We start from the raw sequence: 72,089 nt of genomic DNA on the forward strand, positions 1-72,089 counted from the left end.
GGCATCACACCTCGGTGTGATACAGAGATCTGAATGGGGTGCCGTAATTATTGTACACTTAGTCAATACTTCTTGCTTCTGCGACTGCACACTGCATTGACTGATACGTGTGATGCTAAAGAGAAAGAAGTGGATGCGAGAACACCAGCGCAAAGCGATCAGTGCGCATAACATATTGACTTCGGCAAATAAGTGTTTCAAGTGTTACGCACGAAACTTGTTGCCGAAGGCATAAGACACTGCGTTTAGCTTATTGCCGAAGGCATGACACTTTATTTGACTACCAATATCATGCTTTTGGCGCTAACAGAGGAACGCAATTGAACGATGGTTGCATATGCTACATAAATTCATATTTACCTGTTAACTAGAAAAAAATACAATTTGGAGTCTTGTACTTTTGCCTTTTATTTATTATTCAATATGTGGTACGTTTATAATTTTCAACGGAGTGTTGACATATCACAATTATTTGTTGAAATTTTTATAATAGGAATGTAAAAATAATAAACTATCGACTGCATTTGGCTCTAGTCGGCTTCGCTCTCAGTTATAATATTGCCAGCCATTGAAAAAGCTCGTTCAGCCGCTGCACTGCTAGCAGGAGTTGAATGAATTTGAAAAGCTAATTTTGATAAACGAGGATAGTTTTTGGAATTATTGGTCCACCCTTCAAATAAGTCAAAATCTCCCGTAATTTTAGCTTTTTCCTGGCTATACCATTTTCCCCATAGGTTGCACCTATCTTTACAAAAAACTTGACTAACTTTGCGAAGCCTGAACCACTGATACCATAAAATGGCCTACAATCTTCAGTAACCCATTCTGCGCATGCATCAATAGCTTTTTTTTTGTCTTCCTCTGTTACAGTTTTTAAAACTGATGTATTTTTTATGGCTTGGCAGCAAGGATGCCGATTCAGGTTGGATGTGTAATTTTTATTACATTTAAGAACTTTGCGGCAGTATACCATCCCTTCTACTCTGGTACCATCTGTTTTCAAAACCTCTGACAATATATTTCAAATGAAACTTCTTCCCTTGTGTTGCAGTGATAAGGTTTAAACACCATTCGTAATTTGTTTAGTCATAAAAGCTTGTGTATCGGACATTATTTATTTTACATTTATTTCGTGAACACATACATACAATATACACTACAGACACCGACTCGGTGTGATATCAGTGCGCGCAATGGCTCGACCGTAGTTGCGTTGTGATAAAGCGACATCACAGCTGCGCGGCCTCGAGCAGCGTCACTACCGCTGCCTGCACACTAGTGCACCGTTGCGCTGCCTCGAACAGCTTGCACACCGTAGTGCACCGTTACCAAACTATCGCGATTAACAAGCGACTCGCACTTAAGTACAGGCTAGAGAAAAGGGATAGTGCTGAGTGAGTTGCTAACCGGAGTTCAACGAGTTCAGTCGATATTTAATTATATTTCTCCTTTGCAGAGGAGCCGGGAAAATACCGCCCGGTATTCTACAGTCAACCGCCGTCTGGGAGTAACTGCTCCTCACCAGAAGCCAAAGGACCATCACCGCCGTATAAATCACCGTGCCAACTTCAACAAGCGCCAACGCCTGGCGCGCTTCCATCTGACTCGCCGTATAAATACACTCTGGTCTGGCTGCCCACATAAGGGGGTGTGGATATATCTTTACGAGAGTAAACACTTTTTTTTGCTAAGGGTTCGTGGGTCCCAAGGCTGACCCTGGAGCGGCTGAGCATACCTCAGCTATACACGAAACCCCATAACAAAATAAAATTATTTACAAGGTTATTTATTTGGTCGATTGCGGTGAAGCGGTTTACTACCCCGTTGTCCATTTCTTGTGTGTGATAAGAATCGCAATTTTTGAGAGTCGTAACTAATTGTAAATTTTATGCAGGTGTTATGTAATGCCTCAAAACCGTTAGCAAATCTTCCACTTTTGTAGGGTGATATCTTCCTCTTTTGCCATATCCTCAAATACTCCACCGTCTTTTTATGATTTCAGTGCTTTTTTCAAAGATACATCTACGAAGAAAATTTTATTAATGAGGATACATAATTTTTTTTATACCTACGCTGTTGCTACGATCTCCTAGCTATCTCCGCACTATTTTTTTATCCCCATCACATTCCCTAGAGCTCAAATTAAACAACAAAGTTGGATTAATTTTGATATTTAATTAGCTTTTGTTAGTTTATTGAAAATTTCGCAACAGTTTTGACAGTTCCACATCTATTGTGACCTAAAAATACGATCCAAAGCAATGTGGAATTTAAAAACTATTGTGAATTGAAAATACATTACGATCCGTTTGCTATCGTATGTCATAATGCCAATCACCGCATACGATAACGATTCGACCCCAGTCTTCAAATTTCTTCTGTATTGTGAGAGTTCACGTTTGACTCTGATCTTCTTTATTAAAATTTCTTTCCTCGATAAATTTCGTTTTCTAATCTCTTAACTATGTATGTGTTTATGCATAGTGTACATATATATGTGTAAATAAGTATTCTATTTTTATTGTATACTTCATATACCAACACATTGATATTTTACAACTGTTTAGAATCACTGTTTGACTTAATGCATCTAACGCATTTATACAGATACTACGTACACACCATAGATATTCTGGTATCAGTTGCTACTTGTGTGCATTAGTATTTGGAGTATGTATGTTTGTATGTTTGTATTAGTTTTATGTATATGTGACCTGGTCTACGAAAAGGGAGCTAACGTGCGAAAACTAGTTTTCTAGGAAACAGCTGTTAAAAATAAACGTCTGTTCGTTTCGTCAGTTTCTCGTTATCGTTATTTTTTGACACCTAAGCCAACTTTCCTGGAAAATCAACAACCGACCAGATATTCACCATGCGCCAAATCTTGGAAAAGACCCGCGAAAGGAGAATCGACACACACCACCTCTTCGTCGATTTCAAAGCTGCTTTCGACAGCACGAATTGTCTGAATTTGGTATCCCCGCAAAACTAATACGGCTGTGTAAACTGACGTTGAACAACACGAAAAGCTCCGTAAGGATCGGGAAGGACCTCTCCGAGCCGTTCGATACCAAACGAGGTTTCAGACAAGGCGACTCCCTATCGTGCGACTTCTTCAACCTGCTACTGGAGAAAATAGTTCGAGCTGCAGAACTAAACAGAGAAGGTACCATCTTCTATAAGAGTGTACAGCTGCTGGCGTATGCCGACGATATTGATATCATCGGCCTCAACACCCGCGCCGTTAGTTCTGCTTTCTCCAGGCTGGACAAGGAAGCACAGAAAATGGGTCTGGTAGTGAACGAGGGCAAAACGAAATATCTCCTGTCATCAAACAAACAGTCGTCGCACTCGCGACTTGGCTCTCACGTCACGGTTGACAGTCATAACTTTGAAGTTGTAGATAATTTCGTCTATTTAGGAACCAGCATTAACACCACTAATAATGTCAGCCTGGAAATCCTCTTGCCAACAGGTGCTACTTCGGACTGAGTAGGCAATTAAGAAGCAAAGTCCTCTCTCGACGAACAAAAGCCAAACTCTATAAGTCGCTCATAATTCCCGTCCTGCTATATGGTGCAGAGGCTTGGGCGATGACAGCAACCGATGAGTCGACGTTACGAGTTTTCGAGAGAAAAATTCTGCGAAATTGCCCCGGGCGCAACGTCTTGGGGGGCGGCAAAACGATCTTCGCTGTTTTTTAGTATTCAGAAAAATACTTCAACAAATTTTTTAAAAAATTTATTATAAAAGTTAAAGAGTTGTACACTCACAATGTAATAATCTGAATAACAATGAAAAATATTTATTTTTACTCGAATACTATTCAGTATTTGAATTTGTCTTATATCTTTCTTAAAAATAGTGATAGAATTTAAAGGTGAACTTTTCTAGCTTTGTCTAGCGTCGTGTCACTCTCACAGTTACCCTATGCTTTGAATGTAATAAATACTTTGATTTCTCCAAATTTTCAAAAATGGTATTCAAAAATTCCAATTCGGGCAAAAATTACGGCATATTGCGTCAAAAATGTACAAAGTATAGGGCGAAAATGGGTTTTTTCTATGGCTTTTAATAAGATGTCTTGTAAATTGACTATCAATTTATTCAAAAACCATATTGTAAGAATTTTGGAACTTCAGAATTTTCGTGGCTTCTAGTTTCTGAATTTTATATACTTAATATCGAAGATATTTTGTAAAAATTCACTTTTGTTCGAACCACCTCATGAAACTTGTAGGTAGGTAGATAAAGGGGGGCGGCAGAACATCCTTGGCCCCGGGCGCCCGAAGTTGTAGCTACGCCACTGAGTTTTATATTGCAATTTTGTTGCTATCATTGCATTTGACATTTAGTGGACTGTATTTTCTTTTTATTTCATTTATTCTTTACATGTGTATATTTATGTATTAATGTACTTGTGTCACAAATATAATCTAATATATAAAATTCTCGTGTCACGGTGTACGTTATTGAACTCCTCTGAAACCGCTCGACCGATTTTCGTGAATCTTAGCGTGCATATCGGCTAGGGTGGAGAATCGCACAACATCTATTTTTCATCCTCCCGAATGTTTTTTTTTTTTCAATTTTTGTTTGTTTTGTTTTTAAATATTTTTATTTGTCAAATATTTGAATCATTCAATTTCGGTCGCATGCTTTTTTTATTCCGGCTATTCAAAAGAAAAATTATTGAAAATTATTCAGTGAAAACGTTATGTTTCACATAAAGTGATCAATTACAGATTGAAATTTCTTACGAAGCCAAGAAGAGGTCGCGCTAATATCGTTCGGCGTTCGTTTTGCCATCAACGTATGGCAGCCCAAGACACATGAACGACTACTCCCAGGATGCGATGACATACATACATGTGGAATTATGGAACGCGGTCAATCAGCAAGCGATCGTCAAGATGTCACAGCACGACTTTTCAAACAACAGCAGCGATGTTTGATGGACTTTATCTTGAAGCAACATATGGTACATATATAGCATCTAACAGGATGTATTCTGTTGAGTAGCAAAAAAAAGTTAGCCGCACGCACACATTCTTCTTTGGATGGTGGATGGTGGTTACACCAGATCAAACTGATGAACTCAATTCTGCGGAAATTCCTGATGCAGAGAAAGATACAGTATTATACCAAATGGTGAAAACCAACATGGTTCATGGACCTGGCGGACACCACAATCCTACTTCGGGTTGTATGTCTGACAATAAATGCACGAAACACTATCCAAGTGCTTTTCTTTCGGAAACTCAAACTTGAAATGATTGATATCCACTGTATAGGCGTCACTCACCAGACGACAATGGCAGAACATTCAGCATTCAATTTAGAAGAATGAATATTGAAGTTGACAACACATGGGTCGTATCATATTCGCCATTATTGTGTAATTCACATTCAAAACTCATATCAATGTTAAGTATTGCAGTTTGGTGTAATTGATAAAATACGTTTGTAATTACGTCACCAAAGGAAGCAACATGGCGGTTATTGGTCTTGAATGATACGGTCGATACGTGAACTGCAATAAAGCGCTTTGTAGGATATTTACTTTTGCAATTCATGAACGTTTTTCGACTATTGTGCGTCTCGCAGTTAATTTGGAGAGTGTATTTCAACCCAGAGAATACAGTACAGCCAGTGGAAACACCGCCAGCAACAAAATTAACATTAACGAGTTTTTTCTCAACTTTCGTCAGTGATCCGTTTGCGAGAAAACTGCTCTATTCGGAAATACCTTGACATTATACCTGGAATGCATCGTCAAAGAAATAGTTGCGCAGAAAGCAATTCCAACCAGTAGATTAACATCCAGGTGTGTTATCAAATAATGCAATAGAACGAATTTACACAATCCACCCGAAAAACGACAATTGTTTCTACATTCGGTTGCAATTGATTAATGTACGCGGTTCAACTTTATTTGAGTCATTGCGTACTGTGAATGGTACGGTGTGTGCAAATTTTGGAGAAGTAAGCCAGCAATTACAATTGCTGGAACATGTTAATCACTGGAATGAAAATGAAGTACGCACACTTTTCGCTATAAACATTTAGACAAATCAGCCTTCAAATCCGCGTCTAAAAATTGGAAATGGATTAATTCCGGTGGTTCGATATCAATTCCATCTGTCGTTTATCAATTCACGAAAGATGAACTCATCACGAATGTTCGGACATTGGCCAAATTATTGTAACTATGATTCCTTAAGTGCATGCGCAATGTTAGCTGCCAAAAATACCGATGTTGTTCACTTAATATAGAAGATTCAAAGTCAAATTCCGGGAGACTTGCGCTAATACAAATCGATCGATCGTCTTGACAATGAAGACGACGCCGTGAATTATCCAGTGGAATTTCTAAACTCTTTGGAGAGGCTTGGTATGCCACCGCATCATTTGCGTCTCAAAGTTGGATCTGTCGTTTTTATGTTCCGCAATCTGCGCTATCAAATACAAGGGGGCAGAATGCTTGATTCTACGAATTCCTTTGAGTTGCATTTGAGATGAGAATCAATAGGACACAAGGATAGTCGCTAGAAGTGTGTGGCATAAATTTGGAAATGCTATGTTTTTCACAAGGCCGGACATAAGTACGTGGCGTGTTCACGAGTTGGAAAACCATCTTCTCTGTACATTTACGCACCGAAACAGAAACAAAAAAATATTGTTTATCAAGCTTCGTTACATTGAAAAAATTTGGAAAAATCGAAAATAAATGATTTTCAGCACAACAAAAATTTATTTCAAAACACATAATTTCAGGCAGGACAACGGCTGCCGGGTCAGCTAGTTTTCTATATATAATTCTATCTTAAGAAATAAAGTGTCATGTTCATTTATTTATGAACAACATAAGTGGGCCTATCAAAATTCGTGATCAACGGAAATTCCATCGAAACTGTGCATGAATTCATCAAAAATCAGCCGAAATCATCATTGAAATTCATGGAAATGGAATGGACTCGAAAACATCGATTTATCGCATTTTGACCGAACATTTGCGCTTACGAAAGGTGTGTGCACGGTTTGTTCCGCACAAATTGACTGACGACCAAAAATTGCTCAGAATCCAACATTCGAAGGACATCATTAAAAAGGTCAAAAAGGGCAAAAACTTCCTTTACAATATTTTGACTGCTGACGAAACGTGGTGTTTCCAATATGATCTGGAAACGAAACGACAGAGTGCTCAATGGAAAGCACAGGACGTGCCGAAACCCAAAACATCGCTCATGGAGAAGTCGAAAGTGAAGACAATGCTGATTTGTTTTTACGATTTCAAGGGTATTTTCCACAAAGTATTTGTTCCATCCGGCCAAAACAATGCGGTATTCTACCTTGGAGTTTTGAAGCGTTTGGTGCGCCGTATTCGACGTGTTCGGCCCGAATATCGCGAAGATGGAAGTTGGCGTTTGTTGCACGATAATGCGCCGTCTCATCGATCGACGCTGGTGACCGATTATTTGACTAAAAATCACATTTTAACCATTAACCACTCCCCGTAGTTACCTGATGTGACACCGTTCGACTTCTTCTTTTTCGAAAAAATGCATTTGCCAATGAAAGGAAAGCGTTATGCAGACGTAGAAGCCATTCAAAAGGCTTGCTCCGGCATTCTGGCAGCCATACCGGCAGCCGAGCTAAAATACTCGTTCGACATGCTTTTGGACCGTGTAAGTTGTATTCAAGCAGAAGGAGACTATTTTGAATAAAATAAATTGTTTTTGGTGAAACAACCATTTGTTCTGTTTTTTTTAGTCCTTTTTACTTTTGAACGCACCTTGTAGTCATCTGCTCTAAGGTTTTGTTGATTTCGGTAAATAAAATTTTTGTAATTATGCCGTGTGTTAAAACAGTCATTAAACGGTAGGCATAATATGGCATACATGACACCGTCTTATTTCGTAAGTCATTCTGTTGAGGAATAGTCACATAATATCTGTCGTCTCCTGATACAAATATTAATGGATATTGTAACGAATCGTAGGCGAGGTGCAATTCCAACACTCGTTTTAGTTGTCCGTCCCTACTAGGCAGTACAATTTCCCTGGGTCCTTTATCTTCGTCGACTAATAAAACGGCCACTTCATTTATGGATGGAGCGTTATATCTGCCCCGGTTTTCTGCCTGAGGTGTGAGATCAAAAAAAAAGATTAATTTTAAACTCTCCGTATTGTTTAGTTCGATGCTATGTTTAAAACTTCTATGTACACGTTGTGATTATTTAATACGTTCTGCAATTCGTTGATCAAATTTATTTTTAGTATAGGGGCCAGATTTGATCGCAGTGATAGTTGATCAGCTTCTGAAATAAAATAGAATTGTAGAAATTAAGGGGCTTGTTCTATAAGATGATTGACTTGTCCTTCTACCTTAAAGGTGGGCATAAAATTTCCTCTCTAATTTCTTTCGCCTCAAATGAAGTCATCTGAAGACGGTATCACCGTATATAATTCAAAAAATGCGAGGAGTATGTGTGATTATTGGTCAAAAGGCTTGTTATTGATTCTGGTGACTTTTTGATATTAGAAAGAATAACTTTCCCAGACGCGCAGCACATGCCAATGGATTGTAACTGAATGCTGATCTATTCCTATGAGCTAAAATTCTATTACGCATCCTAGCTGTTAACGACCGTTGTATTTCTCTCTGCATTAAGTCGCTGCGAGCGTTCAGCGCTAGATTCCCGGGCACGTGTTTGCCAGCTCCTTAATCTACAAGTATTATCAGAAAGGCGTTGCGAGCGAACAGTTGCAATGATCTGACATTTTGTTCTGTTAAGCGAAGCGAACGTTCGGGGCTAGATTCCTGTGTACGTACTCTTAACTTACATTTTTAAATTCGTGATATCTTTCGAATGGAATATCCAAATTGAATAATTCCAAAAGTTATATATTGGGATAACAGCAGTTTTATATAGAAAATCATTTATTTTGATAAGGATTAATATTAACGAATAAATTAATGATATTTTATAGCGGTTTAAATATATATTTTATTAATGAAAAAACACTTTTTGTGACTTAACTGTAATACTTAAACATATGCTGTCGCGATATTTTTTGTAGAGATTGATATGTTCTTTAATATTGTAGGATATACTTTTGTTCTATCATCAATAGTTGCCGCAGCGCATGCTACGAAAGACGTTACGGCACTGTTTTTATACCTTGGATTACGTTAGTTAAGTTTTAATAAGGATCCCTAATCTTTTCTAGCAATAAATATAGCCTACGTTACTCTGGGTGGATGTAGTTTTACAATGGTGAAATAATTTTTCAAATCGACACGGTAGTTTATGAGTTTATTCTTTACAAATATACATACAAAAATACAAACCTTTCCTCTTTATAATAGTAGTATAGATGTTGCGTTTGGTTTATTATGAACGCTTGTGCATCGTTCGCCCATAATCTAGCACAGTAGCTCCAATTTCTTGGCGATACAGTTGTCACTTCTATTTTCTGTTGTGATATTAAAAATGTCTTACCGGTTCTTGTTCTCTAGCAAAAATCAGTGTGTACATATATTCAATGTATACGTAAATTGCTGTACTTTTACGGCAGCTATGTTTTGTTATTATTATTATTTTTTTTTGAAGTAATGAAATATTCAAATGGTTTTTACAAACATGAATTTTAAACAAATGCTTATGATTTGAGATATAATTTTTGTATTTATAAATTGTACTGACTTTTTCCAAAAAGAGATTAAAAAAAATGAGATAATGAGATATTCTGTGTCCTTACCCTGGTTCTAAGCTACCTCGCCACCAAATTTTCAGCCGAACCGGTTCAGCCATTTTTGAGTTATAAGATATTTATTATACTATTATTAAGATTATCAAACACAAAAAACATTTAAAAAGTAGCTATTTGCCCGATAACTACAAATATTGTTTTAATAATTTGTATTCATAAAAATTCACAAAATGATATTCATATCAATTGATACGATAGCATGAAAACGTATTACTACATAGTATAAAACAAAGTCGCTTTTTCTGTCCCTATATCCCTTTGTATACTTACGGATTTTGATGCGGGTTTAATTAATAGATAGAGTGTTTGAAGAGGAAGGTTTATATGTTTCTAATGTTATGTCGTAAATTATTAAATTTTTTTCCGCTTGCATTGAAAACGCAGGCTGAACCCTACGAGATTTATCAAAATAATGTATCAAGTATTGTACATAATGAAAATGTCAATAGAAAACTCCGCGATGATGTAAGTCTTTCTCTTATGGATATCCCACAATAACATTTTTTTGTCATTTACTTTTTACGATAAATAATGGCAACTTTCCGAAGGGATTTTAACCAATACAGCATTAATCATTATCCAATTAAATACTTTAAGTACATTGTTGATTTAATTTAGATCTATATGGCCCTTTACAACATATGATTTATATTAAGAAGATGTTACAGAAATTGCGGAACGTGGCGTTTGCGGCGGTACCCGCCGGCTTTTTAGCGAGGAAAATAACAACATTTAATAAAAACATGCTTTTCAGCGCGACAACGTATCACTAATTATAAGTAAGTTTCTAATGTGATGTAATCTATGTATCGGCCACATTAAAGCGTGGACGGTTTCTCTAGTAAAAAATATGAGCCAAAAGGCCAACACACGTCTGTAATAGCAATGTACATACATATATTTCTAAGCATGATTTTCATTGCTCTGTTCACTCATCACTGTTAAAATTTCTCCTTCCGAGCCGATTGTGCTGAAATCCACTAATAGAATCTTGTTAGCTCTTGACAGTTTACAACAGAGATAAAGAGATCCCCAACCAGGAATAAAGGGTTGTTAAACTTATTCCAGTGTGAGAGCGCCTCAAAATTAGCGTTTTTTATAACATTTTCCATTATAGCCGGATTGAACAAAATTACAATTTTTGGGCATTTAAATTAAAACACCCAACATTTAGAATGAATAAAAATTACTATATAGCGGTTATTTATTATATGGATAAACTATTTAAATCTTTTGAAAGAATATTATAACAACTGACTTTGGTCCTTTCAATGCCCAATAATTGGATTTAAGCTTGTTAGCTCTCAATCATTAAACGTTTTTAATAATTTTTCATTGAAAATAAAACTATGATGCTTCAAATTACAAAACGTTTCATCAAATATCTTTAAATTTTACAAATTTATTTAATTTTCATTTTTATAAGTGGTCTTGAACGATGCAACAAATCCCTCCGTTTACATATTTTTTTGGTAAGATTTCAATCTGGCCATCGCTCGTTTCCAATTGCTAAACGTCAAAACCTCCTGAACTCGATCAACTGTCAAAGTTTAGGTGGTTTTGACGTTTAGCAATTGCTCTCTCACTTCCAGTGAGAGAGGAGTTAAACATCTCTTTATCTCTGTCCCCAACTCTCCTGTCACTGGAACCGAACTTTGACAGTTGACTGGAGTGGGTAGGTTTTGACGTTTTTGCAATTGGAATGACAGGAACGGCCAGATTGAAATTAAACCAAGAATATATGTGAACGGAGGAATTTGTTGCCGCCGTTCAAAATAGCTAATAAAAATTTAAAACAATGAAAATCAAAGAAAATGCGAAATTTAAATATATTTCAAGAAACGGTTTATAATTTGATGCATAATAGGATTAATTTTCAATTACAAATGATTAAAAACATTTATTAATTGAGAGCTAAGAGGCTTAATTCACCTTATTAAGTATTCAAAGATCGAAAGTTATTTTAATATACCATAAAATCATAAAAAAGGATTTAAGTAGTTTCGCCATATATTAAAAGTCCAATATATCATAATTTGCAATCGTAATAAATGTGAGGTGTTTTAATTTAAAATTCCCAAAAATTCTTATTTTGTTCGATGTGGTCATAATGGAAAATGTTATAAAAAACACTTATTTTGGGCATCCCATTATTCCAGGTTCACACGCTTGTTCACCACTGAACCTTCTCTATAATTCACGTTTCTACGGAAAAAATCCAATTTGCGCAAATATGCCCGATACATACAGTAGAAGCGGTGGTGAATTTTCATTTAAATGTACTCGTGGCCATGCAAAGCTCTTCAATTTCGCTTTTTTCAATATTTTTAGTACGCATAAGGAAACTAAATTATATTATCTAATTATAATTATAGTTTTAAGTTTATTAGTTTTATTGAGTAAAACACAAACTAGCTTTTTGTGCTTATACAAAAGCGGCCGATTTTATTGTTTTGAAAGTAATAACGCGAGTAAACTTTGATTATTTACTTCATTTGTTTTTATAGCAATGGAAATCAGAACTGAATTGGAAATAGCAGCAGCAGCAATATCACCAGAAGCACCAAATATAAATTGTAAAGTAAGTATGTGAAAATAAGTGTGTGTTGTTTGAAATTGGACTGCGCGTCCAATATAATACGGGAAAATAAATGTCTGTTTTATATTTTAAATTATCAGATAATATTAATATTTCTTTCAGATATTATTATCATTTTTATTTAAATAATCTTTTCTTTCAGAGACAATTCTATTTGTACTTAATAAAGATAATATTATTATTTTCTTTTAGACATTATGAATTCTGTTTAATTATTCTAACGTCTAGCCACAATCCGCATCAAAGCGAGGTTCTTCAACATATCGCTGATTTGCGCCCACGCCCCGACGGAAGAGAAGGACGATGTGACCAAAGATGCTTTTTATGAGTGCTTGGAGCGCACTTATGAGAGCTGTCCCCCCACGATGTCAAAATCGTGCTTGGCGACTTTAACACCAAGGTGGGCAAAGAAAGTATCATTGGCACTACGGTAGGCAATGTCAGCCTATTTAAGGAAACATCCCCAAATGGGTTGAGGCTGATAGACTTCACCGGGGAACGAAATATGGTTATCTGTAGTACTAGATTCCAGCATAAGAAGATTCATCAAGCTACCTGGCTATCTCCGGATCGAAAAACTACCAATCCGATCGATCATGTTGTGACAGACGGAAGACACGTCTCCAATGTTTTGGATGTGCATGCGCTCCGAAGTCCTAACATCGACTCGGACCACTATCTTGTTGCAGCTAAGATTCGCACCCGCCTCTGTGCAGCAAAAAACGCACGCCAACAAACACAAGGAAGGTTCGACGTCGAGAAGCTGCAATCACAACAGACAGCCGAACGATTTTCTACTCGGCTTGTACTCCTGCTCTCTGAGAGCACTCGTCAACCACTCGGCATAAGGGAACTGTGGGACGGCATTTCGAACTCCTTACGTACAGCTGCAACCGAAACCATTGGTTTTCGGAAAGTGCAAAAGAACAGCTGGTACGACGAGGAGTGCCGTGTCGCAGCGGAGAGAAAACAGACTGCCTACCTCGCAACGTTACGATCGACCACAACACGGGATGGGATAGATACCGAGAGTTGAAAAGGGAAGCGAGACGCATTTGCAGACAGAAGAAGAAAGAGGCCGAAATGCGTGAGTACGAAGAGCTTGATGAGCTGGCCGACAGGGGTAATGCTCGAAAATTCTACGAAAAAATGCGGCGGCTTACAGAAGGTTTCAAGGCCCGAGCATACTCTTGTAGAACCCCCTAAGGTGATCTAGTCACTGATGCCCAGAGCATAGTTAAATTATGGAGGGAACACTTCTCCAGCCTGCTGAATGGCAGTGAACGCACAACACCAGGAGAAGGAGAACCCGATTCCCCAATCGATGACGATGGAGCAGACGTTCCATTACCCGACCATGAAGAAGTTCGAATAGCAATTGCCCGCCTGAAGAACAACAAAGCGCCAGGGGCCGATGGATTGCCGGCCGAGCTATTCAAACACGGCGGCGAAGAACTGATAGGGAGCATGCATCAGCTTCTTTGTAAAATATGGTCGGACGAAAGCATGCCCAACGATTGGAATTTAAGTGTGCTATGCCCAATCCATAAAAAAGGAGACCCCACAATCTGCGCCAACTACCGTGTGATTAGCATCCTCAACATCGCATATACGGTTCTATCGGGCGTATTGTGTGAAAGATTAAAGCCCATCGTCAACAAACTGATTGGACCTTATCACTGTGGCTTTAGACCAAGAAAATCAACAACCGACCAGATATTCACCATGCGCCAAATCTTGGAAAAGACCCGTGAAAGAAGAATCGACACACACCACCTCTTCGTCGATTTCAAAGCTGCTTTCGACAGCACGAAAAGGAGCTGCCTTTATGCCGCAATGTCTGAATTTGGTATCCCCGCAAAACTTATACGGCTGCGTAAGCTGACGTTGAGCAATACCAAAAGCTCCGTCAGAATCGGGAAGGACCTCCCCGAGCCGTTCGATACCAAACGAGGTTTCAGACAAGGCGATTCCCTATCGTGGGACTTCTTCAACCTGCTTCTGGAGAAAATAGTTCGAGCTGCAGAACTAAATAGAGAAGGTACCATCTTCTATAAGAGTATACAGCTGCTGGCGTATGCCGATGATATTGATATCATCGGCCTCAACACCCGCGCCGTTAGTTCTGTGTTTTCCAGTCCGGACAAGGAAGCGAAACAAATGAGTCTAGCAGTGAACGAGGGCAAGACGAAATATCTCCTGTCATCAAACAAACAGTCGTCGCACTCGCGACTTGGCACTCACCTCACTGTTGACAGTCATAACTTTGAAATCGTAGATAATTTTGTTTATCTTGGAACCAGCGTAAACACCACCAACAATGTCAGTCTAGAAATCCAACGCAGGATAACTCTTGCCAACAGGTGCTCCTTCGGACTGAGTAGGCAATTGAGAAGCAAAGTCCTCTCTCGACGAACAAAAGCTAAACTCTATAAGTCACTCATAATTCCCGTCCTGCTATATGGTGCAGAGTCTTGGACGATGTCAACAACGGATGAGTCGACGTTTCGAGTTTTCGAGAGAAAAGTTCTGCGAAAGATTTATGGTCCTTTGCGCTTTGGCCACGGCGAATACCGCATTCGATGGAACGATGAGCTGTACGAGATATACGACGACATCGACACAGTTCAGCGAATTAAAAGACAGCGGCTACGCTGGCTAGGTCATGTTGTCCGGATGGACGAAAACACTCCAGCTCTGAAACTATTCGACGCAGTACTCGCCGGGGGAAGCAGAGGAAGAGGAAGACCTCCACTCCGTTGGAAGGACCAGGTGGAGAAGGACCTGGCTTCGCTTGGAATATCCAATTGGCGCCACGTAGCGAAAAGAAGAAACGACTGGGGCGCTGTTGTTAACTCGGCTATAATCGCGTAAGCGGTGTCTACGCCAATTAAGAAGGAGAAGTTTAATTATTCTTTATTTTCAGATATTAATAATTTTTTTTATTCAATATATTTATAATTCTGTAAAATTGTACATTAATAAAGAAAAGAAAAAAAATAAAAATTTATAATGTTTGTTTAGAATTCTACAAATATTTTAAATTAGGAATCAGAAAATACAACGCTGCATCAGCCTGAAGTATTCATCAGATCTTATATCTTAATAAAATAACTGAATTATTTAAATACACATATACGTATTTTTATTCATACTTAAAATGTACAAAGACCGTGAGTTATATATTTATTGTAATACTTGTAATAGTTATTTATAATGGACTAGCTGACCCGGCAGATTTTATATTGACAGACACACACTGTTATGATACAGTTTGTTGATCAATTAAGAGCTTTCTCATAAACTACATATATATTTTGGTTTATTATGTGGTGCATAAATAAACAAAAGAGACGGTTTCCATGCGCGATACAGAGAAACTCCAAGTTGATTCCGCAAACTTCTAAAGATTGTCCTTTATTTATGATCATCGCAAAAGCCTGGCGTTCTGGAAATTGTAAGCGTTTAAAATTGAATGCTAAGTCCGTTGGAATCATTTTCCTTTTCTTATTGTTGCCCCCACTACGTTATTCATCAGCTTTTTCACAACCACCCTGCAAGATGGGTAGCTGTTAGCAAACGTGTAAGCGGCTTGTTATTGTTCACTTTTGCATTCGTTAAAATATTTGTTACTTTTGTTCAGAGAGTGGGAAAATAGTAACACATAGCTATTTGATGTTCAATGGTTATCTCGCTCTAACCAATGGCAAATATCGCATGCTGCCTTGTTCTAACAAATACATGCATTTGTTAGCAAATCTCTTCACAGTATGTTACAGGTAACAAATTCTTTTGTTAGCGCATTGCTTACCTGTGTGTTATGGATAGCAAAAAGTATTTGTTACCCGAATGTCTGTTAGTGCCATTATTTTCGTTATCAGTTTGTTACCTATAACATATAAGCATGTTAGCAAGAACAAGCAGTAAAAAGATTATCTGTTACCCATTTGTTACTTCTACCAAATTCAATTCTTTTAAATAAAATTCAGTTTTTTATTATTTCGCTTTGTTTAATAATAACATCAAAATAATCAAATATTTACTTAAACTAATAGCGAGCTCCACGTAATGCTCGTCCTCCAAGTCACCGGTGATGCTGCTAATTGAATGGTGCGTCTTTGTTATACGCATCCAAACGCTCCAAATGATTTCTGTAATATTAAAAATTTTAATTACACACACGACATCCAATTCACAATGCTTACCTTTTGCTCGTTGTTAATCTTTTTCGTTTACTCTATATAAAAGAAATTAATACCATATATAGTATAAATGTAAATAAGAAATTAATTATAAAAAATATCAAATAATGAAATAACGAACTTACCTCTTTAAAAACCAAAATAAACTGCGCTTTTCGTTTTCTTCTTCTTGAAAAATTGGGCATTCGTCTCTCTCCTATTCTAGCAAGTTAATATTACAATATGTTTAGAATGTCGATAGTTTTTCTCTATCTTACTTACGTATTTTCCCATTCAATTGAAAATTCCAGAAAATGTAACAGTGTTAGTGAACAGCTGAAAATGTTTCAATGTGTTTGTGCAATCTGTTACCTCCGTCTTGCAGGGCAGTCTTCTTCCCTTGCACAGTCGAGGTTGATTAATGTTTCGCAGCATGATCATAGATAACTTGATACGAGACTCTTTGGTTCGAGAGAGAGCTGTCAAAACTCGCATTTTTTATAACATTTGCCAATGATGCCACTGCTGAAAAATATTATTATATTGGGTATTTAATAAATTATACAAAACACTAAATTAAACACTTTGAAAATGCATACATATATAAATGCTAAAATGCAAAATCATTAATTAATTTACATAAACATTTATTTTGCCAAAATATGTTCACACTAATTTCGTCAAAGTAATTATAGCGCTGCTCTTCTGGCATCCCGCCTTTTTCACTAACTGCTGGTTGACGGCACCCTGATTGTGTTTTGTTGCCAGCTCAGAAAACAGATCAGTGTGCCATGCCAGCTGACAAGCGAGAGAGCAAGAAAAGAGATTCTGATCAAGTTATCTATGGCATGATGACAACTGATCCTACATTTAATTTCATATTGTGAGGTAGTAATCCAAGCAATTCCAGTGAATTTAAAAACACCGTGGGATAGTTGATTACGTCATTAATCTCAAAAAAACAATTTGCATACCTGTAAGATTTTGGCCATTGCGCTATTTTTAATAATGTTGCAAATTGGTGTTTCGATGATTTGCATGGTATGCGATGCTAATTTGAAGGCAGAATATGCAGATTGTCCGCCTTCAGAGTTGCAGCTATTCCAGATGAAGACAACATTTCGCAAACTGATTCTCGTAAAAAGCAATTAAAATAAGAACGTTTTTCCGGTTTCTCCGGGAACATCAAGGGAATAAATTCCACCAAATCCACTGTTCACAGCTTCTATCAAAGTGTTGTACACTTGTTGTTGATTTAATTGTGCAACATTTGTACGAACTGTTTGGCCTATGTTTAATGCATCGTGCATATGACGATTGGGTGCTGTTATTCCCAAACATGACAATATTTTATTTGCCATCAATAAACATATGTATGTATATCTTTTATCATGTTCAAATGTCTCATTGTAAATGTGGCCAGAAACGATTTTTTTACATATGAGTCAAGCAGCTCACAACTTCCGGTCTTTGACCAAGTATCCTCTGGGTAGCCTGAGAACATCCGCTCGAAGGCGAGCCAAAGTGAGAAGGCGAAACATCCCCTACATAGGGTTGTGCGCTGGGTTTGGGACCCGCCACATAAAAAAAAATACCAATGAAAAACTACCAACAGCCTCGGCTGAGAAATCCCCCTTTTGATGACGACCACGGCAAACGAAATAAGGACTACGATATTAGGGCATGCACCTGGAATGTCCGGACCCTTAATTGGGAAAGTGCCGCTGCCCAGCTGGTTGATGTCCTCGCAAAAATAAAGGCTGACATCACCGCCGTCCAAGAAATGCGATGGACGGGACAAGGATAGAGACGAGTAGGTCCTTGTGGCATTTACTACAGTGGCCATATAAAGGAGTGCAAGTTTGGTATGGGATTCGTGGTGGGAGAGAGACTCCGTCGCCGAGTACTATCATTCACTCCGGTGAATGAACGTCTACACACAATCCGCATCAAAGCGAGGTTCTTCAACACAAGGAAGGTTCGACGTCGAGAAGCTGCAATCAGAACAGGCAGCAGAACGATTTTCTACTCGGCTTGCACTCCTGCTCTCTGAGAGCACTCGTCAACAATTCGGTATAAGGGAACTGTGGGACGGCATTTCAAACTCCTTACGTATAGCTGCAACCGAAACCATTGGTTTTCGGAAAGTGCCGTGTCGCAGCGGAGAGAATACAGGCTGCCTACCTCGCAACGTTACGATCGACCACAACATGTGCGGGATGGGACAGATACCGAGAGTTGATAAGGGAAGTGAGACGCATTTGCAGACAGAAAAAGAAAGAGGGCGAAATGCGTGAGCAGACGTTCCATTGCCCGACAACAAAGAACAACAAAGCGGCGGGGGCCGATGGATTGCCGGCCAAGCAATTCAAACACGGTGGCGAAGAACTGATAAGGAGCATGCATCAGCTTCTTTGTAAAATATGGTCGGACGAAAGCATGCCCAACAATTGGAATTTAAGTGTGCTATGCCCAATCCATAAAAAAAGGTGACCCTACAATCTGCGCCAACTACCGTGGGATTAGCCTCCACAACATCGCATATAAGGTTCTATCGAGCGTATTGTGTGAAAGATTAAAGCCCATCGTCAACAAACTGATTGGACCTTATCACTGTGGCTTTAGACCAAAAAAATCAACAACCGACCAGATATTCACCATGCGCCAAATCTTGGAAAAGACCCGTGAAAGAAGAATCGACACACACCACCTCTTCGTCGATTTCAAAGCTGCTTTCGACAGCACGAAAAGGAGCTGCCTTTATGCCGCGATGTCAGAATTTGGTATCCCCGCAAAACTTATACGGCTGTGTAAACTGACGTTAAGCAACACCAAAAGCTTCGTCAAAATCGGGAAGGACCTCTCCGAGCCGTTCGATACCAAACGAGGTTTCAGACAAGGCGATTCCCTATCGTGCGACTTTTTCAACCTGCTTCTGGAGAAAATAGTTCGAGCTGCAGGACTAAATAGAGAAGGTACCATCTTCTATAAGAGTATACAGCTGCTGGCGTATGCCGATGATATTTATATCATCGGCCTCAACACCCGCGCCGTTAGTTCTACTTTCTCCAGACTGGACAAGGAAGCGAAACAAATGGGTCTAGCAGTGAACGAGGGCAAGACGAAATATCTCCTGTCATCAAACAAACAGTCGTCGCATTCGCGACTTGGCTCTCACGTCACTGTTGACAGTCATAACTTTGAAGTCGTAGATAATTTCGTCTATCTTGGAACCAGCGTAAACACCACCAACAATGTCAGTCTAGAAATCCAACGCAGGATAACTCTTGCCAACAGTTGCTCCTTCGGACTGAGTAGGCAATTGAGAAGCAAAGTCCTCTGTCGACAAACAAAAACCAAACGCTATAAGTCACTCATAATTCCCGTCCTGCTATATGGTGCAGAGGCTTGGACGATGTCAACAACTGATGAGTCGACGTTACGAGTTTTCGAGAGAAAAGTTCTGCGAAAGATTTATGGTCCTTTGCGCGTTGGCTACGGCGAATATCGCATTCGGTGGAACGAGATATCCGACGACATTGACATAGTTCAGCGAATTAAAAGACAGCGGCTACGCTGGCAAGGTCGTGTTGTCCGAATGGACGAAAACACTCCAGCTCTGAAACTATTCGGCGCAGTACCCGCAGGGGTAAGCAGAGGAAGAGGAAGACCTCCACTCCGTTGGAAGGACCAGGTGGAGAAGGACCTGGCTACGCTAGGAATATCCAATTGGCGCCACGTAGCGAAAAGAAGAAACGACTGGCGCGCTGTTGTTAACTCGGCTATAATCGCGTATTGTCTACGCCAATTAGGAAGAAGAAGAAGAAGTGAAGAAACTTGTTAATGTTGTCGACGGTGGACGTGCCGTTCTGTCTGTCGCGTTCGATTCATTAAAATAAACTCGTTGCCCATTTTCTAAATGAATTGCTAAAAGAACCACTGCAGGGTATGTTTGATGGATCGCAAATGAAAAGATACGCCAAATTTCGTCGTTGCTACTTTTATAGTGACCTATCTGGTATTATAATATTTAATCATTTGCAATGGGTAGATCGAACACAGTCATTTCGCTACCTTTGTTAACATATGTACTGTATCGACTTCACAGGTTTACAATATTTCACATTGATAAAAGTCTCAAAAGCTTTTGATAATATTTGCGAGTATAGCCCAATCCGACGATTGTCTACATTAACATCTTGCCCTGTTACTTGCCCAAGTACCGATCGCCCATTGTCCGCAACTGATCGCTGGCGATACAATTGGTATCCATCATTTCCCGTTATGGCTTCAGTAAGTAGGTCTCTTGGGCATCGCTTGGAACACTTGCCGTCGACCATACAGGGTGAATTGTAGTTGAAAAGTCCGCAAAGTAAATGTATCTTGTATTTGGTAACTACTGCATGTAATTTTGGGTCAAAATTGTCAAGCTGGTAAAATTGTTATTCGTCTCACATTATTCACAATGCCATCGGTATTTTAACATCGCGGAGATGAATGTATTCTTCTGTTTCAGCTGTTGGTTCAAACGGATGTTTTGTATGTCAATTGTTCGGTTTTAATTTTGACATACAAGGGTCAAATCACGTCAAGTGATCCATGAAAATTTCGGAAAATCACCGATTTTGAAAATTAGCAGTTCATTAGAAAGGGAACCTGACGCATACCCCGTGATATAAATATTTTGTCAAAATTCTCTTTTGTTAAAGTTATTGAATCATGAAATTTAGAGCATGATAAAATTGTAAAATTATTTTCTCATAAGCGACTGAAGATAAATCGATGAATTTTTGTGAAGTCAAAGAAAAGTGTTCGTGCTATATTATAGATATTTTCTCACAACCCATTTGTTAAAATAATAATATTTTATATAAGTTTTTGTTAAACAATTGAAATTTTTCATATGTTTTTTTCGCAAAAAAACTGAAAAGTATATGAAACAGCGCGGAAAATATTCACTTTAATAACCTGCAAAAAAATTTGTGTTCATTCCTGCCATTTCAAATTTTTTGTCCCCCCTTCCGCTCTTAAAACGTGCGCCATATTCATCGATGCCCAGTGCCCTACGTTGCTTCTGCCGCAAGAAAAGCATAAAATGATAAGAAAAATAATCAATAGCTCTAATGGAGTACTTGTTAAATAAATTATTGTCATAATAAAATTGGCGAATGTGTAACATACAGAATTAGAATAAGGAATAATCTACTTTTTTATATGAACAAAAATCGGCTCTAGAAAAGTAGAGAACGGAGAACCACATAGTAAGTGCTTAAAGCCTATTCGAATGGACAGAAAATGCTTTTGCGACAATAGATTTCAGTTTCTCCTCTCAAGTGGATGACGATTCTCAGAAAAAGAAATTCCAAAAGCTCCTGAATAAAGCAAAAGCAATAAAAAAACACCCGGAAAATCCATTAGTTTAACAACTCGAATTATGAATCAAGAGTAGAAAATATTATATGTGATTGAAAATTAGCAAATGTATCAGAAATTTCCGAAAACAACACAACAATTACTTAAAATATTTCTTATAAAATTGCAATAATTAAGGACTATTTTAGTTAGTTTACGTCACACACATTATTAAGGGGGTATTCTCATGTAATCACTTCAAAAAATCGATTTTTTTTTATATTTTGACAGTAAAACCTATTGAAAACATGCTGTATTAGTAGTATTTGATGAGTTACAGCTCATAGTCACCGAAGTGTCGTAAGCGACTGTCTACCAGGCGCCATGACAAGTCTGCAGCTGCTACGTTTCTAAACGCATTTTTCTCGAATCATCATTTTCTGAAACTGTCATGGTCCTATAAAAAAGTATTCAACCGATTGCTTTAAAATTTATATATGTTCTTCTACTCATTTATAGTTATCGTCCCTACCAGAATTGTTTATTTTCGAAAATATTTTCATATTTTTTTTAAACGATTTTTAACGAAAAAAAAGATTTTCGTGACTTTTTTTGAAGTTCAGACAACATGAACAGCCGCTATCACCATGACCAGTGAACTCCTTTTTTTGTTGGGGACTACTTTGATTTAAAAAAAAAAATATTAAGAATGTAAAAAACGAAAAAAAAAATTATTTTGTACATTTCAAAATGCAAATAAAAATATATTAAAAAAATAAAATGATTGAATTTTGTTGTCGCATAAAAAAAATGTTCCTAAAAAGTGGTAAAATGTATACGTTCACATGAGAGTACCCCTTAAATATTTATTATAAAAATGTTAACGCATTGTGAAAAATTGTTATGATGCTGAGCTAAAAAAACTGAATCTCTTAATCTGGGGCAAAATAAAAATACAAAAAAGTGTAAATTATACATTGTTCTAATTCTGTATTTTCACTCATTCGTCTATATGTACATAATAATTGACAATAATTTATTTAGCAAGTACTTTATTAGAGCTATTGATTATTTTCCTTATTATTTATGCTTTTCTTGCGGCACAAATGTCGGAAGCTTACGTAGCGCACTGCGCAGCGATGGATGTGCCATACGTTTCAAGAGCGGAAGAGGAATGGTTTGAATGAGCAAAAATTTGTTTGCAGATTATTAAAGGTGAATATTTTTCGCGTTGTGTCACATACGTATATTTTTCTTTGACTTCACAAAATTTCATCGATTTATCTACAGTCGTTTATGAGAAATTAATAAAAATAATCAATAACTTTAATAAAAAAAGAATTTTGAGAAAATATTTATTTCACGTTCTAATGCACTGCTAATTTTTAAAATCGGTGATTTTGCGAAATTTTCATGGACCACTTGACGTGGGTTGACCCACATGTCAACTGCAAACTGATGAAAATGTCGTTGACACATCAAAATATGATTTACTTCACCTTGACAGATCATGAGTCTGTATGAATAGAAATTCATAGCACTAACTTTTTTGCTGATTTCAGCACCTGTAAACAAAAATGATAAATGTTTCATTTGTTCCTTAGATGAATTGAATTTAAAAATATTATTTAATCTTGTTCAATTTATTTACCTGTTACTTTATTTACCATTTTGACGTTAAAATGGTATCCGTTCCTGCCAGAAGATTAAAGGATGTTGTAATGCATCATAACTCCTCTGTGTTTCAGATACACGTTTTGAATAACTATTCCGACGATAAAGCACAGTATCTCTAGGTTATAAATTTTCTCCTATAGGCAGGTGTTTTGTCAGTTCGAATGATAATATTATGGCTATCATGAGGCAGTCGATCCAATGCTATTTTGAACATTTGAATAACTAAATTGTTATTCTGATGAAAAAGCATTTGTAGTTCTTGGACAATGGTTCTCTTCACTTTTGGATTGTGAGCGCAAAGATTATCATCTTCCGCATATGAATTGCCCCTAAAATAAATTTTTAAAAATTTGTCCATTAATTATTTCCGATTTTAATATTTTAGTACAAACTTGAATATTATAAAAAATATTTTGGGGCCTTGAAAGTGGGCATGAAATTGTCCTCTATATATGCATATAGTATGTGTATATGATGTCATGCGCTGTTAGTTCTGCTTTCTCCAGGCTGGACAAGGAAGCACAGAAAATGGGTCTGGCAGTGAACGAGGGCAAGACGAAATATTTCCTGTCATCAAACAAACAGTCGTCGCACTCGCGACTTGGCTCTCACGTCACTGTTGACAGTCATAACTTTGAAGTTGTAGATAATTTCGTCTATCTTGGAACCAGCGTAAACACCACCAACAATGTCAGCCTGGAAGTCCAAAGCAGGATAACTCTTGCCAAGAGGTGCTACTTCAGACTGAGTAGGCAATTGAGAAGCAAAGTCCTCTCTCGACGAACAAAAGCTAAACTCTATAAGTCGCTCATAATTCCCGTCCTGCTATATGGTACAGAGGCTTGGGCGATGACAGCAACCGATGAGTCGACGTTACGAGTTTTCGAGAAAAAAGTTCTGCGAAAGATTTATGGTCCTTTGCGCATTGGCCACGGCGAATATCGCATTCGATGGAACGATGAGCTATACGAGATATCCGACGACATTAACATAGTTCAGCGAATTAAAAGACAGCGGCTACGCTGGCTAGGTCATGTTGTCCGAATGGACGAAAACACTCCAGCTCTGAAAGTATTCGACGCAGTACCCACCGAGGAAAGCAGAGAAAGAGGAAGACCTCCACTCCGTTTGAAGGACCAAGTGGAGAAGGATCTGTCTTCGCTTGGCATATCCAATTGGCGCCACGTAGCGAAAAGAAGAAACGACTGGCCCGCTGTTGTTAACTCGGCTATAATCGCGTAAGCGGTGTCTAAGCCAATTAAGAAGAAGAAGTATATAATGTCATCTGGACCTATTATATTTCTGAATATTCACCCAGAAACTAAAGAGCGTAAACGATCTGGAGGTGAGAAAAATTGTGGGAATTTTAATTTTCCTCCAGCACAACATAATCCAGTAGATTCACCTAGGTATTTAACGCCTTATGTACAATATTTACCTATTACAGTAGACGCTCACAAATTAGAACAATCAGAAATTAGAACATCCAGAAATCAGAACCAGAGTTTTTAATGCATTGGACGCTCTGAAATTAGAACTTCAAGTTTGTTTTTTTTTTTTTACTTTTAAACACAAGGGAATTCCCATTTTTTGTTGCATTGAACGCTCTGAAATTAGAACTTGAGGTTCTAATTTCTGAGAGCTGTTTTTTTAATTTTTAACACAAGGGAATTCCCATTCTTGGTTTTTATTTTACTGAACAAAGGTAAAAGAATAGAAAGGAGAATCCCCAAGTTATATATTTAATTTCTTTTTAGTTTTGGTTTTGCCATATTTTTGGTGTTTTTGTCATTCGTTTGTGAAATTTGATACGCGTGGACATATTTTGCTAGACTCTACCGAAAACCAAAAATAACTTACTAAAAATGTGAAATAAACGTACCATTAACCACTTTATCTTTAGAAACCAAAGTAAAGATATTGGAAAAGTTGGACAAAGGAGTTCAAGGGAAGGGTCTAGTGCTAGATTTCAATGTGAGCATATCTGCCATCAGCTATATCAAGTCAAATTGATCATCTGTATTAAATGCTGTTTCCAACACTTATCAGGAAGCATCAAATAAAACTATGCATAGTGCCGAATACCCGAAAATTGAAATTCGTCTTTATGAGTGGTTTTTAAAACAACGTCAAAGGAAGTGTGCATTGACAGGAACAATATTAAATTTGGACGGAACCGGATTATTTTATCGTTGCCTACCAGATAAAACATATGTATGACTCTGCTTGTTAAAAAAGTGCACATCAGCCTTCACAACAGTGAATAATTGTAATAAAGTTCAAATTGACTCTACATTTTCTTTAGAAAACTTTTTTCATGAGAAAAAGAAATGAACTGTTTTTAGGGTTTTATCGGCAATTATTCGAACTTTTCTCACATTTTAAACCTTCCCTAGACCTCCACGAACATTTCAAAACCAATATAAGATAAATCCGTTCAGCCGTTCTCGAGTTTTAGCGAAACTTGCGAACAGCAATTCATTTATATATACATACTAGCTGACCCGGCGAACTTCGCACCGCCTAATTATTGGAGGCATATTTAGTAAGTCACAAGCACACGACGCAATACTTTTTTAATTTTATTGAAATTTGCTGCTTTTAGATTTTTAGGAATATTAAAGAATTATAGTATAGATGCACAGCAAAGAGACGTTAACATTTTAAGTGACATTTTACCATAGACAAGTTTTTTTTGAGTGAATACTGACAAATATTTACACTATAACTATCAAACTACATCTGTCGTTTTTTTTTTGACGATGGCCATGGTTAGAAAAAGAAGAAGAACTACATCTGTCATCGAGAAAATAAAGAATTCAAACAACTATAATATAGTTATAGTGAAGCTATATATCTCTCAACTCCTTAAAATGCATTGTCCGTTTTGTAAAAAGTGGATGGAACGGCAGAAAAAAAAATAATAACTGTCCAGATTGTATTAAATTATTATTAAGATGCGACGAATGCTACAACATAATCGCTGTTACCTTCAGATTTTGTACCAAGTGTGGTAAGAATCAGGAATAATGGGATGCCCAACTTATTCCAGTGTGAGAGCGCCTCAAAATAAGCGTTTCTTATAACATTTTCCATTATGGCCAGATCGAACAAAATAACAATTTTTGGGCATTTATTAACCCAATACCCAACATTTAGTACGAATATAAATTACTAAACAGTGGTTATTTATTATATGGAGAAACTATTTAAATCTTTTTAAAGAATATTATAACAACTGACTTTTGTCCTTTCAATACCCAATAATAGGATTTAAGGTTTTTAGCTCTCAATCATTAAAAGTTTTTAATAATTTTCAATTGAAAATAATACTGTGATGTTTCAAATTACAAAACATTTCATCAAATACATTTAAATTTCACAAATTTATTTAATTTTCATTGTTTTGCATTTTTGATAAGAGGTCTTGAACGATGCAACAAATCCCTCCGTTTATATATTTTTTTGGTAAGATTTCAATCTGGCCATCGCTCGTTTCCAATTGCTAAACGTCAAAACCTCCCCAATCCAGTCAACTGTTAAAGTTTAGGTGGTTTTGACGTTTAGCAATTGTTGTCTCACTTCCAGCGAGAGAGGAGTTGGGCATCCCATTATTCCTGGTAAGAATATAGAACAAATAATACGCAGGAACAGGGCAAAAGTACAAAAAAATATATTAAAGCAAAAGTTTCTATCTAAACCACTACAATGCCATCTTCATCATCTGAGGAGACACTCTGTGAATTAAATTTATCGGCCGAAGACATACAGGACATTCAATTTATTGAAGACAGCCAAAAGCCCAACATCAAGATTGTTCTGGTAGATAATGATGTTATTGAAGACAGCCAGCAGCTCAACATTGATAATGCTCTGATCGAATCAGCTTTGTCGCCTAGTACTTCCACCATATTATCATGTCCTGGCGAGCCAAGTGGTTCCCAAGTAGATGGAAATAAAGAGTTACTAATACACGTTGACATTAAGGATCCAAATGCACATATAATATACATATTAAGTCATTTATTTATATTTATACACTTCATATACAAAAATTTAAAATTTTCTTGGATATGCTCGTTTCTGGACTGTGAACCTGATAAACAAATCTTTGCTTAAATTAAATGCAACACAGTTATGATAATATACAGTTAATTAATATAGTGCTTTCTGGTAGACAATATTTTTAGTTTTTTTTGCGGTGCGTAAATAAATAAGGATGTTGGTTTTCCGACACGCGAACACGCAACGTATAATTGTCCATGTGCGAAACAGGGAAACTCTAAGTTTATTCCGCAAACTTGCAACGATTGCCTTGCGATTTATTTATGGTCATCGCAAACGCCAGACGCACGGGAAATTGCAACCTCTTAAAATCAAATGGCAAATCCGTTGGAATCATAGGCATTCGCGGGATTAAGACATTCTCTCCTTTGTATTTTCCTTTGATTATTTTAGCTTCGATGATGTTATTCATGAGTTTCTTCACAAGGTTGATTAATATTACGCAGCATGATGACAACTGACCCTACTTTTAATTTCAAATTATGTGGTGGTAGTCCAGGCAAGTTCAATGAATTTAAAAATTCTGTAGGATAGTTGACTACGTCATCCTGGTTTGTGGCCGTGTCAACTGATTTGTACGTAAACAAGTCTCCTGGAAGGAAATTCTGAATGGTAGCATTGAGATCATCGACATCTTTGTTTTTTGCTGCCAATATTACTCGTTCACTTAGCCAATCGTGGTTATTATATTGTTGTTTAATGTCCGGAAAACACGCTGAATAAGCCCTTTTTCGATGCTGTGAAGTGACAGAAATCTGTGGGAAAAGTCATTAATCCGGTCGAGCTGTCAACTGCGACCTTACCATTGTTGCCAATATCCAGCAACTGCTTCGAAAACACAGTCGCAGTTTGATCTTGTTGCGAAAAACACTCGCATGTTAGTAGTTAATTGTAGTGTCTTTACATGCCGCCACAAATTTGATGATTTAAGACATGCGTTTATTTCGTCAGCAACAGTCGATCGAGGAATTACTGAAAGAGTCTGACGAAAATCACCTGACAACAGTATCATAGCTCCATCAAAAATGTTTTGGTTATCACGTAAATCTTTTAACGTCCTATCTAGTGCCTCCAGCGACCTCTTGTGGGCCATTGTGCATTCGTCCCAAATTATCAATTTGCTTACTTGGAGAGTCTTCGTCATAGCGCTATTTTTGGCAATGTTGCAAACTGGCGTTTCGTTGATATGCATGTTTAATGGTAATTTTAAGGCTGAATGTGCAGTTCGTCCGCCTTCTAATAAAGTTGCTGCTATTCCAGATGAAGCCAACGCTAGGGCTACCTCATTTTGCGATCGGATCTTTGCTAATAGCAATGAAATTAGGAACGTTTTCCCAGTACCCCCAGCAGAATCAATAAAGTAAATCCCCCCAAACCCACTGTTTACAGCTTGTGTTAAACAATCGTACGCAATCCTTTGTTCTTCGTTCAATTGCGGAACAGTTGTGCGAACTGCTTCGGTCATAGCTTGAGTATCGCACTGGAGTTCTCTTTGCAACTCATGGTTTAATGCATCTTGCATAGCACGATTGGGTGCTGTCAGGCCCAAACACGACAATACTTTATTTGCCAAACACATATCTTCTATTATGATCAATATGTCATTGTAAATCTCTGCCGTAATTTCCAATGTAGGATTCAAAGTTTCACAACGCACGCGATGCAACACATCCTCAGATATGTCATCCCTATATTTCATCCACAAATCATTCGGATTTGAGGGGAAACATGTCGATATTATAACCGCAAACAGTGTGCGAATTTGATGCGGCGATGAAGATATCACGGAATCCTTGAGCGTATCATCCCAATGCGGATCGTTTCCAAGCAACCGTAATAATTGACACGCCTCACGGTAAGTCGCACACAGATGTCCATCAACTGTTCGCAATTGTTGAAAAGATGTCGGACCAGGAACATTCACCAATAACAATCTAAGATAATAACATTCATCGTTATTAGGATGTACTGTATATATACGGCCTATAGCATCTGTGGCAAATACATTTTCATATCCTTCAAGTGGTGTTCCTTGTTAACGACGCTGAAAAGACTTTGATGATGCGTTCCAAGTGTAGTAGCGCGGCATATCAGCATACAGCAAACTGCGAGCGAATTGATCAGTTGCACAAACTGAGAAGAAACCTGTCAATGTGGTCACAGGTGGGCGTGCCGCTCTATCCACAGCGTTGTTTGGGTTGAAATACACTCGTTGTTTATTTTCTAAATGAACTGCCAAATGCAATACAGTCGGATGTCTTTCATGAATTGCAAACGAAAATATGCGCCAATAGCCTCATTGCTGCTTACATGGCGACCCATCTGATAGTGAGACACTTCATCTTTTGTGTTTGTTACTGCGAACATGGCCATGTCGCTATCTTTGTTAACATATTTACATATGTACTTTATGAATTTCACAGAGTTACAAAATTCCACGTTGATGTGAGCTTCAAAAGTTTTGGACAATATGGGCGAGAACGACACAATCCAACGATTGTCTACATGAAAATCTTGTCCTTTTCTCTTGACATCTACAGATCGTCCAAAGTTCTCAACTGATCGCCGACGATACAATGGGTAACCATCGATTCCCGAGATGGTTTCAGCAAGCAAGTTTCTCGGGTACCGTTTGTAGCACTTGCCGTCGATCATACAGGGTGAGCTGTTGTTGAAAACTCCGCAAGGTCCATGTATCATGTGCTTAGTTACTATCGTATGCAATTTTGGGTCAACCGTTTCATCAGGAATTTCGGCTGAAATAATGGAATCAATTTCTTCTGGCCTTATTTTGTCAACCAACCAGACTAATATATGAGCATGTGGCAAACCACGTTTTTGCCACTCAACAGAGTACATCCAACAACGTATTTGGCCATACACACGATGCTTTGTAATGAAATTCATTAAAGATTTTAATTTTTGCTTGTAAACTCTGGCTGTGATGTCCTGCCTATCAAGTGGTGTTTGGTTGTGTAGCAGTTCTTTTTTTATTTCAATCCATTGTGGGTTACAGGTGAATGTAATAAATAGGTCTGGACGGCCATACTTTCGAACATAAGACATCGCATCTTGAGCGTACTCGTGCATGTGGCGCGGGCTTCCGATGTAAGTGGCCGGTAAAATTGTCATTCATCCTACATTATTTACATTGCCGTCAGCATTGATTGCATCGCGAAGATGAATGTACTCTTCAGATCGAAGCTGCTGTTGGTTAAGACGGATGTATATCATGATGGAGTCATGTGTAGAAGTTCACGCAAGTGAGGAAAGTTCTCTGATCGCCATTCACTTGGGAGTGGCCAGAAACGATTCTTTTACACATGGCTCAAGCATCTCACTACTTCCGGTCTTTGACCAAGTATCCTCTGGGTAGCCTAAGAACATCCGTTCGAAGGCGAGCTAATGTGAGAAGGCGAAACATTCCCTACATAGGGTTGTGCGCTGGGCTTGGGACCCGCCACGTAAAAAACAATACCAATGAAAAAGTTGAAACAGCCTCGGATGAGAGACCCCCCTTTTGATGACGACCATGGCAAACGGAATAAGGACTCCGATTTGGGGGCATGCACCTGGAATGTCCGGTCCCTTAATTGGGAAGGTGCCGCTGCCCAGCTGGTTGATGTCCTCGCAAAAATAAAGGCTGACATCACCGCGTCCAAGAAATGCGATGGACGGGACAAGGACAGAGACGAGTAGGTCCTTGTGACATTTACTACAGTGGCCATATAAAGGAGCGCAAGTTTGGTGTTGGATTCGTGGTGGGAGAGAGACTCCGTCGCCGAGTACTATCATTCACTCCGGTGAATGAACGTCTAGCCACAATCCGCATCAAAGCGAGGTTCTTCAACATATCGCTGATCTGCGCCCCGACGGAAGAGAAGGACGATGTGACCAAAGATGCCTTCTATGAGTGCTTGGAGCGCACTTATGAAGCCTGCCCCCGCCACGATGTCAAAATCGTGCTTAGCGACTTTAACGCCAGGATGGGCAAAGAAGGTATATTTGGCACTACGGTCGGTAAATTCAGCCTCCACGACGAAACATCCCCTAATGGGCTGAGGCTGATTGACTTCGCCGGGGCCCGAAATATGGTTATCTGTAGTACTAGATTCCAGCATAAAAAGATTCATCAAGCTACCTGGCTGTCTCCGGATCGAAAAACTACCAACCAGATCGATCATGTTGTGATAGATGGAAGACACGTCTCCAGTGTTTTAGATGTGCGTGCGCTCCGAGGTCCCAACATCGACTCGGACCATTATCTTGTTGCAGCTAAGATTCGCTCTCGCCTCTGTGCAGCAAAAAACGCACGCCAACAAACACAAGGAAGGTTCGACGTCGAGAAGCTGCAATCACAACAGACAGCCGAACGATTTTCTACTCGGCTTGCACTCCTGCTCTCTGAGAGCACTAGTCAACAACTCGGTATAAAGGAACTGTGGGACGGCATTTCAAATTCCTTACGTACAGCTGCAACCGAAACCATTGGTTTTCGGAAAGTGCAAAAGAACAGCTGGTACGACGAGGAGTGCCGTGTCGCAGCGGAGAGACACAGGCTGCCTACCTCGCAACGTTACGATCGACCACTACACGTGCGGGGTGGGATAGATACCGAGAGTTGAAGAGGGAAGCGAGACGCATTTGCAGACAGAAGAAGAAAGAGGCCGAAATGCGTGAGTAGGAAAAGCTTGATAAGCTAGCCGACAAGGGTAATGCTCGAAAATTCTACGATAAAATGCGGCGGCTCACAGAAGGCTTCAAGACCGGAGCATACTCTTGTAGAACCCCCAAAGGTGATCTAGTCACTGATGCCCAGAGCATAGTTAAATTATGGAGGGAACACTCCTCCAGCCTGCTGAATGGCAGTGAACGCACAACACCAGGAGAAGGAGAACCCGATTCCCCAATCGATGACGATGGAGCAGACGTTCCATTACCCGACCATGAAGAAGTTCGAATAGCAATTGCCCGCCTCAAGAACAACAAAGCGGCAGGGGCCGACGGACTACCGGCCGAGCTACTCAAACACGGCGGCGAAGAACTAATAGGGAGCATGCATCAGCTTCTTTGTAAAATATGGTCGGACGAGAGCATGCCCAACGATTGGAATTTAAGTGTGCTATGCCCAATCCATAAAAAAGGAGACCCCACAATCTGCGCCAACTACCGTGGGATTAGCCTCCTCAACATCGCATATAAGGTTCTATCGAGCGTATTGTGTGAAAAATTAAAGCCCACCGTCAACAAACTGATTGGACCTTATGAGTGTGGCTTTAGACCTGGAAAATCAACAACCGACCAGATATTCACCATGCGCCAAATCTTGGAAAAGACCCGTGAAAGGAGAATCGACACACACCAGCTCTTCGTCGATTTCAAAGCTGCTTTCGACAGCACGAAAAGGAGCTGCCTTTATGCCGCGATGTCTGAATTTGGTATCCCCGTAAAACTAATACGGCTGTGTAAACTGACGTTGAGCAACACGAAAAGCTCCGTCAGGATCGGGAAGGACCTCTCCGAGCCGTTCGATACCAAACGAGGTTTCAGACAAGACGACTCCCTATCGTGCGACTTCTTCAACCTGCTTCTGGAGAAAATAGTTCGAGCTGCGGAACTAAACAGAGAAGGTACCATCTTCTATAAAAGTGTACAGCTGCTGGCGTATGCCGACGATATTGATATCATCGGCCTCAACACCCGCGCCGTTAGTTCTGCTTTCTCTAGGCTGGACAAGGAAGCACAGAAAATGGGTCTGGTAGTGAACGAGGGCAAAACGAAATATCTCCTGTCATCAAACAAACAGTCGTCGCACTCGCGACTTGGCTCTCACGTCACTGTTGACAGTCATAACTTTGAAGTTGTAGATAATTTCGTCTATTTAGGAACCAGTTACATTAACACCACTAATAATGTCAGCCTGGAAATCCAACGCAGGATTGCTCTTGCCAACAGGTGCTACTTCGGACTGAGTAGGCAATTGAAAAGTAAAGCCCTCTCTCGACGAACAACAGCTAAATTCTATAGGTGGCTCATAATTCCCGTTCTGCTGTATGGTGCAGAGGCTTGGGCGATGACAGCAACCGATGAGTCGACGTTACGAGTTTTCGAGAGAAAAATTCTGCGAAAGATTTATGGTCCTTTGCGCATTGGCCACGGCGAATATCGCAGCCGATGGAACGATGAGCTGTACGAGATATATGACGACATTGACATAGTTCAGCGAATTAAAAGACAGCGGCTACGCTGGCTAGGTCATGTTGTCCGGATGGATGAAAACACTCCAGCTCTGAAAGTATTCGACGCAGTACCCGCCGGGGGAAGCAGAGGAAGAGGAAGACCTCCACTCCGTTGGAAGGACCAAGTGGAGAAGGACCTGGCTTCGCTTGGAATATCCAATTGGCGCCACGCAGCGAAAAGAAGAAACGACTGGCGCGCTGTTGTTTAGTCGGCTATAATCGCGTAAGCGGTGTCTACGCCAATTAAGAAGAAGAAGTCCACTGCATACTGATGAAAGAGCCGTTGACACATCAAAATGTGATTTACTTCACCTTCACGGATCATGAGTCTGTATGCATAATAATTCATGGCACTGACTTTTTTGTGTGTATCAGCACCTGGAAGTACATATGATAAAAAAATACATTAATATATTGAACATATAAAATATTTTATTTTGTATAATCTAATTACCTCTTGTTGGATTAACCATTTTGATATTAAAATGGTACCCATCTTCTCCCTGCCAGAAAATTAATGAGTATTGTAAAGCATCATAAGCTCTATGCGTTTCATATACACGTTTCAATGCATTGTTTCGGCGATGAAGTATAATATCTCTTGATTGCAAATTCTCTCCAACAACGACAATAGCCACTTCATCTATTGTCGGTGAATTAAACCTCCTTGCATGCTCTCCAGCAGGTGTCTTGTCGGCTCTTATTACAATATTATGGCTGTCTGATGGCATCCGATCCAGTGCCATTTTGAACATCTTCACTAATTCATTATTCTCGTGAAGAAATGTTTGCAGTTGTTGGACAATGATTCGCTTGACGGTTGATTGACGGTTGATTGACGGTTGATTATGACCACAACGTGTATCAACTTCCACATCTTGATTGCCCATAAAATAAATTTGCAAAAATTTATGATCTGCATCTGGCACTGGCAGCATTGCCCCCAGTAGGTGATGAATTTGTCCTTGTATCTGTAATTGTTTAAGAACTGGTTAAATTAATTGTGATACAAATACAAATTAGAATTTCACTAAAACAATTATGGTATACTACCTTGAAAGTAGGCATGAACCCGTCTTGTACTATATGCGTTGCACCAAACGATGTCATTTGGAAGCAATTATTATATTTTTGGATGTTAGCCAAGAAATGTTTAGACTCACTTTCCATCCCATTAACTAATGAGTGTAACGGTTCAGGTGGTGGAACCAATTGAGGCAATTGTACATTGCCACCAGCACAACATAATCCTGCAAGTTCACTACTGTACTTTAATGCTTTACAATGTTGACAAATGATTGACATTTCTCTAATCGTCACAGAGTTGTCGGCACTATAATCAAATTCCGGATCGTAGGAAAATGCTCCTCGTTCGAGGTTTACAGGAGCATTGCGTCTGCGGAATCGATTAAATTCGTTATCCCGTGCTCGCTGCTGTTGTGATCGATGTGCACGAACTCGTTCCATTCTCCCCTATCCACTTGATAGTTATTTACTCTTGAACGTAATTGTCCCATACTTGTACGACTGTTATCATTATCAGCATCTCGCTGGTCATTAGTGCGGTTGGAGCGTAAAGTAGCTCGTTGCATATTTACACGACTTCGACGACCTATGTCAGGTCGTTTTATTTTCCTCGGCATTGTAAGCAGCGAGAAGAAAATCACTTTTAGCAGTATTTCAATATTTCTCCAATTAAATGTTTCTTTTTTTTTAACATGAGATGACAAAACCAAGGATGTTAAAGTAGGAGCGCAGCAAAAAGTCTCTAAATGTATGGACAAAACAATGGAAGGTTCGGATACACTTATTACAGGGCATCTCGACAGGATAGAATTTATAGAATACTAACTGTTATTGCCATTGCCAAATCTGTATGTGGGCATTTGCTATCATGATATAATCATTTGCGCAAAAGCGTAGAGTAGGTAGGATCGAGATGATGTAGCGTATGCTTTGAGCTCTTGAAAAATTTATTTTATCATTTGCGAAATGCCGTCGGGTAGGTATCTGATGTAGGGCACGTTTTGAGCTCTTGAACTCCTTAAATCTTTTGTGTGGAACATAAAAAAAGGATAAATATCCTTTTGTTAACAAATGTATTTTTGGAAAAAATAAGATGATAACAAAGGATAAAGATCCTTTTATTACAAATGTATTTCTGGGAAAAATAAGAATTTATATTTTTGGACTACTATATAATAATTGTGGCATAACTTTTATATACCAATTAAAATAATAAATTTAAAATGAGAAATGATATTTTGATTTATGCTTGTATAAGTTTATTAAATTTAAGACTTCCCTACCCAATTTGCATAATATTTCTATAAATTAACAAAACTAAATATTAAATGTTATTTTGAAAATGTACTTTATTTTTATAATATAACACAACCGTCTTAACTCGCTCTTCTAATTTTCATATTACCGAAATTAAAATGCCGTCGGCATATGTGGAAATGGAATATGTTGCCTCTTCGAAATTTTCATATAAATGAAAACTGCGCTGTTAAACTGCTGAAGAGACAGCTTCTAGCTTACGATATATGGCAAACTATGTAGTATTCTATATCTAATAAAGCAATGTGGAGTCTGCACAGGCAGAGATGCCCCGTTATTATAATAAAAGTATTTTTGAGAGTTGGTAACACTGTAAGGTTGGCACCATCAAACATGTCAACACATTAATTATATTTATATTTTGAAATTAAAATAATAAATTTAAAATGAGAAATGATATTTTGATTTATGCTTGTATAAGTTTATTAAATTTAAGACTTCCCTACCCAATTTGCATAATATTTCTATAAATTAACAAAACTAAATATTAAATGTTATTTTGAAAATGTACTTTATTTTTATAATATAACACAACCGTCTTAACTCGCTCTTCTAATTTTCATATTACCGAAATTAAAATGCCGTCGGCATATGTGGAAATGGAATATAATTGAGATATCATGATAAAACTTGGTACACGTATTTTTTGGCTCCATAAGAAGGTTAAGTTCGAAGATGGGCAAAATCGGCCCACTGCCACGCCCACAAAATGGCGGAAACCGAAAACCTATAAAGTGTCATAACTAAGCCATAAATAAAGATATTAAAGTGAAATTTGGCACAAAGGGTCGCATTAGGGAGGGGCATATCTGGACGTAATTTTTTTGGAAAAGTGGGCGTGGCCCCGCCCCTTACTAAGTTTTTTGTACATATCTCAGAAACTACTATAGCTATGTCAACCAAACTCTATAAAGTCGTTTCCTTCAGGCAGTTCCATATACAGTTCAAAAATGGAAGAAATCGGATAATAACCACGCCCACCTCCCATACATAGGTTATGTTGAAAATCACTAAAAGTGCGTTAACCGACTAACAAAAAACGTCAGAAACACTAAATTTTACGGAAAAAATGGCAGAAGGAAGTTGCATCCAGGCCTTTTTTAAAAATTGAAAGTGGGCGTGGCCTCGCCTTACTTGTTATATTTTTGGATGTTAGCCAAGAAGAAATTAGACTCACTTTCCATCCCATTAACTAATGAGTGTAACGGTTCAGGTGGTGGAACCAATTGAGGCAATTGTATATTGCCACCAGCACAACATAATCCTGCAGGTTTACTACTGTACTTTAATGCTTTACAATGTTGAAAAATGATTGACATTTCTCCAATCGTCAAAGATTTGTCGGCACTATAATCAAATTCCGGATCGTAGGAAAATGCTCCTCGTTCGAGGTTTACAGGAGCATTGCGTCTGCGGAATCGATTAAATTCGTTATCCCGTGCTCGCTGCTATTGTGATCGATGTGCACGAACTCGTTCCATTCTCCCCCTATCCACTTGATAGTTATTTACTCTTGAACGTAATTCTCCCATATTTGTACGACTGTTATCATTATCAGCATCTCGCTGGTCATTAGTGCGGTTGGAGCGTAAAGTAGCCCGTTGCACATTTACACGACTTCGACGACCTATATCAGGTCGTTTTCTTTTCCTCGGCATTGTAAGCAGCGAGAAGAAAATCACTTTTAGCAGTATTTCAATATTTCTCCAATTAAATGTTTCTTTTCTTTAACATGAGATGACAAAACCAGGGATGTTAAAGTAGGAACGCAGCAAAAAGTCTCTAAATTTATGGACAAAACAATGTAACGTTCGGATACACGTGCTTTTTACATGAGATGACAAAACAATGGAACGTTCGGATACACTTATTACAGGGCATCTCGACAGGATAGAATTTATAGAATACTAACTGTTATTGCCATTGCCAAATCTGTATGTGGGCATTTGCTATCATGATAAAATCATTTGCGCAAAATATGCTGCGTATGCTTTGAGCTCGTGAAAAATTTATTTTATCATTTGCGAAATGCCGTCGGGTAGGTAGCTGATGTAGGGCACGTTTTGAGCTCTTCAACTCCTTAAATCTTTTGTGTGGAACATAAAAAAAGGATAAATATCCTTTTGTTTACAAATGTATTTTTGGAAAAAATAAGATAACAACAAAGGATAAAGATCCTTTTTTTACAAATGTATTTCTGGGAAAAATAAGAATTTATATTTTTGGACTACTGTATAATTATTGTGGCATAACTTGTATATACATACCAATTAAAATAATAAATTTAAAATGAGAAATGATATTTTGATTTATGCTTGTATAAGTTTATTGAGTTTAAGACTTCACAACCCAATTTCCATAATATTTCTATAAATTAACAATATTAAACTAAATATTAAATGTTACTTTGAAAATGTACTTTATTTTTATAATATAACACAACCGTCTTAACTCGCTCTTCTAATTTTCATATTACCGAAATTAAAATGCCGTCGGCATATGTGGAAATGGAATATGTTGCCTCTTCGAAATTTTCATATAAATGAAAACTGCGCTGTTAAACTGCTGAAGAGACAGCTTCTAGCTTACCATATATGGCAAACTATGTAGTATTCTATATCTAGTAAGCAATGAGCAATGTGGAGTCTGCACAGGCAGAGATGCCCCGTTATTATAATAAAAGTATTTTTGAGAGTTGGTAACACTGTAAGGTTGGCACCATCAAACATGTCAACACATTAATTATATTTATATATTTTGAAATTTGAAATTGAAATTTAAATACACGATGTTATGAGCAAAGTTGATATTATGTTGTCGATTCAAAAGTCTTGTTTTAATGCGTTCTTCAATTCGAGTGGAACTGAGAGTACAAATACCGTCAAATGTTTGACAGCAAGTAAGTGGTCAACTTTTATATGGGAAAATGGAATTGTCGTTTTACTCTATCTTACTCGTAATTTTTCCTTATTTGCTCACCGTTTAGACCTACCCTGGACTACGACAAACATTTTAAAACCAAAGTCAGCGCAATCGGCCCAGCCGTTCTCGAGTTTTAATCAGACTAACGAACAACAATTCATTTTTATTTATATAGATAGATTATATAGATATTGTATATCATACTACTCCAGCTACCCGGTATTTTTATTTCAAATTTGCGTGACAACTATTTAAACAATTTATACGTGCATAGTGATTACCAAGGCAAAAATAGAGATACATACATATGTATCTACCACTTACAAATTTATTCAATTTTTATTTCACTTGTTTTTTTAAATAAATAAACAAATTTCACAATCAGCTGTCTAAATGCACAAGTCTGACGTCTGTCACCATACAATTTCAATGCGCATTAGAGTTCCTTAATGCGTATTAATTTTGCTGGTCTGTCAGGGTTATAAGGCTCAATCAATGGTATTGCGATCTTTAGTGTGCAACTTGTTGTAACGCACTTTCCTTGCATTTGAGGGTTCTGAGACAGGCGTTAAGAGCCATGGTTCTAGTAGGTATGCTTGGTCATCTAAAAACCACGAATCGCTTTATGTGTTATATGTACATATGAAACGCAACCGTGTTGGGGATGTGGTCCATATACCAGAGTCATGGCAAGACCCGGGATATCGCGCGTTGACAGCGGTGAACAGAAGTCGATAGTCACACACATGATAAAAAAGCGAATATCTATACATAAAAACATTAGTTAAAATACAAATGGTAGGAATTATATTAAGGCTTTAAAATCCCGATTCATAAATAGAGAGATAAAAGTGGTGACGTCTGTGGTCAGTGGTGAAACAATACCAATATATGTATTTGCAATCGATAGCTTCAAGTGGACTGTTGATTCCGAATTTCTTATAAAACCTACAAAAGAAAATTTATGCTATGTATTTAAAAGTACATAGTTTTTAGTTTGCACTTTACCCTCTTTTACACCAGCACAAACTAGGAGTAGTTCCTCCATTCTATTTCAATAAAATGATTGCAAATTTCTTTAAAAATATTGAAATTAACAAAACAAATACAACCGATTTTGTATTGTGAGGTCTGCTTTAACACATAACAAATTTGTGAGGATATTGTGAACATTTGAGCTTTTGACTTCATATCAGCATACAGTGAACCTTACAATAGTAAGGGTTGGGTTTTTTTGAGTGCAAGTGAATAAAGCTGTAAGTTAATGACGAAGTTTAGTTGTGTTATTACTTTAAAAACAATAAAATCGGCCGCTATTGTATAAGCACAGAAAAGCTGGTTTGTGTTTCACTCATTAAACATAATAAACTGAAAACTATAATATAATTAGATAACCTAATTTAGTTTCCTTATGCTTACTAAAAACAAAATTGAAGAGCTTTGTATGGCCACGAGTGTACGAGTAAATGAAAATTCACCACCGCTTCTACTGTGTGTATCGTGCATATTTGCGCAAATTGGATTTTTTCCGTAGAAACGAGTTTCAGAGAACGTGAATTATAGAGATGGTTCGGTAAGATATAAAGACATGTCCAATTCTGCAATTGCTATACGTCAAAACCTACTGAACTTTGACAGCTAATCGAGTTCAGTAGGTTTTGACCTTTATCAATTGCAAACGAGCGATGGCCAGATTGAAATCTTACCAAAAATATGTAAACGGAGGGATTTGTTGCATCGTTCAAGACCACTTATAAAAAATGTAAAACGATGAAAATTAAATAAATTTGTGAAATTTAAAGGTATTTGATGAAACGTTTTGTAATTTGAAGCATCATAGTATTATTTTCAATGGAAAATGATTTAAAACATTTAATGATTGAGAGCTAACAAGCTTAAATCCTTTTATTGGGTATTGAAAGGTCAAAAGTCAGTTGTTCTAATATACTTTAAAAAAATTTAAATAGTTTCTCCATATAATAAATAACCACTGTATAGTAATTTTTATATGTACTAAATGTTGGGTGTTTCAATTTAAATGCCCACAAATTATTATTTTGTTCAATCTGGCCATAATGGAAAATGTTATAAAAACGCTAATTTTGAATAAGTTGGACATCCCTTTATTCCTGGATTTCACTACTATCAGCTCGGAAGGAGAAATTTTAACAGTGATCAATGAACAGAGCAATGAAAATCATGCTTAGAAATATACTTTGCTATTACAGACGTATGTTGGCCTTTTGGCTTATATTTTTACTATAGGACCCGTCCACGCTTTAGTATATGTAGATCACATCACATTAGAAACTTACTTATAATTACTGATACGTTGTCGCGAAGAAAAGCACGTTTTTATTAAATGTTGTTATTTTCCTCGCTAAAAAGATCCGATAATAAACGCGTCCGATCGCTGCTAAATTCAAAGTCCTATAGAGAGAACCGCGGCCACATACGCGCTGTTTATAGACACGCTGGTACCGCCGCAAACGCCACGTTCCGCAGTCTCTGTTATATCTTCTTAATTTAAAACATATGTTGTAAATAACCATATAAATCAATATTAAATCAACAATGTACTTAAAGTATTTAATTGGATAATGATTAATACTGTATTGGTTAAAATCGCTTCGAAAAGTAGCCATTTTCTGTCGTAAAAAATAAATGACAAAAAAATGTTATTGTGAGATATCCATAAGAGATAGACTTATACCATCGCGGAGTTTTCTATAGAATTGTGTACAATACTTGATACACGATTTTGATAAATTTCGTAGGGTTCAGTCTGCGTTGTAAACGTCAATGTAAACGGAAAAAATTTAATTATTTACGACATCACATTAGAAACTTCAAAAATAACAGTATTTCTCCACTATTTAATGGATGTTATTATGCATATAAACCTTCCTCTTCAATCACTCTATCTATTAAATAAAACCGCAACAAAATCCGTTGCGTAGCTTTAAAAATTTAATTATACAAAGGGATATAGGGACTGAAAAAGCGATTTTGTTTATATTATATAGTGATACGTTTACATGCTATGGTATCAATTGATATGCATGCAAAACTGATAACATCATAATTGAATTATGAAATTATCAAAACAATATTTGTAGTTAATGGGCAAATAGCTACTTTTAAAATATTTCTTATGTTTGATAATCTATATACATATGTATATAAAAGAAAGTGTGTTAGTTATACCACTTATAACTCAAGAACGGCTGAACCGATTCGACAGAAAATTGGTGGGGAGGTAGCTTGGAACCAGGGTAAGGACACAGGCTATCTCTTTATCTTTTTTTTTCGATCTCTTTATGGTAAAATTCAATACAATTCATAAATAAAAAAATTATATTTCATTTGTTCAAAATTCATGTTTGTAAGAATCTTTTGAATATTTCATTATTCAAAAAAAAAAAAATAATAATAATAAAAATAATAAAAAAACATAGCTACTGTAAAAGTACAGCAATTTACGTATACATTGAGTAACTGATTTTTGCTACAGAACAAGGCGGCTTTTTGGCTTCTGACTTTGGTGGATTCTGCTGGCTCTCTGTTTTTGTCACTCGTCTAACGTTGTACTTGTTTACGTAATAGAACATTAGTGGCCACATTTGTATTAGCCAGAATCCTGTTCTCCATGCCAATTGTGATTCCTTGATTTGCTAAAAAGTCTACTCCAATTATAACTTCGTCGACGTTATCTGCTACTATAAAATTGTGTAACACTGCTGTCTTTCCAATTGCGATCTCGATCTATACTTTTCCGAAAACTTGAATATCTTCTCCAGATGAAGCACGCAGTAGTGGAGCAAACTTCAGTTAATAGACTTATTTCTTTACTAACCAGATGAGATTGATGTGTGACGCGCCACTCTCTGTAGATTTTCTAGTACTTTCTGCATGTTGTTATCTTTTTCAAGTAATTGGCGCAAATGTCATTATTGGATATACTATCGCAGCAAAATATGTATGTAGTATCATCTCGTATTCCTCGGATTTATGTGCATAAGCAAAGTGAACAAACCTCTTGATCTCTGTAGAAAATTAATGCAGAGACTTATTGGCTTACTGGCGGCTATAATACGTGCAGGGTTCTCATTTACTACTCCGTAGCAGCAAAATTTCTAAAATTATTGCTATGTTATCGCTACCGCTCTCACTTTGTCGGGAGCCGCAGCATAGCCTTAGCATAACAATGTAAAGTATGTGCTCTACTCTGCTCCGAGTTTTGTTAGGTAAAAAACTATAGCTGGAGCGGGAGCAAAAAATTAAATTCTGCGCTATGCTCTGGCGTAGCGGTAGCAAAAAATTGGGAGCGGTAGCACATCAGAGCAAATGAAAATTTTCATGTGCTACAGCTCCCGAATGCGTTTGTTGTTTTTTTTTCTTTTTTGCTATTTTCTGGCATAATATTTGAATTAATTGAATAATTCAAACAAAACAATGTTTTGCAAATCATTTTGGCACTTGTTGCGTCAAGTGCCTTTATAAATCTAAAATCAAATATTTTAAGAAATATATTAATAAAGTGAATTAGATAATAATTGAATAAATTATAAATTTTTTTATTATGTAAAATATTTACCAATTTTATATTACCAAAAACATCATCTATTCCAAATGTATTACAATACTCAATTACTATGAATTTTCGAAATTAATTTTAACTATGTACAAATACTTTCCCCCTTTTTATATACATTAGAGTGTTTGTTTTTCTTTGAACTATTAATTTTTTTCAGTCCCGTCACGAAATTTCCTTGGAAATACCCCAAAAAAAAAATTCCCTGAAAATTTTAGCCCTAAATATTTACATTAAGAACTGGACCGAGGCATGTAAAAATTGTCCATAGAAAATACACTAAAATCCTGATTTTTATCTTTAAATTCCTACAGATCAGAGGTATTTTATGGCATTTTTATATGTGCGGAAGAAATTGCGGGAATATAGCGCGGGAATTCCCGCAATTGTTTTATTGAAGGAAACATGAATGACGGGAATTCCCGCAATTTACGCGAATGTGTTAATCCATTGCACTGTGTATTTGCAGTTCTATTCTACCATTCCCAATATTTAGTAATTTTATAATTTTTTAGGAAGAATCAGTTTGAAATTGTACGCAAATACATACTTCAATGTATATTGCAAAGAATCGAAAAGATTTCTGTATATCTAAAATTATAATAAACCTTTTTATCAACACTCCAATTATTCCGCTTTATCTTTACGTTAGATATCGCGTTTGGTTTGTTATGAATGCATTTGCGTCCTTGACCAATAATCTAGCAAAGTATCCGCAGTACCTTGACGATGAAAATTCCAATGCCATTTTTGTTGTGATATTAAATATATCGGACGGGCTCGTCTTAAAAAAAAACTACCTGGTTAAGAAGCAAAATCAGTATAACCCATATACTAAGCATGTTTGGAAATGAAAATTTTTACTTATTTCTTTCTATTTTTGAATTACTAAAATTTTCAAATGATTCTTACATAAATTTTGAACAAATGCTTATGATTTGAAATATAATTTTTGTATTTATGAGCTGTATTGAAATTTTAAGCCAAGTCGGTTCAGCCGTTCTTGAGTTATAAACGACTTTCTTTTATATACCAACTTGTACCATACTTGTAAACGCCAAAAAATAGCAAAAAAGAAAAAAACAACAACAAACACATTCGGGAGCTGTAGCACATGGAAATTTTCATTTGCTCTGCTGTGCTACCGCTCCCAATTTTTTGCTACCGCTACGCCAGAGCATAGCGCAGAATTTAATTTTTTGCTCCCGCTCCAGCTATAGTTTTTACCTAACAAAACTCGGAGCAGAGTAGAGCACATACTTTACATTGTTATGCTAAGGCTATGCTGCGGCTCCCGACAAAGTGAGAGCGGAAGCAAGAGTAAAATGAAATGCTACGAGAGTAGCGTAGTTTTTCAAACGCTGAATACGTGATTGCAATTCGACTTTTATTGAAGTTAAACTTCTTATGCGAGTTCGGAAAAGGTTGCGTTAAACGTTTAACGCTTACATATTTACGCTAGCTTGTCGGCGAAGCTGTTCGAGCAGCAAGGAAAGCGGTGACAATCGGCGATCGTTTGTTAGATTCTTTCGGCACAGCTCGGATTTTCTACCAGCAACACTATATTGTGACGATTTGTCGTCGTGTCAGTGCTTCGACACATTGACTCTTTGACAAAGCGTGAGTTTCGGCCATGCGAAAGATGCGTGCGACACTTGTTATTATGAATGTATGTACATATGTACATAAGTACATATGTATGTGGCTTGCATTTGCTTTGTCAAAGAAATAATATACATATGTATATGCCATAGAAATTCTATTGGTACAAATATGGAAATGATAACGAAATAATGCGAATATGCATATTTCATGAAGGTCATCAATTTTCTTTGAAGAAATGAAGTTCATTTGGCACATCTTTACTTTGTAATAGTCGAAATAAATATACACTAAAGCTTTTTCAAAGTGTTTAAGGTGTATGGACGTGTTTTTGAATTCGCTCCGTGATTCTGATTTTTGCAAAAAAAAGCAAACAAATAAAAAACAGTGCACACAAACTATTAATAATAAACATTAACAAATAGTGCACAAAACAAATATATAAAAACAAAACAGAAAAAACAAACAATAATGAGTGCTTCTCAGCCTCACCCGCAAAACCGTAGGCATTCCTTAAATGACTACTTCAGCTTTGTCGAGCCAACAAAAGCAACTCCTAGCAAAAAAAAATGTAACGGCGATGATGAGTCATCGCAGCGATCAAGCAAGGTGAGAATATACCAAGCAAAAAAGGGCCATCAGTTCAGACCGGTATTGATATAAAAAGGAAATTGAGTCCTATTAAAACAGGCAAAAAATTTCAAGCAGGCACGCCAAACAGTAAAAAGCCAGAAATTCTTAATGGCAACAGATCTGCTTTATTAAGCAAAGAGCCTAACGGCGAAGCAAAGGGTTCTACCACGGTCGTGAATGCCAAACCCCATCCAATCTATTTGCGTGAGCGTAGCTCAAGTGCGCTTGTTTCCAAAATGAGCAATATAATAGGCACAAACAATTTTTACATTGTGCCCTTGAAAAAAGGTAACATAGATGAAACAAAAATTCAAACATACACTGAAAAAAATTTCAACAGCTAATAATCTGATCTTGGCAGATCTTCCAACAGCTAATAATGCTTCAGTGAGCCGTAACAAATGCCACATAATAGCATCAAGAATATTAGCCGAGCACTTAAGGTCTGTCGAAGAATGGCTAGCCAACTGGCGTATAAATATGAATGAACAAAAGTGTAAGCATGTTACGTTTTCGATCCGATCTGAACATTTTTTTCGGAGTAATCCATGTCAGATTTCGTTAAGATACCGCGTCAAATGCGAAAGTTTTCCATACAAGCCCTTGATTCCGATCGTTCAGTTTGTCTGGCAGCTAAATGCTATAGTTAATCGATCTGAACAATTTCTTCGGAGATTACATTGTTGCCTTAGAAAATACTTTATACCAAATTTTGTGAATATATCTTGTCAAATGCAAAAGTTTTCCATACAAGAACTTTTTTCTGATCGTTCAGCTTGTATGGCTGCTAAATGTTATAGTTAACCGATCTGAACAATTTCTTCGAAGATTACATTGTTGCCTTAGAAAATAATCTATACCAAATTTCGTGAATATATCTTGTCAAATGTAAAAGTTTTCTATACAAGAACTTGATTCCGATCGTTCAGTTTGTATAGCAGCTATATGTTATAGTGGTCTGATATCGGCAGTTCCGACAAATGAGCAGCGTCTTGAAAAGAAAATGACGTTTACAAAATTTCAAAACGATATCTTGAACACTCTGGGACTAGTTCGAATATATACAGACAGACAGACGGACATGGCTAAATCGACTCTAATCGGTCAACATACTGATCATTTATATATGTATATACTTTATAGGGTCTCCGACGCTTCCTTCTGGGTGTTACAAACTTCGTGACAAACTTAATATACCCTGTTCAGGGTATAAAAAAGACTACAAGCTCACCGAACGTATGAAACAGCTGCCGAGAGTTGTTTGGCGCACACACGTGCACACGTCAACTTCATACGACGATTCGAAAACTTTCGATTGCGCCAGGCTGGCCGCCGGATCTGTGCTTCAGGTGGCCGACAAAGTGCTGACTGGCGAAGCGAGCAGCAGCGTGTGCATTGTCCGTCCACCCGGTCACCATGCTGAGCCTGATATACCACATGGCTTCTGCACAATGGCAATGGCACACAGCATATCTTCGAATCGAATCCGAATCTGCTATATATAAGCATACATCGCTATGATAATAGCACTTTCTTTCCGAAGAGCAAAGATGCCGACCACGACGTGGTCAATATACCGTGGAATAAGAAAGGCATGGGCGATATGGAGTATGTAATGGCCTTCCAACAGCTCGTTATGCCCATAGCTTATGAATTCGATCCGGAATTAGTGCTCGTTTCGGCTGGAAAGGCGTCGTTGGCTGTGAAAATGTCGCTGACACGGAGGTGGCGTTGGAACCAAGCGGCAGTAAGCCGAAGGTAAAAGTTAAAACCCTAACCGAATTTCTCACCGAAAACTTAGAGGCTTTGCAAAATAATGAAATGTTCGCCGTTGCTCCATTAAAGACATGTCCTCATTTAAAACAGTTGCGTCCTGAGGAGGCGCCGAAAACCATAGACAGGAATGCACCTTGCGAGCAGTGCTCATCAACCGCCGAAAACTGGATATGTCTGAGCTGTTACAAAGTACTCTGCGGTCGTTACGTCATGGAACATATGCTTTTCCATAGCATAGAGCAATCACATCCGTTGGCGCTTAGCTTCAGCGATTTGTCCGTTTGATGTTATCCGTGTGAGGCGTATACAGATAACAGTGAATTGCATGTATACAAAAATCGACTACATCGTCATAAATTCGGTGAAGACATGGTGTGGTCATACCCGGACCGGCAAAACGCAAACGGCGATGACAGCGATAACGATGACTGTGATGCCGACGATGCGCATGTGTTTAGTATACAACTTGAACCGAGCAACTGACAATATCTGTTATTATTGCTGACGACAGTACAAAATTATTTGTGTACATCATTTCCACCGCTTAAACATGTTTTCCATTTTTTCGCCCAGTACCTTTGGCCGTTGATTTATAGCCTCTATATTAAATTGTTGTATTACTTTATATCAAGTTGATGATTTATCTATTAGTACTATATATGATACTTACATATATATATATGTATGTGTATGTATATCTGTTACAATATGTATACTAAATACATTGCTCACTTGCGACGACGTCTATACATATATTTCTATTAGAAACACAATATTTTCTCATGCAGACTAAGCAAAGACTTGAAAGCAACAACAAAAAAATGAAAAATGTACATTAAATCACTTATACCGCGTATCTGGTCCACATAAAACACACATGTTTGGTCCACACAAATACATACTTATGTGTCGTAAAAAGAAATCGACTTACATTTTTATACTGGAAATTTATTGTTCTTCAACTTAATGCAAAATACCGAGTTTGCTCGCTGGCTGATTTTATTTTTAATCAAGATGAATTTATTACTTATTTTAGAAGCTATAGCTGCTGTTAAGAGATTGTAAGAAAACTCAATACTACTATATGATAATATTTAATTTTTATTTTAATGACATAACTCTAAATTAATATATTTATACAAAGAGATTTGTTCGAGGGAAATTATTAAGTTACATACAAATGTATGAATAAGTGTAGCTTAACTTTAGAAGCAATTCAAATTATGACTGTTTTTACAAAAAGTAAAAAAAAAGCAATTATTGTAAAATTAACAATTTTTTCGCCGGTTTTGATCCAAGCAAGTTTTCAGAAGTATGAAATGTTTGAACTTAGCCTTTCCTTATCTGTTTTCTTTATAATTTAACTTTTGTGTATTTTAAATTTTTATCCTATTTTTATATTCTTACTTGCTGACCCCGCAGCTGTTGTCCTGCGTGAATTATTATTATGTGATTATGTGTTTTGAAATAAAAAGAAAGTTAAATTTATATTGTGTTGAAAATAATTTTTTTGCAATTTTTCTACATTTTTTTCAGTGTAACGCAGCGTGATAAACAACATTTTTTGGTTTCTGTTCCGGTGGGTAAATGTACAGAGAAGATGGTTTTCCGTGCAGATTGTAACCGGAATTGCTGAATGGACGTAATCCGCAAAGGCCTCGGTTTCCAAAAAAAATTATTTGTCTTCGTGTGCCACCGAAAAACCCTAACTAAGCCGCATACTTCCTGTAATCTTGGAAACTTAACAATGATGTTACTTCGTTATTTTAAAATTTTTTGACTTAGAATACAATATCACTTATGCTTACATTTAAAGTATACTCAGTGATCAATATTTTTGAAATTTCGTCTGTATCCAAAATTATAGGATTTACAATATTCAACCGTCTCAGTTAATTTATCGATTTGCTGTTGTATCTGCGCTAACTATAAACAATTTAGGTCACTGGACTGGATGTTCTTGTGCGTTAAATTTAAGTTAATTAAAATCGTCGAAATCCGGAGTTCCAGCTATGTATTTTAGCGGGCTTGTCCGTGGTGAACTTTTACAATCTCAATCTATCAATAAATTTGATCCATGTCTGCCTGAGAAACTTTAGTCACGTGCGATTGGGGAAAACTGTGAAATATATTTTCTATTTGTCGCAAAATGGTGAGGTAATTCGTCAAATTCGTTTGAAGCGATACCACTACTTAGTATTTGTCCCCAACTGCTACAATTCCGTCAATTACTGGTATGTAGTTGACTCCGTGAAATTGAAAATTTTGATGTCGGATCCCTGAGAACGCAAAAGTGGTAATATAACTCTATAAAGGTGAAAAAAAACTTATTACCTAAGGTTCTTTTTGTGAACCTTCCTATTATTTCTTAAAACTAGATCCTTTTGAACTTTTTTCTATAAAGACTTTTGTAAATTTATTGCCGAATCTTTTTTAATGAACGATTTTTTAGCTAAAACTGCGCTTTTTACTTCCAAGTGGTGCAAAAAATAGAAAAAAAAATTTTAACTTGAGAAATACAGCACCTTTAAAACGCATATCATTTTTTTTGTTTCAGATGATCCGGTAACGAGTTGTAATGTTCATCGCTTTCAGTTCAGTTTTTTTCAAGGCGCTTCTAGATATTCACCGTCACAGGCTCATTTATTAATATTTTTCATTGAAAATTTTGTTTAATATACTTCAAAAGTTGTACAATAATATGTCATTAAATTTAATAAAATTATATTACTCACGTCGCTGAAAAAAAATCACAAATATATATATATATTAATCAAGTGCTTCAAAGAATTTGTAGCATCTAGTGGCTTTACTTGGTGGCGCTTCTGCTCAAAATTCTCTATCCGATCTCCGTAAATGCAAGTTTTTTCCGACTGCTCGATGAGCTTTCCAGTTTTCACTTGGTCCGTTTTACTCAGATCTTTTTACCTGGTAGCTGTATATCCTTTATACTTTTCGCCTTTTTCCCCTTTTTACGCTTTTTAAAATTTTTATGCTTTCGTCCAAAGATTTATAAGGTGATGTTGTTAATTCCTTTGTTACTGATCGTGTGCCTCTGAAGCTGGTAGTCTGTTTCTGCTTAAGCTTCTGGTAAGATCTACTAGGGTGTGATACAATTATTCATGGCAGCGTTACTCGTGGTAGTTATTGGTTTTTCTAAACTGTTTTCTCCTTTTAGTTGTGCATCTTCTACTTAATTTTCTTGGTTTCATGGAATATGTTTTTATCAAATTAATAAATACCAGTGCATTTGAACCATTTATTGCTATCCGTGCTGTTTGAACCTTAAAATAGGCCTTTGAAAAAGAGTCAATAACATCAAATTTAGTCACTTTTGAGCCTTGCTTTTGCAATGGTCTTATCTCATGATTGTAAAATGTTTTAAGACAATCCATTAAAGCTTTATCTAAAGGCTACATTTTGTGTGAGCAATGAGGTGACTATGATAAGAGAGTAACGCCAGTTTTGCGGGCGCTGTCTAAAATGTCAATATTCCTCGTATGACTGAAATGACCATCTAAAGTAAGCAGGCTGGTATTTTCTTATAATGGATTAATGAAATATAATAAGTGATCTAGTGACGCCAAAATCTTTCGCAGAACCTTTCTCTCCAAAACTCGCAACGTCGACTAGCAGGACGACAATAATGAGTGACTTATAGAGTTTGGTTTTTGTTCGTCGAGAGAGGACTTTGCTTCTCAATTCTCTACTCAGTCCGAAGTAGCACCTGTTGGCAAGAGTTGGACTGTGTTGGATTTCCAGGCTGGTATTTTTGGTGGTGTTTACGCTGGTTCCAAGATAGACGAAGTTACCTACAGCTTCAAAGTTATGACTGTCAACAGTGACGTGAAAACTAGGTCGCGAGTGCGTCGACTATTCGTTTGATGACAGGAGATATTTCGTCTTGCCCTCGTTCACTGCCAGACCCATTTATTTTGCTTTCTTGTCCAGTCTGGAGAGAGCAGAACTAACGGCGCGGGTGTTGAGGCCGACGATATCAATATCATTTATTTTCTCCAAAAGCAGGTTGAAGAAGTCGCACGATAGGGAGTCGCCTTGTCTGAAACCTCGTTTGGTATCGAACGGCTCGGAGAGGTCCTGCCCGATCCTGACGGAGCTTTTCGTGTTGCTCAACGTCAGTTTACGCAGCCGTATTAGTTTTGCGGGATACCAAATTCAGACATCGCGGCATAAAGGCAGCTCCTTTTCGTGCTGTCGAAAGCAGGTTTGAAATCGAAGGAGAGCTGGTGTGTGTCGATTCTCCTTTCAAGGGCCTTTTCCAAGATTTGGCGTATAGTGAATATCTGGCCGGTTGTTGATTTGCCAGGTCCAAAACCACACTGATAAGGTCCAATCAGTTTGTTGACGGTAGGCTTTAATCTTTCACACAATACGCTCGATAGAACCTTATATGCGATGTTGAGGAGGCTCCCACGGTAGTTGGCGCAAATTGTGGGGTCTCTTTTTTTGCGGATTGGGCATAGCACACTTAAATTCCAATCGTTGGGCAAGCTTTATTTCGAACATATTTTACAAAGAAGCTGATGCATGCTCCTTATCAGTCCTTCGCCGCCGTGTTTGAATAGCTCGGCCGGCAGATCTTCGGCCCCCGCCGCTTTGGGCTCTTCAGGCGGGTAATTGCTATTTGGTTACGGAAATAATATGGTTCTCAATATTGTTTCACTTTGCGAATTGGAGTACTAGTTCGTGTTAGACCTCAATACATTTCCTCCATTTCTGTCAAATTGTCTCGCAAGATCCACTTCCACATCCCGGTTAAAAATAGGCTTACTTTGTATGGCAACTTCGTCTTTTCGAACATACGCAAAACCAATATTCGAATCAGCTGTGTACTAATGTGACAAAACTTGCAAATGAATACATTTGGAAGCAATCCTATTAAAGTTTTTAATGAGTTCTGAATTAAAGAAAGAGTTTAAGAGATAACATTTATCGAATGAATAAATACGCATTTGGATGTTAAATTACGTTTATTACGTTTTTTAAATCTTCTTTAAGGGGGAACCTGCTTTAAAAGCTTCAAAAAATTTAATTTTTTTTGCTTAAATCTCTTTAATAATGGGAATTCGAAAAATTGTCGAAGCTAGAAGGGAAATAGTAAGCGCTTGGGCAGAAAGCGAAAACTTTGGCGCGCGATTTCTCGGGTTTTCAGTTCTACGATATTTCTTAATTAGTACGCAGGACGGAAGAAAACTAAACGTCGTTTGGAATTGGGGCAAATCATTGACATTAAATTATCTTCTATTTAAACTAAAAGAACTAAGAAAAGTTAAGTTTGAACATATGTTAAAGTAAAATTTTTTTATTCAAAAACCACTTTTTTCAAATTTTAGAATTTTTAATTTTTGTTTGTTTTATTAGTTTAACTTGAACATAATTTATTAAAAACTATGAATCTCTTTGAATTTTTTTGTTTCCGAAAGAAATCGCGACCTGCATCTTGACCGGCATATGTATGTATATGTACATACATACATATGCGAAATGCATCTGGCAATTGCTTCCCAAAGGCAAGCCTTTAAAGGTATCGTATAAAAAAAATTTGCGGATGATGTTTAAATAAATATAAATCCTAGAAACTTCCCTTTAATCAATTATTTCTTTCCCTCCCAAAAAAAAAACTCAAAAAATCGATTTTTTAAGCCTCTAAAGCAGCCTCAATAATTAAGTCATTTCGTGTTTTATTCATATGTTTTCTCCTATAGAAATAAAGATAAATCAATTCGTAACAATAAAATAACTTGATTTTTTAACTTACATTTCAGATCTGTGTGCGACTATCTTCTTGATTTGTTTCTGACAGCAAAACCGATAAAATTGGTTTTCGTGACAATCAAAACCGATACAAATTCTGTTTCGAATATCACACCAATAATATCTGAATTCATGAAACCTACTGCTTTTTTTGATCGGTTTCAATTCTGATTCCGACAACTATCGATTCCACAACACCCCTGATTAACTTGAAATATGTGATGAAACTATTTAAAACTTAACTTTCAATACTTAATAAAGTGCAGCCTATTAGATCTCAATTAATAAATGTTTCAATTAATTTTTAATTAAAACTTAATACAACTATGCATCACATTTCAAAGCGTTTCATCAAATACGTTCGAATTTCGCTTTTCTTTAAGTTCCACTGTTTTTAATTGTTTCTTTAGCGATCTTGAACGGCAATAACAAATCCCTCAGTTCACATATATTTTTAGTATAATTTCAATCTGGCCGTTCCAGTCATTCCAATTGCTAAACGTCCAAACGACTCTCTCATTTCCAATTACAGGACAGTTGAGCATCTCTTTATCTCTACTGACTATGCAGCGAGCAGGACGCAGGTGTTGAGAGTATACGGATTTTTTACATCTATGAAAGCAAACTAAGCGATTCGATATGCCCTTTAATGTATTTTACTTAATTTGAAGACCAATAGATGCAATAAAGTTATGAATATAGAATCACTAAAATAATCTCCACGATTTCTTTTGCAGGAACAAATTCGCTGAACTCAAATTTAATGTAATTTTTCCAAGTAGTTTTTTCAAAAAAAAAAATTACAGATCATAGCATATTAGAAATGGCGAATGCGATACTTAGAAATCATATACTTATTGGAAAATCCGGTATAGCATATGTATGTATATATGTATAAAACACGCTCTCTCAATTTTATTAAGATAACTCATATATTGGTCGATATATGCGTTATAAAGTCACCCGGAAGTTTGAAAATTTTTATAATAGGTATATGGTGGCTCAGGGAAGTATTGATCCGATTGTATCAAACACAATTATACTACTATCAGGAAAGGATGCTCTCTGAATTTCAAATATAAATCTGACCCAATGTCAAATGTTTTCGGTAAAAGTCAACTATAGATACTAGGGTACAAATATTCGGTATATAGGGGCTTGAAAAGTTTTGGTTGGATTCGGGCAATTTTTGGTCATACGGTGGCACAGTCTAAAGGCATGCGAGTCTCGAGACACATGCATGTGTGATTTCACATAAAAGCTGGCGGTATCACGCCCATCGTCCTATTTTGACCCCGCTTGCATTATGAGTTACATTATACGCTGTTACACGATCTCGCGTACAAAATGTAATGTCTCTAGCGTATTTAGTTATTGATTTAATCCACTTTAAATAGTTTTAACAGTATCGTTATATGGACTGTTGGTAGGAGTTCTTTTAATATCTGCGCTGTACGCATTTGGATAATGTAGCATCATTAGCTTAAAAGTTATGTACAGGCCACGCCCACTTTTTCAAAATTTTTTGTCCACAGGTGCCGCTGGCCGCTATAATCTATACCCCAAATTACAGTTTTATACTTTAATTTAGTGCTTAGTTATGACACTTTATGTGAGACGGCATTTCAAGCACCTTACGCACGCTTCAACCGAAACAATTGGTTTTCGGAAAAAGCAGAAGAACAACTGGTACGACGAGGAGTGCCGTATGGCAGTGGGGAGAAAACAGACTGCCTAAACGTTACGATCGACCACAACATGTGCGAGATGGAATAAATACCGAGAGTTGAAGAGAAAATCGAAACGCGTTTGCAGGCAGAAAACAAGAGAGGCCGAAATGCGTGAGTACGAAGAGCTTGATGAGCTGGCCGACAGGGATAATGCTCGAAAATTCTACGAAAAAACTCGGCAACTAACAGAAGGTTTCAAGCCCAAACCCCCCCAAAGGTGATCTGGTAACCGATGCCCAGAGCATATAAAAATTATGGAGGGAATACTTTACCAGCCTACAGAATGGCAGCGAAAGAACAACGCCAGGAGAAGGCGAAACCGATTCCCCAATCGATGACGATAAAGCAGTCGTTCCATTGCCCGACCATGAAGAAGTTCGAATAGCAGTTACCCGTCTGAAGAACAACAAAGCGGAGAGGGTTGATTGATTGCCGCCCGAGATATTCAAACACGGCGAGGAAGAACTGATAAGGGGCATGCATTGGTTTCTTTGAAAAATATGGTCGGACGAAAACGTGCCTAACGATTGGAATTTTCTCTGCTTATTGCACAAAAAAGGAGACCCCACAACCTGCGCCAACTACCGTGAGATAAGCCTCCACAACATCGCGGTTCTATCGAGCGTATTGTGTGAAAGATTAAAGCCCACCGTCAACAAACTGATTAGACCTTATCAGTGTGGCTTTAGACCTGGAAAATAAACAACTATCCAAATATTCACCATGCGCCAAATCTTGGAAAAGGCCCGTGAAAAGGAATCGACACATGCCACCTTTTCGTCGAAAAGAAGCTGCCTTTATGCAATGAAGTCTAAATCCCCTCAAAATTAATACGGTGTAAGCTGACGTTGAGCAATACCACAAGTTCCGTCAGGATCGGAAAGGACCTCTCCGAGCCGGTCAATACCAAACGAGGTTTCAGACTACTGGAGAAATCAATTCGAGCAGCAGAACAGGTACAATCTTAATATATAAAAATCCAGTGTCCGTGTGTATGTTTCGAATGAACTCAAAAACGAGTCAGCTGATATTCATGAAAGTTAGCATATACATGTAATTTAGTCCAACTTCGATGATAGGATAGCTTACATCTCAATTTATACTCGCAATATTATATTATTGCAAATTATTTGTATTATTTGTTAGCTTAAAAAGATTCAAACAGATGGCACTATGTTAAAAATACAAACGCTTTATACAAGCTAATAATTAATTTACAGTTACATAAATACAGCCAAATATGTAATTTACAAAATCAGAGAACAGTGAAATTCATTCACATTAAATTAAATTAAAAGTTTATAATTTTCAGCTGTCACAAAAACAACACTGACAACACCGACAACACTGAACGCTTATCTATGTCTTGCTAACTGTCAATAGTATTGCTATTGCCATTGCCAAATCTGTATGTGGGCATTTGTTATCATAAGATAATCATTTGCGCAAAGGCGTAGGGTAGGTAGGTTCGAGCTGATGTAGCGCACGCTTTGAGCTCTTGAAAAATTTATTTTATCATTTGCGAAGGTAGCATTTGGGTAGGTAGCTGATGTAGCGCATGTTTTGAGCCCTTGAACTGTTTAAATCTTTTATGTGGAAAATAAAAAAAGTATAAAGATCCTTTTGTTTACAAATGTATTTCTGGGAAAAATGAAATAATAACAAAGGATAAAGATCCTTTTTTTACAAATGTATATTTCTGGGAAAAATAAGAATTCATATTTTTGGACTACTATGTAATAATTATTATTATTATAATTGTGGCATACATTTTATATACCAATTAAAATAATAAATTTAAAATGAGCAATGATATTTTGATTTTTGCTAGTATAAGTTTATTAAATTTAAGATTTCGCTTATTCCTAACCCAATTTGCATAATTTTTCTGTAAATTAACAATATTAAACTAAATATTAATTTTTTGAAAAAATGTTATTTTGAAAATGTACTTTATTTTTATAATATAACACAACCGTCTTAATACTCGCTCTTCTAATTTTCATATTACCGAAATGAAAATGCCGTCGGCATATGTGCAAATGGGATATGTTGCATCTTCGAAATTTTCATAGAAATGAAAACTGCGCTGTCAAACTGCTGAAGTGACAGCTTATAGCTTACGATATATGGCATACGAATTAGTTTGGGATATATTGTAAGGTATAAGCAATGTGGAGTCTCCACAGGCAATAGGCACGGCAATACAGTTCGCAAGACATAGTTTTTATCCTGTCGAGATGCCCCGTTACCAAAATTAAATACCATCAGCGAAGTGTTGTATGCAGCAGGTAGTTTACTACAATACCCTATGTGGATGCCATTCGATGGCCACAGGTGGTGTGTATGCAGGAATAACTATTTATATTTAGGAGATGCATGTATGCATTTATTTATATCATATTGGCCATTCGATGGCCACAGGTGGTGTGCATGCAGGAATAACTATTTCTGTTTAGGAGATGCATGTATGCATTTATTTATATCATATTTAATGAAAAACTATTTAATAACGACCTGGTTTTGCATAAATATGCTGCTTTCTCAACATGTATCAACATGTAAAATTTGGCAACGACATGAACCTACCCTGCAAGACGGAGGTAACAGATTGCACAAACGCATTGAAACATTTTCAGCTGTTCACTAACACTGTTACATTTTCTGGACTTTTCAATTGAATGGGAGAATACGTAAGTAAGATAGAGAAAAGTTATCGACATTCTAAACATATTGTATTATTACCTTGCTAGAATAGGAGAAACGAATGCCCAATTTTTCAAGAAGAAGAAAACGAAAAGCGCAGTTTATTTTGGATGTTAAAGAGGTAAGTTGGTTATTTCATAATTTGGTATTTTATAATTAATTTCTTATACATACATATATATGTATATGTTACTAGCTGACCCCGCATACGTTGACCTGCGTGAAATTATGTGTTTTGAAATGAAAAGAAAGTTGAATTTACGTTGGAAATATCAATAGCAACCGAAGGTATTAGCAATCGTCGTTTTTCGGGTGGATTATGTAAACTCGTCCTAAGAAATTAGTTGAGAACACACCTGGATGTCAATCTACTGGTTGGCCTTGCTTTCTGCGTAACTATTTCTTCGTTGATGCATTCCATGTATAATATCAAGTCATTTCTGAATAGAGCAATGTGCTCGCAAACGAATCACTGACGCAAGTTGAGAAAAAACTCGTCAATGTAAATTTTGTTGTTGGAGGTTTTCCGCTGGCTGTACTGTATTCTCTGGGTTGAAAAACACTCTTTAGCCATTCTCCAAATGAACTGCGAGACGCACAATAGTCGAAAAACGTTCATGAATTGCAAAAGTAAATACCCTACAAAGCGCTTTATTGCAATTCACGTATCCGCCGTATCGTTCCAGACCAATACTGATATGAGTTTTGAATGTGAATTAGACAACAGTGGAGAGTATAGTACGATCCATATATTGTCAACTTCGATATTCACTACTCTAAGTTGTATGGTCGTCTGATGAGCTACGACGATAGAGTGGATATCCATCATTTCCAGTTTGCGATTCCGAAAGAAAAGCACGTGGATAGTGTTTCGTGCATTTATTGTTAGACATACAAACCGAAGTGGGATTGTGGTGTCCGCAAGGTCCATGAACCATATTGGTTTTCATCACTTCGTTTAATACTGGAGCTTTCTCTACATCAGGAATTTCCGCAGAAATGATTTCATCAATTTGATCTTTGTTTGTACGTCTGGTTAGTGGCATTGTTAAAAACGAAAATCCAACTGAAAATAAAATGATCTCATATTTTTTCTGTTTAACCATGAATACCAAATTGTAATATTGTGTAGTCAGCAAAAGTTACCAAAAATCGATATAAGGTGAATTTAACTTACCGTGATTAATAAACACTTATTAGCAAACAAAACACTTCTTAGTCTTTAAAACAAAACGAACTTTATCAAAAACTTAATAAAATTTACATGAAAACAGATTACCACAATTTTTTTTTAATTGAATGACGTTGACATTTAAATTGAATTACGTTTACATTTGTTACGCGCGTTTTTTAAAATATGCAAAATGAAATGTATATTTTTCAATCATTCTGAGAGATTTTCTTAATATTTATTTCCATAAGAACCTTGTACAGAGTATTAGAAAACTACAAAAAACAATCAGCCAAACCGGTTCAGCCATTCACGCGTGATGCCGTAACAACGCATTCGTTGTCCTGCGTGATATTATGTGTTTTGAAATGAAAAAAAAGTTGAATTTACGTTGTGTTAAAAATCATTTATTTTCGATTTTTTCCGGTGCGTAAATGTACAGAGAAGATGGGGAACTCGGGAACTCGGGAACTCGGGACTAACAAACAAACAATCATTTTTACTTATATATGTATGTATGAATATACAAAATAAAACGTTTGTATGGGAAAAAGAAAAGGGCTGTTTTTAGGGGTTTTAAGAACCTTCTCCTAATAATAACAAATACAACAAAAAAAAAATCAGCCAAATCGGATCAGCCATTCACGCGTGATGCCGTGACAACGAAAACGGTTTAATTTTTATATATAAGATTAATTTCTTTTATATAGAGTAAACGTGAAAGCTTAACAAGGAGAAAAAGGTAAACATTGTGAAATGAATGTCGTGTGTGTAACTAAAATTTTTAATATTACAGAAATCATTTGGAGCATTTGGATGCGTATAACAAAGACGCACCATTAAATTAGCCGCATCACCGGTGACTTGGAGGACGAGCATTACGTGGAGCTCGCTATTAGTTTATATCAAATTTATCAAATAAATAATATAAATAAAAAATAAAAAAAAACTGAATTTTATTTAAAAGAATTGAATTTGCTAGAAGTTACAAATGGGTAACTAATAATCTTGTTACTGCTTATTCCTAGTAACATGTTTATATGTTATAGGTAACAAACTGATAACGAAAATAATAACACTAACAGATATTCGGGTAACAAATATTTTTTGTTATCCATAACACATAGGTAAGCTATGCGCTAACAAAAGAATTTGTTACCCGTAACATACTGTGAAGAGATTTGCTAACAAATGTATGTATTCTGTTAGAACAAGGCAGCATGCGATATTTGCCATTGGTTAGAGCGAGATAACCATTGAACATTAAATAGCTATGTGTTAATTTTTTCCCACTCTCTGAACAAAAGTAACAAATATTTTAACGAATGCAAAAGTGAACAATAACAAGTCGCTTACACAATTGCTACAAGCTACCCGTCTTGCAGGGTACGGTTATTTTCCAATTGGAAAAGTGTTATGCACAGCGTGTAAGCACATAAAAAAAAGGGTTACCAGCACAAATAAGTTTAATTAAATTACAAATTTACGAATGAAAACTTAAATTAAACGTAAAACATTGTGTTCGAAATTGAACATGTTCGTTTTCTTAAATAAGATAAGTTAAGAAATTTGTAATATTTAAGATCATGAAAACATATGGGCCATTCCATCAATTGGTGATGGATTTGTACCACACACAAAAAAATGACAATTTCTTTTATTTTTTAACGACCTCAAAATTGAGTGAAAAAATTTTACAGTTATCCAATTTTATGTAAAAAAATCTCAGCTTTCTGATAAATATATTTTCCGCATATTTTTATGAATGAAGACACTGATTTCTTCATTAATTCAAGTCTGAGAATACAATTTACATGTTTACCTCCTTCACACAACCTTCTAAGCAAACAGACTGCGTCGTATAGCGACAACTTTGCATTTTTTTTTGCTGTTCATGGGATCAGAGTCCCATACTTTTGAACACTGATTCTTATGTAAAATTTAACGAGGAATCGAATGGGAAAGTCAATTTTGAAAAAAAAGTTGGGGAAAAAGCACAAAAAATGGGATTTTTGAAAAAAGTTGTTTTTTTTTTTGGATTTTGAGCGACAACATTGAATTTGTTTTGCTGTTTATGGGATCAGAGTCCCATATTTTTAAATACTGATTCTTATGTAAAATTGAATAAGGAATCGAATGAAAAAGTCAATTTTGAAAAAAAAAATTGGGGGAAAAGCACAAAAAACGGAATTTTTGGAAAAAAAACGTTTTTTTTTGGATTTTTTAAGTTTTTTTTTGGATTTTTAAAATATTTTTATCAGAAAGCTGAGATTTTTTTACATAAAATTGGAGAACTGCAAAATTTTTTTCTCTCAATTTCGAGGTCGTTAAAAATAAAAGAAATAGTCATTTTTTTGTTTGATCTCAATTTGAATTGCGCGCCAAAAAACAATGGAGCAACTTTGACCACTAAAAAGTTTACAGATATTCTTATTTTGGTCTTTATTATGATATTCTAAAGTTTCGTCAAAATCGGAGAACCACGGGTACAAAACCATGTCGCCAATTGATGGAATGGCCCATATACAGTCCACTAATTTTAGATAATCATTTTTTTCCCTCGGCAATATGTTCAAAAATCATTAAACATGCTTACTTATCAGCAAAGCCGAAATTATACTAAATATAAATATCTATTTATATATTAATATACATACATACATATATACATAATGCATTTAGATGCAACGCACATCTAATAATAATAAAAATACATGGGTAGACACAAGTCATAAATTTACAAAAGAGATAACATTAAACACACACAGACACATGTATTAAATTGTACACTTGAAAACAACCCCATGTCAAGCAGCAATAAACAATACGAGTATGCTGCAATACACGCATACATACAGTCCACTAATATTAATTATCTATGTACGAGGTGTGTTCAAAAAGTTTCGCGAATTTTGAATTTTCGCGGGTTACGTATATTCGAATTTCGAATTTTTTGTGGCGTTATGTTGGTACTCATGTCTCTCACTTATGCCGACAAGCTCGGCCATTTTGAATGTTCATTTAATTGTTGACAGCTGCTTTGCTTGCACGTGTTTTTGATCGTCTTCGATTTTTACCTATTCAAAAAAATGAATCAAAGAACCTGTATCAAATTTTGTGTGAAAAACGAAGTTAAGTGCCCGGATGCATTCCGAATGTTGACTGTGGCATACGGAGAAGCTACCTTGGACCGAAGCAACGTTTATCGGTGGTACTAAATGTTCTCAGAAGGCCGAGAAGATGTGAACGACGAAGAGCGTGCCGGACGCCCGAGCACTTCAACAACAGACGAAAAAATTAATGAAGTGGAGAAAATGGTACTGGCCAAACTGAAGAAGCCCATAAAAGGACGACGTTACGCTTTTCTTGATGAGATAAAGGCGGCATCGAAGGAGAAGCTGAAGAAGATAAAAAAAATGATTTTTTGAAGTGCTTCGAAGATTGGAAAAACCGTTGGCACAAGTGTATAATATCTCATGGGGATTACTTTGAAGGGGACAAAATAGATATTCATGAATAAATAAATAATTTTTGAAAAAACACAAAATTCGGGATACTTTTTGAACACACCTCGTATGTTCAAATATAAAATGCATTGTCATGCAAAACAATAGCATTCAACAGACAATAACACAAAAATTACTAAGGATAAGATGTTTGCATATGATAACCCAAGAGTTCTTAGAATACATTTTAGCAACTGTTTGTAAATGTACGCACATTAAAACAAACCCAAGGTCACACAACATAGGTTAAAACAATAGCCAACATACTATACATACATATAAACATACACATATATTTAGTTGTTTAGGATATTTTGAAAAATAGTATATAAGGCTTCCAAATTTAAAAATAAAAACAGAATGAAAGAATCCTCAGCTCAGTGAAGGTCTCTTCATTTTCCCCCACCAGTGGTAAGGAATGATAAATCTTAGTTGAGCTTAAACATATTGCAAGTTAAAAAAAGCAATATATTTTAGCTGATTTATAAAAATACTGGTTTTGACTGTACTGTTTTACATTTATTTTTTTATTGGTCACACATCATTGAAAAACCAGATAAAAAAACTTAAAGACTTTGCAACCCTATGCGAACAGCTGGGTATTATTTCTTCAATTGGAAAACAATCCACAACAAAAGCACCGACTACATTAAGTGCAGACCTTTTCGTTTAACTGAAATTCAGAATTTCAAATTCTACAGCGGTTTATTTGCTAACCGGTGCTGGAACACACAGGTGGAAATTCTCAATTAAATTTAATTTTTATTCGAATTAATTCAAATCTTAATAATTAACATTTTGTTTTACTTCTAATTTACACTTACATAAATAAAACCAAATATATAATCTACAAAATCAGAGAACAGTGAAATTCATTCACATTAAAAATTCAATTACTATTTTTAGCAAAATGCCACTCAAAAAATCTAACCTTAACGCCCGTAGCAAAGAGACTCGATGTGCACGTGTTGAAAGAGCTCATGAATCAGTCGAACAGAGAGCAGAAAGAAATGCAGCTCAAAGAATTCGTACAGCTGAAATTCGTGCACGAGAATCACGAGAACAGCGTGATAATCGTCGACAAGAAAATGCATTGAGAGCCAGGGTGCACATCAACAACACATAATTAATTCAGAGAACAAAACCGAGAAAATCATCGGACCAACCGCGCAGTAACACGTCGATCATTTGTTCGTCTTGCATTTAATTACAAACCAGACATCAATTACTCGGCTGATTCTAAAGTCACTATTGGTGCGATGGACAAAATATGCAATTATTGTCGGGCGTTAAAATTTCACAATGAAATACTCAGCATGTGTTGCGCTTCAGGAAAAACTGTATTGCCACCACTCCCTACTCCACCTGAACTTTTGAAATCCCTTCTTTTTGGCATTTGAAATGAATCAAAATTATTTTTGCGTAAGACACGAGAATTCAATTCGTGCTTCCAAATGACGTCGTTTGGAGTATCCAAAGTTTGTGATTTGTCATCTGATGGTCGTAATTTTGAAACTACATTCAAAAATCAAGGCCAGGTATAGCATAAAATTGGATCATTGATGCCGATGCCAAATGAAGATCCAAAATTTCTTCAGATTTATTTTATGGGCAATTGCGAAGAACGTGTAACAACTCGATGCCATTATAATTTGATTGAACAAGCAGAAGAGAGAGCAATTGTATTGTCGTTAGAATTATTTTGAGAGAGCAATAATCAATTGGTTCAATTGCTTAAAAGAGTGTCACCAACATGCAAGAATATATACAGGATGCAATGACTAATGTACTTCATTACGGTCGTCCAGATTTATTTATAACATTTACGTGTAATCCAAATTGGGAGGAAATCCAATCTTTACTATTGCCAGGTCAATAATCAATACATCGTCGCGATATTACTGCACGAGTGTTTAAACAAAAGTCTTTGATTGATTTTATAACAAAATATTCAGTTTTTGGCAAAACGTGTTGTTGGTTATATTCAATTGAGTGGCAGAAACGAGGCTTACCTCATGCTCACATTTTAATTTGGCTTGAAGATAAAATTCGTCAAGGGAAAATTGATCAAATTATTTCAGCCGAAATTCCAGATTCTTCAATTGATCAAGAATTATTTAATATTGTTACAAGTCATATGATTCATGGACCGTGTTGAGCGTTTAACATGACATCACCCTGCATGGAAAATGGGAAATGTAAGAAAAATTTTTCTAAGAAATTCACAAATGATACCATTACTGATATGGCGGTCATACATATAAAATGAGAACTTCAAAATCTAACCAATTAGAAATTGACAACCAATGGGCAGTACCATACTCACCACTACTCTCCAAAACGTACAAGGCTCATATTAATGTTGAGCTTTGCAGTTCTGTCAAATCCATCAAGTATATTTGCAAGTACGTTCATAAGGGCAGTGATTTGGCCGTATTTGGAGTACAATATATAGACGAAAATGATGAAATAACACGCTACTAAATGGGTAGATATGTACATTAGCAGCAATGAAGCTATCTGGCGCATACTTAGCTTCCCCATACACCATAGAGAACCTGCTATCCAACATCTGGGAGTGCATCTTGAAAATGGACAACGTGTGTATTTCACGGAAGAAAATATTCTCCAAAGAGCATGTGAACTACCAAAAACGACACTAACCGAAATTTTCACTCTTTGTCAAAAAACTGATATGTATGTTCAATTCGCAAAACCACTATTATACATTGATATTCCATGCCATTTTACATGGAACACGCCAGCTAAAAAATGGGAACCACGTAAAAAGGGAGAACGACATCCTTCAGTTGCAGGCATATTTTAATTTTTACTAATTTTTCTATGCTGGAATCTAGTACTACAGATATAAAGTCCATATTTCAAGCCCCGGCGATGTCGATCAGCCTCAACCCATTTGGTGTGTTTCGTCATGGATGCTGAATTTACCGACCGTTGTGCTAAAGATACGTACCGAATTTGCGGTCCTTTATATGGCCACTGCAGTACATGCCGCAAGAAGCTACTCGTCCCGTTCATCCCACTTCTTGGACGCCAGTGATGTCATCCTTTACTCTTAAGTGGGCATCAAGAAGTTGAGAAGCGGCAACTTCCCAATTAGGGGACCGGATACTCCAGGTGCATGTCCTTAAATCGTTATCCTTAATACGCTTGCAGTGATCGTCATGAAAAAGAGGGGTGTCTCATTCGAGAATGTTTTGTCCTTTACCGGGAGAGATGATTCATCTTCTCACCTTATCTCGCCTTCAAACGGATGTTTTTTTGCTATGCAGAGAATATTTAATCTAAAACCGGACGTCGCGAGCTGCTTGAGCTATATGTAAAAGAAAAAGTTTCTGTTCACTTGTGAATGGCCCTCAGAGAACTTTCCTCACTTGCGTGAATTTCTACACAAGGCTTCATCCCCTTTTTCTTTCTTTTGTGATAGGTAAACGTTACTCAAAGAGGGTTGAGAACGCGTTGAAGACAAACCACGTCACGGACGGCCATTTACATCAATTGATTATCAACACGACAATAAAAAAAGAATTGATGCTCGAAAATCAACGATTAAAAGAGAGAGACGAAAGCACGATTGGTTTCAAAATCACTAAGAAAACAGTGTCGCCTTTACGTCTGCGGAACAATGCTTTTCGACCACCACGATCTTATGAAACATATTATTACTGGCGGAGAGTCTTGGATTAATGCTTACGATCTGAAAACAGACGATTAATCGGCCGAGTATCATGGAAAAGGTGACCTGAAGCCGAAAAAAACCCACGTTAAAACAAGTCAAAAACCAAAGCGATGTTGGCAGTTTTCTTCGATTATCAACATGTGGTGCACTGCGAATTCTTTCTGACCGGCAAAACTGTCAACAAGGAATACTATTTGAGTGTTATGCGTCGGTTGCGCGAAGCTATTCGTAAAAAGTGGTTGGAATTATGGGCCAACAGTTCTCGGTTTTTGCACCACGAATGCACCGTCGCATACTACATTGATTCTTCTTGAGTTTCTCTCCAAATTATCCACCAATATCATGCCATGACCACCAGTCAGTCAGTTGAAGACATTAAACGTGAAGCGGTATGCGCATCAAAGGCTATTCGGATAAATGACTTTAACAACTATTAAAAGAATACTTTGTAATATCATATTTTGTTATAAAACATGTCTTGTTTTAAATAGTTTCCATTTATTGGAAATACTGGACACATTTTTTGATCGGGAAGTCGATTGACAGGTGAGTTCAGCCCATGTTTTTATTTAATTTGTTTGTTTCAATTTTCTTCTCTTTGTTGTATCTAAGTTCCCTTTGGTAGTGAGATAAATTTCCCCACAGGTACTAGATTAGTTTCGAATCTTCTTCGTGATGAAATTAACAACAATCAATTTGGTAGATAGAAATACCTAAAATATCGTGATAAAGTATCGGTCGGAACATGTTGTTACTTATGATTTAAACGATTAAGAAAAGGGTGTTTAATAGTAACCATTTTGACGTATGCAGCCAATTATAAAAGAAATAGTCCAATACATAAATATAAGGAAAAGCTATTTCACGAAAAAGTAAAATTGGCAGGAACACAAATAAAATTATAACAAATAAAGAAGGTGCAACTCTCTTGCAACTTGAAGGAGTCAAAGCCTGGGAAATACTTTAAGGTGTTAAACGTCAAACAGAGGATCTATATCCAGGCAACTTTATAAATACATATGCAAGGTGCGTTCCAAAGCAAACAGGACTGTTTGAATCTAGCGCCCCCTGGTGGCGTCCTCTATATGTCGACTGGTGCGTTAGAATCTGCTATCTATATTGATTATCCAGTGAGAATTTCATAACATTTCATAAATTGGAAGTGAAGTTATTGCATTTTAAGTATCAGTCTGTTTGTGTTATCGGTGCGAAACTGAGCTTCAAACAAAGAGCCACCATCACATTTTATTTTAAAATTGGTAAAACTTTTACCGAAACGATTCAATTGGTGAAACAAGTTTATGGCGATGATTGCCTATCCCGTAGCAGAGTGCACGAGTGGTTTCAACGTTTTCAAAGGGGTCGTGAGGACATAAATGACGATCAACATGTGGGTCAATCAAAATCCGTGATCACCGGAAATTCCACCGAAACTGTGCGTGAACTCATCAAAAATCAGCCGAAATCATCTTTAAAATTCATGGAAATGGAATTGAACATCCCCAAAACATGGATTTATCGCATTTTGATTGAACATTTGGGCTTACGGAAGGTGTGTGCACGGTTTGTTCCGCACAAACAGACTGACGACCAAAAACTGCTCAGAATCGAACAACGCTTGTGACTGATTATTTGACCAAAAATCACATTTTAACCATTAACCACTCCCCGTATTCACCTGATATGGCACCTTGCGACTTTACTATTATCCTGCCACATACTAAAAAAGTTTTCCCTGGGATTCATTGAGGTATCTCACATATAATTACCAATTTATATCATATGGAGTAAAGTCAATTGGATGTTCGAAAATCCTGATCTTAGTTATATGAGGGCTAGGGCAAATTTTCGTTAAATTTTACAATTTTCAGCACAAGCTCATACACTGTTATGAGCAAAACATGCTCCTTCGTTTTCATTGAAATAACTCAAATATTGACCGATATATGCGGTATAAAGTCACCTGGAAGATCGGAAGTCCTCAGGAAAATATTGACCCTATTAAATCCATTTTTGACAGAACTACTATTTTAAACATTGACCGATATTTTCGGTCAAAATCTGCATCCCCAGTATATGCACACATACTCGGTACCTAGGAGCTTGAACAGCTTTGTTTGGATTTGGACAATTTTTGGTCATAAGGTGGCATACACTAAAGGCATTATTACAACGAAGTTGTATGCCGTTATATTAGTTGCTTCCTAAACGGGAAGTACTTTTAATACGATTGAACAAAATTTTCATGCCATTGATTTTGGCAAAAGAATTAATTTACAAATAATTGTTTTTTTAATTAAATTTCTAATAAATAGTTTTAAATATTTAAAAATAATATTCAATATTTTGAATGATCAATAATTTTAATTTAGTACGGCTTTTCCAAATCTAAACCACAAAAGAACAATGTTTGGCCTTGAGATTTAATTATCGTCATTGCAAAAGCCAGACGAACTGAAAAGGGTGTCGTAGAATCCTATGGTATCATTGGAATACGTGGCAACAGGACCACTTCACCTTTAAACTTTTTAGCATAACGCCATCTGTTGAATACTTACTCAATCCAATCAATAATTATCGCCATCTGTTAGAATCTTTTGGAGCTAGCAAATAATTGTGACTGTCAAATAATTGACAAATAATTTGCAATAATATAATATTGCGATTATAAATTGAGATGTAAGCTATCCTGTCTCTCAAGTTGGATCAAATTGCTCACGTGTGCAATCAAATTTAAAATCGGTTCAGTAGTTTAGGCGTCCATCGCGGACAAACAACGTGACACGTTATTTTTATATATAAAGATGTAGTGATGGTAAGTAGGCGTAGTTGTAGTCTGATTTTGCCCATTTCCGCACTTTGACATAGGAATATAGAAGAATGCTACAGACTAAGCTCAGCAAAATAGGTCAGTCGGGTCCCGAGATATGGGATTTCACAAAAAAAGTGAGCGGTGCCACGCCGATCGTCACATTTTTACACTTGCTCCCATAAAATCATCTCATAGCATTTAGAAGGTGAAATTTAATGTCTCTGGCATAGTTAGTTATTGATTTACAGTAGTTTTTAACGTGTTTAGTACTTTTCAACAGTACCGTTATGTGGGGAGTGAGCGGGGTTACTTTCCGATTTTATTCATTTTCACACTGTCGGTAGGAGTTCTTATAATAATTCTTCTTCTTCTTAATTGGCGTAGACACCGCTTACGCGATTATAGCCGAGTTAACAACAGCGCGCCAGTCGTTTCTTCTTTTCGCTACGTGGCGCCAATTGGATATTCCAAGCGTAGCCAGGTCCTTCTCCACTTGGTCCTTCCAACGGAGTGGAGGTCTTCCTCTTCCTCTGCTTCCCCCGGTGGGTACAGCGTCGAATACTTTCAGAGCTGGAGTGTTTTCGTCCATTCGGACAACATGACCTAGCCAGCGTAGCCGCTGTCTTTAATTCGCTGAACTATGTCAATGTCGTCGTATATCTCGTACAGCTCATCGTTCCATCGAATGCGATATTCTGCCGTGGCCAACGCGCAAAGGACCATAAATCTTTCGCAGAACTTTTCTCTCGAAAACTCGCAACGTCGACTCATCAATTGTTGTCATCGTTCATGCCTCCGCACCATATAGAAGGACGGGAATTATGAGCGACTTATAGAGTTTGGCTTTTGTTCGTCGAGAGAGGACTTTACTTTTCAATTGCCTACTCAGTCCGAAGTAGCACCTGTTGGCAAGAGCAATCCTGCGTTGGATTTCCAGGCTGACATTGTTGGTGGTGTTAATACTGGTTCCTAAACAGACGAAATTATCTACAACTTCAAAGTTATGACTGTCAACAGTGACGTGAGAGCCAAGTCGCGAGTGCGACGACTGTTTGTTTGATGACAGGAGATATTTCTGTCTTGCCCTCGTTCACTGCCAGACCCATTTTCTGTGCTTCCTTGTCCAGCCTGGAGAAAGCAGAACTAACGGCGCGGGTGTTGAGGCCGATGATATCAATATCATCGGCATACGCCAGCAGCTGTACACTCTTATAGAAGATGGTACCTTCTCTATTTAGTTCTGCAGCTCGAACTATTTTCTCCAGAAGCAGGTTGAAAAAGTCACACGATAGGAATCGCCTTGTCTGAAACCTCGTTTGGTATCGAACGGCTCGGAGAGGTCCTTCCGATTCTGACGGAGCTCTTCGTGTTGCTCAACGTCAGTTTACACAGCCGTATTAGTTTTGCGGGGATACCAAATTCAGACATCGCGGCATAGAGGCAGTTCCTCTTCGTGCTGTCGAAAGCAGCTTTGAAATCGACGAGAAGGTGGTGGTGTGTATCGATTCTCTTTTCACGCGTCTTTTCCAAGATTTGGCGCATGGTGAATATCTGGTCGGTTGTTGATTTTCCACATCTGAAGCCACACTGGTAAGGGCCAATCAGTTTGTTGACGGTGGGCTTTAATCTTTCATACAATACGCTCGATAGAACCTTATATGCGATGTTGAGGAGGCTAATCCCACGGTAGTTGGCGCAGATTTGGGGTCTCCTTTTTTATGGATTGGGCATAGCACACTTAAATTCCAATCGTTGGGCATGCTTGTCCGACCATATTTTACAAAGAAGCTGATGCATGCTCCTTATCAGTTCTTCGCCGCCGTGTTTGAATAGCTCGGCCGGCAATCCATCGGCCCCCGCCGCTTTGTTGTTCTTCAGGCGGGTAATTGCTATTCGAACTTCTTCATGGTCGGGCAATGGAACGTCTGCTCCATCGTCATCGATTGGGGAATCGGGTTCGCCTTCTCCTGGCGTTGTGCGTTCACTGCCATTCAGCAGGCTGGAGAAGTGTTCCTCCATAATTTAAGTATGCTCTGGGCATCGGTCACTAGATCACCTTTGGGGGTTCTACAAGAGTATGCTCCGGTCTTGAAACCTTCTGTAAGCCGCCGCATTTTTTTCGTAGAATTTTCGAGCATTACCCCTGTCGGCCAGCTTATCAAGCTTCTTCGTACTCACGCATTTCGGCCTCTTCTTTTTCTGTCTGCAAATGCGTCTCGCTTCCTCTTCAACTCTCGGTATCTATCCCATCCCGCACGTGTTGTGGTCGATCGTAACGTTGCGAGGTAGGCAGCCTGTTTTTTCTCCGTTGTGACACGGCACTCCTCGTCGTACCAGTTGTTCTTTTTGCACTTTCCGAAACCAATGGTTTCGGATGCAGCTGTACGTAAGGAGTTTGAAATGCCGTCCCACAGTTCCCTTTATACCGAGTTGTTGACGAGTGCTCTCAGAGAGCAGGAGTGCAAGCCGAGTAGAAAATCGTTCGGCTGTCTGTTGTGATTGCAGCTCGACGTCGAACCTTCCTTGTGTTTGTTGACGCGCGTTTTTGCTGCACAGAGGCGGGTGCGAATCTTGGCTGCAACAAGATAGTGGTCCGAGTCGATGTTAGACCTCGGAGCGCACGCACATCTAAAACACTGGAGACGTGTCTTCCGTCTATCACAACATGATCGATCTGGTTGGTAGTTTTTCGATCCGGAGACAGCCAGGTAGCTTGATGAATTTTTTTGTGCTGGAATCTAGTACTACAGATAACCATATTTCGGGCCCCGGCGAAGTCAATCAGCCTCAACCCATTTGGGGATGTTTCGTCGTGGAGGCTGAATTTACCGACCGTAGTGCCAAAGATACCTTCTTTGCCCACCCTGGCGTTAAAGTCGCCAAGCACGATTTTGACATCGTGGCGGGGCAGCTCTCATAAGTGCGTTCCA

General features: G+C 37.2%; 1 pseudogene; it reads left to right on the forward strand.

The window, feature by feature from the left end:
* Window positions 1–24,863: 24,863 nt before the first annotated feature.
* Window positions 24,864–48,242, forward strand: LOC120779805 (annotated as a pseudogene).
* Window positions 48,243–72,089: the final 23,847 nt, after the last annotated feature.

This window comes from Bactrocera tryoni, unplaced genomic scaffold (genome assembly GCF_016617805.1).
Source record: "Bactrocera tryoni isolate S06 unplaced genomic scaffold, CSIRO_BtryS06_freeze2 scaffold_11, whole genome shotgun sequence".
NCBI lineage: Eukaryota > Metazoa > Arthropoda > Insecta > Diptera > Tephritidae > Bactrocera > Bactrocera tryoni.